We start from the raw sequence: 72,089 nt of genomic DNA, 5'->3' as shown, positions 1-72,089 counted from the left end.
GGTAATGTTCACGATGTCTTCCACGTTTCTCAGTTGAAGAAGTGTTTGTCTGATGAAACGCTGGTTGTGCCGTTCCAAGAGCTGAAGATCGACGACAGGTTACAGTTTGTTGAAGAACCTATAGAGATCATGGATCGGGAAGTCAAGGTGCGTAAACACAGTCGTATTCCAATCGTCAAAGTTCGTTGGAACTCAAGACGTGGACCGGAGTTCACATGGGAGCGAGAGGATCAAATGAAGCTCAAATATCCACATCTTTTTCCCGAAGACAAGACTGAATCTAGTAAAGCTGGCGAATTCCGGGATGAAATTCCTCTTCAAGTTGGGGATGATGTGACACCTGAGCAACATCCGCAACAACCCTGATTATCACCCCACTTCTCGTGCTTACTTGTCAAATTTCGGGACGAAATTTCTTTCAAGTTGGGGATGATGTGACAACCCGAGGTTTCAAGGTCAGTGTCTCCGGTTTTACGATTTTCTCGTTCTTGTTTTGTCTATCCATCCGACCCGTAACCCTATTTTACGTGCTAACATAATTGGTAGTTGTTCACTGTGTATATTGTTTGTTTAATTAGGAAACATCGCATGTAACTCGACCCAAACATAACATGTAACGCCAACTAATAAACTGTGGGACTAGGTCCAAATACTGATCCGTAATGTTGTATAGTATCGGCCAAAATCATTGTGTTGCACAATCGGCCCACACCACTGTTTACTAAGCAAACCTTCATCGGCCCAACATGTCATTTGATTTCCTATTGTGACCGGCCCAAACCTCCTATCGATATAATAATATGTTACGTAGAGTGCATATGATTACTTGAGCAGTTGCAAACCCTAGTTACCCTCTAGCAACCGCCGGCAACCCCTACTCTCTCTCGAAGTTTTGTTGCACCCTTGTGAGCATCTAATTCCCGGTAAGCACCTTCACACCGTACATTGTTGATGGTTGTGATATCTTGTCTGTGATCTATTGGGTAATAGAAACTATGATTACATGTTACGTAAATTAGGTTTTGGTATCTTAAGAGTTAAGCCGATGGAGTGGATCATGTGTGTTAACAATCTGATGTTTTATATTCTGGCATGCTCACTATTTGACCGATGATCTTGATGGCCATGTGAATATGATCTTATATATATATATATGGGAATCAATTAACATGCTGATTGATTATATTATCACATGATAGTCTAGGGGATAGATATATCAGTAGGGTATCGGTCCAATGTAATCAAAGTAATATGGCTATGTGAAATTCATAAATGTTGGTAATCCTACAAAGCCATCAACATAGAAATAAGAAAAGGCAGCCATGTGAAATCTGATCAAATCATGTGGTTACTTTAATAAATTGTCAGTAGGCATTGCATGAATATTAAATATGGAGATGATGCTTTTGTGTGTAATCGAAATTTGGTGTAGATGGCAGCTGAACCTTTTTAACAATATGCATGTTATAATGATTAGTGCACATGGGACTAAGAAGGTTAATAACGAATTAAAGTAGAATTGCATGATTTATTTGATGTGTGGATCACTGCTATGAATATTACACGCATGATTGGGGCTTTTGTTTAGACCGAACTCTTAACAGGTTATGCACATATAGTTTGGGCCACATGTAGCTGCTGAACACACACACACACATATAAATTCCGAATTGTTAGTTCTGGGCCACAAACAAGCCGGTTCGCAGCTGGGCCACGAGTTTTACTGTGCATACCCAGCTGGGCCGGAGTCAATGGAGCAACATAACCGGACTGGGCCAGCAACATTGGGCCGAGCAAGACTGCCAAGGCAGTGATTTCGCCTAATATGTTTGATGTGCAATGTATGTTTAGTCGTGCTAATAATTGTGATATATGTATACCTTATTATTTGAGTCATACATGTTTAATAGCCGGATTGAAGCATGAACGAGCAGGTTATGTATCTATGCATACAATATGCTTGAGTGATTACAAGTTAAGCATTGGGTTAGTGCCGTAGATGCATGAACAAACCGTTGTGAACTGGACTGTATGGGTGCGTTATATGAACAATGAATAGGCTTGATTGAACCTTGAAATGAATTAATTAATTGTTACGCCATACGTGCCATGAGATGAATGATCTATGTCTACAACTTGTTTTAAATAAGTGGATGTTTGTGCATGAGTCTAATTGATATCGGTAACTATGATAGGATCGTTTTGAGCAACTGAAAACATAGCTAGTCTTACCGAGCAAATCAAAGGTGAGTTCACTACACTCGAGCATGCGTCCCAGTGGTTGGGGACAGTCAGTGGGTATCCCGTGGAGGGATAAGTCTTTTGGGTAAAAACGGGTATATTGGTTAATATTCTCACCTATCATTCTTGTAAGTCCCTTATTATGTTACCTGGAGGGTAACAGGTATTAGTTGGTAGCGCTACTTAGGTTTGGAACCCTCACACCGCTCCTATAGAGGACGGGTGTGAACTAATGACCCAGTCGGGCCCAGTACTGGATAGGAGTACGTGGGAAAGGGCAGTCATGTATTTTAGGAGCCGTCTTGTTCGGAATTGAGATATTAACAATATTACTTGCATTGGTTATTGAACTGTTATACATACAACTGGTAACAAATGTTTTCTGAAACTGTGAACTCGCCAGCTTGTCTGATACACTTGTTACATGCTCGCAGGTCGTTAGGAACTTGGGAACGGGAACTTGCTGGCTGGATGGCGTGAGTGGTCATGGTTGCATTGATGGGTTTAGCTATCAAACATTTATTTATTATGGTTGTTTGGAAAGAACTTACATTATGTTACGTTAACGCTTTCGCTGAACTTGATGGTTTTCGAATTACTTATGTTGGGATTTTATTACTATTGAATGATGAAACTTTTTTTTTTTAAACTTATGGATTCAATGTAATTGGTGGCTTATTACTAGTGGTCACACGCCTAACAGGGATACTCCCTAAGTGGTAATTTGAGGGTGTGACAGTTTGGTATCAGAGCCACTGGTTATAGTGAACTTGGTTTAAAACGTGTTTATAAAACCAGACTATAACCGAACTGATTCGAAATCGACCATGACACTCAGCTCCAGACTGCAAGGTTCGTCTCTTGTCTACTATTGCACATTATCTCTAACATTTACTATTAGGTAACATTACATGTGACTGCACACTTGGCACAACAGTATGAACTTATATGATGACAACCCACGATACGTGTTTTAGGAGTGCAACTTTTCTTGAACTTTCATGGTTTATGTTGTAGTGTTACCTACTTTATTGCTTGGATTCGGGAACCTTTCTAACGCGAATTGAGTGGAGCTGAGATGAACATGCAAATTGGATTATTATTGTGGGTGCACACATAATAATAATGTGGGTGCATGTGAGTCCCAGTGCAACTTGACAAGCGTAAAAAGGGTTCCGCTATGTCAGTTGATGTTATGCTAGAACGTAGAAATCTGTGGGGATCCTAGTAATGCTTGCCACCTACTTGTAATTGCATGTTGAATCTTTCCTTTTCTCATATATAGAATCATGAGCGGACGCGGCGGACGTAATGGTGGATGTGGTGGAGGCCGCGGTGGTGGACGTGGCCATATTGCTATGACTCAGGCTGAGTTAACCGATCTCATTAACACTCGCGTGGCTGAAGCCTTAGCGGCTTATCAGGCTGGTACGATGTGTACCAAACATTCTTTATCCTTGAGTCGTATGCTTGAGTCTTACCCGTTTGTTTTATGTTCTTTCGTTAATAGGTCAACAGGTGCAACAGAATCCGCACCATCCGCCTATTTGCACGTTTAAAACCTTCATGGATTGTAAGCCGCTCACCTTCAGTGGGACTGAAGGGGCTGTAGGACTCTTGCGCTGGTTCGAAAAGGCAGAGTCCGTATTCGTGATGTGTAACTGTCCGGTTGGGGACAGAGTGAAATTTGCTGCGGGTACACTCGAAGATGGTGCCCTGACCTGGTGGAATGCCCAGGTTCAGCTGTTAGGCATCGAGGTGGCGAACGCCACTACGTGGGACGACTTTAAAGAGTTGATGAGGGAGGAATATTGTCCTCGTGATGAAATACAAAAATTAGAAAACGAGTATTATGATCTGAAAATGGTGGGATCTGAGATTGAAGCATACGTGAAGCGGTCGTATGAGTTGGCTGACTTGTGCCCGAATTTGTCTCGACCTATGCCTCGAAGAATTGAGTTGTTTATCAAGGGATTACCTCCACGGGTGAAGGGTTTGGTTACTGCGGCAAACCTTAATAACTTAACTCAGATTGTCCGTTTGGCTCACAAGATCGTTGATCAAGAGGTGGAGAGCAATTCACTACCACCACGTATTTCTAGTACTACTACAGCTGCTACTACTTCCACTGCACCTGCTACTGATAGCAAGCGTAAGTGGAACGATATGGACAAGGGGTCCAACTCTGCACAGCCTCAGAAGAAGACGGATACTGGCAGCAACCGCAGTTTCAGCCAGTCATCGTCAGTGAATCAAAACCAAAGTAACAAGTCAGGGCAGGGATCTTATGCGGGGAAGCTACCTTTGTGCAACAAGTGTAACTATCATCACAAGGGACAGTGTACTCGGGTTTGTCATCGGTGTAACCGATCAGGACACGTGGCTAGGGATTGTAGGGCTACACTTCCAGCTCAGCAGCAGCCATCACAGCAGTCGGGTAGACAACAGACTCAGCAGAATCAGGGTACTCAAAAAGGGTGTTATCAGTGTGGGGCCGAGGGGCACTTCAAGCGAGACTGCCCTCAACTGAAGCAGAACACAGGGGGTAACAGCGGGAATAACAATGCTGGAAACAATGGGAATAATGTTGCGCGTGGGCGCGGGTTTGTGTTAGGAGCTGGGGAAGCGCGGAACGATGGCAACGTGGTTACTGGTACGTTTTCAGTAAACGGTGTATTTGCTTCTATATTATTTGACTATGGTGCCGATTGGAGTTACGTGTCTTTGGGGTTCAGTTATCAGCTAGGGTTAAGTCCTACACTTCTCGTAACGAAACACATAGTAGAGATAGCAAATGGTAAAACAATCGAAGCTTCGCATGTCCTAGTTGGGTGTAAAATCGATCTTCTGGGTCAAGTATTCGACATTGACCTACTTCCCATTACTCTTGGAAGCTTCGACGTGATTATCGGTATGGACTGGTTGTCCAAGTATCAGGTGGAGATAAGTATTCACAACTGGCAGCAGTTTATCTTAAGGAGGTTGTATCTAGGCACGGGGTACCAACTTCTATCATTTCAGATCGAGACCCGCGTTTTACTTCTGAGTTATGGCAGGCTATGCACAAATCGTTCGGTTCACGCCTCGACATGAGTACTGCTTATCACCCACAGACGGATGGTCAGAGTGAGCGCACCATCCAGACGCTTGAAGACATGTTGCGGGCATGTGTGATTGATTTTGGGAAAGGATGGGAGAAACATTTGCCGTTGATAGAGTTCTCCTACAACAACAGCTACCATACTAGTATCAAGGCAGCTCCGTTCGAAGCATTGTACGGGCGGAAATGCCGTTCTCCTCTCTGTTGGGCCGAAGTGGGAGACAGTCAGATTACGGGTCCTGAGCTTGTACTGGAAACTTCGGAGAAGATTTTTCAGATCAGGAACCGCATGGCAGCAGCGCGTGACCGTCAAAAGAGCTACGCTGACAAGCGTAGCAAACCGTTAGAGTTTGTAGTAGGTGATCGGGTTATGTTGAAAGTTTCACCGTGGAAGGGCGTTGTACGCTTCGGGAAGCGTGGCAAGCTTAATCCACGCTACGTGGGGCCATTCAAAATCCTGGAGCGGATCGGTAAAGTCGCTTACAAGCTTGAGTTACCTGTTGAATTGGGTAATGTTCACGATGTCTTCCACGTTTCTCAGTTGAAGAAGTGTTTGTCTGATGAAACGCTGGTTGTGCCGATCCAAGAGCTGAAGATCGACGACAGGTTACAGTTTGTTGAAGAACCTATAGAGATCATGGATCGGGAAGTCAAGGTGCGTAAACACAGTCGTATTCCAATCGTCAAAGTTCGTTGGAACTCAAGACGTGGACCGGAGTTCACATGGGAGCGAGAGGATCAAATGAAGCTCAAATATCCACATCTTTTTCCCGAAGACAAGACTGAATCTAGTAAAGCTGGCGAATTCCGGGATGAAATTCCTCTTCAAGTTGGGGATGATGTGACACCTGAGCAATATCCGCAACAACCCTGATTATCACCCCACTTCTCGTGCTTACTTGTCAAATTTCGGGACGAAATTTCTTTCAAGTTGGGGATGATGTGACAACCCGAGGTTTCAAGGTCAGTGTCTCCGGTTTTACGATTTTCTCGTTCTTGTTTTGTCTATCCATCCGACCCGTAACCCTATTTTACGTGCTAACATAATTGGTAGTTGTTCACTGTGTATATTGTTTGTTTAATTAGGAAACATCGCATGTAACTCGACCCAAACATAACATGTAACGCCAACTAATAAACTGTGGGACTAGGTCCAAATACTGATCCGTAATGTTGTATAGTATCGGCCAAAATCATTGTGTTGCACAATCGGCCCACACCACTGTTTACTAAGCAAACCTTCATCGGCCCAACATGTCATTTGATTTCCTATTGTGACCGGCCCAAACCTCCTATCGATATAATAATATGTTACGTAGAGTGCATATGATTACTTGAGCAGTTGCAAACCCTAGTTACCCTCTAGCAACCGCCGGCAACCCCTACTCTCTCTCGAAGTTTTGTTGCACCCTTGTGAGCATCTAATTCCCGGTAAGCACCTTCACACCGTACATTGTTGATGGTTGTGATATCTTGTCTGTGATCTATTGGGTAATAGAAACTATGATTACATGTTACGTAAATTAGGTTTTGGTATCTTAAGAGTTAAGCCGATGGAGTGGATCATGTGTGTTAACAATCTGATGTTTTATATTCTGGCATGCTCACTATTTGACCGATGATCTTGATGGCCATGTGAATATGATCTTATATATATATATATGGGAATCAATTAACATGCTGATTGATTATATTATCACATGATAGTCTAGGGGATAGATATATCAGTAGGGTATCGGTCCAATGTAATCAAAGTAATATTTCTATGTGAAATTCATAAATGTTGGTAATCCTACAAAGCCATCAACATAGAAATAAGAAAAGGCAGCCATGTGAAATCTGATCAAATCATGTGGTTACTTTAATAAATTGTCAGTAGGCATTGCATGAATATTAAATATGGAGATGATGCTTTTGTGTGTAATCGAAATTTGGTGTAGATGGCAGCTGAACCTTTTTAACAATATGCATGTTATAATGATTAGTGCACATGGGACTAAGAAGGTTAATAACGAATTAAAGTAGAATTGCATGATTTATTTGATGTGTGGATCACTGCTATGAATATTACACGCATGATTGGGGCTTTTGTTTAGACCGAACTCTTAACAGGTTATGCACATATAGTTTGGGCCACATGTAGCTGCTGAACACACACACACACATATAAATTCCGAATTGTTAGTTCTGGGCCACAAACAAGCCGGTTCGCAGCTGGGCCACGAGTTTTACTGTGCATACCCAGCTGGGCCGGAGTCAATGGAGCAACATAACCGGACTGGGCCAGCAACATTGGGCCGAGCAAGACTGCCAAGGCAGTGATTTCGCCTAATATGTTTGATGTGCAATGTATGTTTAGTCGTGCTAATAATTGTGATATATGTATACCTTATTATTTGAGTCATACATGTTTAATAGCCGGATTGAAGCATGAACGAGCAGGTTATGTATCTATGCATACAATATGCTTGAGTGATTACAAGTTAAGCATTGGGTTAGTGCCGTAGATGCATGAACAAACCGTTGTGAACTGGACTGTATGGGTGCGTTATATGAACAATGAATAGGCTTGATTGAACCTTGAAATGAATTAATTAATTGTTACGCCATACGTGCCATGAGATGAATGATCTATGTCTACAACTTGTTTTAAATAAGTGGATGTTTGTGCATGAGTCTAATTGATATCGGTAACTATGATAGGATCGTTTTGAGCAACTGAAAACATAGCTAGTCTTACCGAGCAAATCAAAGGTGAGTTCACTACACTCGAGCATGCGTCCCAGTGGTTGGGGACAGTCAGTGGGTATCCCGTGGAGGGATAAGTCTTTTGGGTAAAAACGGGTATATTGGTTAATATTCTCACCTATCATTCTTGTAAGTCCCTTATTATGTTACCTGGAGGGTAACAGGTATTAGTTGGTAGCGCTACTTAGGTTTGGAACCCTCACACCGCTCCTATAGAGGACGGGTGTGAACTAATGACCCAGTCGGGCCCAGTACTGGATAGGAGTACGTGGGAAAGGGCAGTCATGTATTTTAGGAGCCGTCTTGTTCGGAATTGAGATATTAACAATATTACTTGCATTGGTTATTGAACTGTTATACATACAACTGGTAACAAATGTTTTCTGAAACTGTGAACTCGCCAGCTTGTCTGATACACTTGTTACATGCTCGCAGGTCGTTAGGAACTTGGGAACGGGAACTTGCTGGCTGGATGGCGTGAGTGGTCATGGTTGCATTGATGGGTTTAGCTATCAAACATTTATTTATTATGGTTGTTTGGAAAGAACTTACATTATGTTACGTTAACGCTTTCGCTGAACTTGATGGTTTTCGAATTACTTATGTTGGGATTTTATTACTATTGAATGATGAAACTTTTTTTTTTTAAACTTATGGATTCAATGTAATTGGTGGCTTATTACTAGTGGTCACACGCCTAACAGGGATACTCCCTAAGTGGTAATTTGAGGGTGTGACAGTTTGGTATCAGAGCCACTGGTTATAGTGAACTTGGTTTAAAACGTGTTTATAAAACCAGACTATAACCGAACTGATTCGAAATCGACCATGACACTCAGCTCCAGACTGCAAGGTTCGTCTCTTGTCTACTATTGCACATTATCTCTAACATTTACTATTAGGTAACATTACATGTGACTGCACACTTGGCACAACAGTATGAACTTATATGATGACAACCCACGATACGTGTTTTAGGAGTGCAACTTTTCTTGAACTTTCATGGTTTATGTTGTAGTGTTACCTACTTTATTGCTTGGATTCGGGAACCTTTCTAACGCGAATTGAGTGGAGCTGAGATGAACATGCAAATTGGATTATTATTGTGGGTGCACACATAATAATAATGTGGGTGCATGTGAGTCCCAGTGCAACTTGACAAGCGTAAAAAGGGTTCCGCTATGTCAGTTGATGTTATGCTAGAACGTAGAAATCTGTGGGGATCCTAGTAATGCTTGCCACCTACTTGTAATTGCATGTTGAATCTTTCCTTTTCTCATATATAGAATCATGAGCGGACGCGGCGGACGTAATGGTGGATGTGGTGGAGGCCGCGGTGGTGGACGTGGCCATATTGCTATGACTCAGGCTGAGTTAACCAATCTCATTAACACTCGCGTGGCTGAAGCCTTAGCGGCTTATCAGGCTGGTACGATGTGTACCAAACATTCTTTATCCTTGAGTCGTATGCTTGAGTCTTACCCGTTTGTTTTATGTTCTTTCGTTAATAGGTCAACAGGTGCAACAGAATCCGCACCATCCGCCTATTTGCACGTTTAAAACCTTCATGGATTGTAAGCCGCTCACCTTCAGTGGGACTGAAGGGGCTGTAGGACTCTTGCGCTGGTTCGAAAAGGCAGAGTCCGTATTCGTGATGTGTAACTGTCCGGTTGGGGACAGAGTGAAATTTGCTGCGGGTACACTCGAAGATGGTGCCCTGACCTGGTGGAATGCCCAGGTTCAGCTGTTAGGCATCGAGGTGGCGAACGCCACTACGTGGGACGACTTTAAAGAGTTGATGAGGGAGGAATATTGTCCTCGTGATGAAATACAAAAATTAGAAAACGAGTATTATGATCTGAAAATGGTGGGATCTGAGATTGAAGCATACGTGAAGCGGTCGTATGAGTTGGCTGACTTGTGCCCGAATTTGTCTCGACCTATGCCTCGAAGAATTGAGTTGTTTATCAAGGGATTACCTCCACGGGTGAAGGGTTTGGTTACTGCGGCAAACCTTAATAACTTAACTCAGATTGTCCGTTTGGCTCACAAGATCGTTGATCAAGAGGTGGAGAGCAATTCACTACCACCACGTATTTCTAGTACTACTACAGCTGCTACTACTTCCACTGCACCTGCTACTGATAGCAAGCGTAAGTGGAACGATATGGACAAGGGGTCCAACTCTGCACAGCCTCAGAAGAAGACGGATACTGGCAGCAACCGCAGTTTCAGCCAGTCATCGTCAGTGAATCAAAACCAAAGTAACAAGTCAGGGCAGGGATCTTATGCGGGGAAGCTACCTTTGTGCAACAAGTGTAACTATCATCACAAGGGACAGTGTACTCGGGTTTGTCATCGGTGTAACCGATCAGGACACGTGGCTAGGGATTGTAGGGCTACACTTCCAGCTCAGCAGCAGCCATCACAGCAGTCGGGTAGACAACAGACTCAGCAGAATCAGGGTACTCAAAAAGGGTGTTATCAGTGTGGGGCCGAGGGGCACTTCAAGCGAGACTGCCCTCAACTGAAGCAGAACACAGGGGGTAACAGCGGGAATAACAATGCTGGAAACAATGGGAATAATGTTGCGCGTGGGCGCGGGTTTGTGTTAGGAGCTGGGGAAGCGCGGAACGATGGCAACGTGGTTACTGGTACGTTTTCAGTAAACGGTGTATTTGCTTCTATATTATTTGACTATGGTGCCGATTGGAGTTACGTGTCTTTGGGGTTCAGTTATCAGCTAGGGTTAAGTCCTACACTTCTCGTAACGAAACACATAGTAGAGATAGCAAATGGTAAAACAATCGAAGCTTCGCATGTCCTAGTTGGGTGTAAAATCGATCTTCTGGGTCAAGTATTCGACATTGACCTACTTCCCATTACTCTTGGAAGCTTCGACGTGATTATCGGTATGGACTGGTTGTCCAAGTATCAGGTGGAGATAAGTATTCACAACTGGCAGCAGTTTATCTTAAGGAGGTTGTATCTAGGCACGGGGTACCAACTTCTATCATTTCAGATCGAGACCCGCGTTTTACTTCTGAGTTATGGCAGGCTATGCACAAATCGTTCGGTTCACGCCTCGACATGAGTACTGCTTATCACCCACAGACGGATGGTCAGAGTGAGCGCACCATCCAGACGCTTGAAGACATGTTGCGGGCATGTGTGATTGATTTTGGGAAAGGATGGGAGAAACATTTGCCGTTGATAGAGTTCTCCTACAACAACAGCTACCATACTAGTATCAAGGCAGCTCCGTTCGAAGCATTGTACGGGCGGAAATGCCGTTCTCCTCTCTGTTGGGCCGAAGTGGGAGACAGTCAGATTACGGGTCCTGAGCTTGTACTGGAAACTTCGGAGAAGATTTTTCAGATCAGGAACCGCATGGCAGCAGCGCGTGACCGTCAAAAGAGCTACGCTGACAAGCGTAGCAAACCGTTAGAGTTTGTAGTAGGTGATCGGGTTATGTTGAAAGTTTCACCGTGGAAGGGCGTTGTACGCTTCGGGAAGCGTGGCAAGCTTAATCCACGCTACGTGGGGCCATTCAAAATCCTGGAGCGGATCGGTAAAGTCGCTTACAAGCTTGAGTTACCTGTTGAATTGGGTAATGTTCACGATGTCTTCCACGTTTCTCAGTTGAAGAAGTGTTTGTCTGATGAAACGCTGGTTGTGCCGATCCAAGAGCTGAAGATCGACGACAGGTTACAGTTTGTTGAAGAACCTATAGAGATCATGGATCGGGAAGTCAAGGTGCGTAAACACAGTCGTATTCCAATCGTCAAAGTTCGTTGGAACTCAAGACGTGGACCGGAGTTCACATGGGAGCGAGAGGATCAAATGAAGCTCAAATATCCACATCTTTTTCCCGAAGACAAGACTGAATCTAGTAAAGCTGGCGAATTCCGGGATGAAATTCCTCTTCAAGTTGGGGATGATGTGACACCTGAGCAATATCCGCAACAACCCTGATTATCACCCCACTTCTCGTGCTTACTTGTCAAATTTCGGGACGAAATTTCTTTCAAGTTGGGGATGATGTGACAACCCGAGGTTTCAAGGTCAGTGTCTCCGGTTTTACGATTTTCTCGTTCTTGTTTTGTCTATCCATCCGACCCGTAACCCTATTTTACGTGCTAACATAATTGGTAGTTGTTCACTGTGTATATTGTTTGTTTAATTAGGAAACATCGCATGTAACTCGACCCAAACATAACATGTAACGCCAACTAATAAACTGTGGGACTAGGTCCAAATACTGATCCGTAATGTTGTATAGTATCGGCCAAAATCATTGTGTTGCACAATCGGCCCACACCACTGTTTACTAAGCAAACCTTCATCGGCCCAACATGTCATTTGATTTCCTATTGTGACCGGCCCAAACCTCCTATCGATATAATAATATGTTACGTAGAGTGCATATGATTACTTGAGCAGTTGCAAACCCTAGTTACCCTCTAGCAACCGCCGGCAACCCCTACTCTCTCTCGAAGTTTTGTTGCACCCTTGTGAGCATCTAATTCCCGGTAAGCACCTTCACACCGTATATTGTTGATGGTTGTGATATCTTGTCTGTGATCTATTGGGTAATAGAAACTATGATTACATGTTACGTAAATTAGGTTTTGGTATCTTAAGAGTTAAGCCGATGGAGTGGATCATGTGTGTTAACAATCTGATGTTTTATATTCTGGCATGCTCACTATTTGACCGATGATCTTGATGGCCATGTGAATATGATCTTATATATATATATATATATATGGGAATCAATTAACATGCTGATTGATTATATTATCACATGATAGTCTAGGGGATAGATATATCAGTAGGGTATCGGTCCAATGTAATCAAAGTAATATTTCTATGTGAAATTCATAAATGTTGGTAATCCTACAAAGCCATCAACATAGAAATAAGAAAAGGCAGCCATGTGAAATCTGATCAAATCATGTGGTTACTTTAATAAATTGTCAGTAGGCATTGCATGAATATTAAATATGGAGATGATGCTTTTGTGTGTAATCGAAATTTGGTGTAGATGGCAGCTGAACCTTTTTAACAATATGCATGTTATAATGATTAGTGCACATGGGACTAAGAAGGTTAATAACGAATTAAAGTAGAATTGCATGATTTATTTGATGTGTGGATCACTGCTATGAATATTACACGCATGATTGGGGCTTTTGTTTAGACCGAACTCTTAACAGGTTATGCACATATAGTTTGGGCCACATGTAGCTGCTGAACATACACACACATATAAATTCCGAATTGTTAGTTCTGGGCCACAAACAAGCCGGTTCGCAGCTGGGCCACGAGTTTTACTGTGCATACCCAGCTGGGCCGGAGTCAATGGAGCAACATAACCGGACTGGGCCAGCAACATTGGGCCGAGCAAGACTGCCAAGGCAGTGATTTCGCCTAATATGTTTGATGTGCAATGTATGTTTAGTCGTGCTAATAATTGTGATATATGTATACCTTATTATTTGAGTCATACATGTTTAATAGCCGGATTGAAGCATGAACGAGCAGGTTATGTATCTATGCGTACAATATGCTTGAGTGATTACAAGTTAAGCATTAGGTTAGTGCCGTAGATGCATGAACAAACCGTTGTGAACTGGACTGTATGGGTGCGTTATATGAACAATGAATAGGCTTGATTGAACCTTGAAATGAATTAATTGTTACGCCATACGTGCCATGAGATGAATGATCTATGTCTACAACTTGTTTTAAATAAGTGGATGTTTGTGCATGAGTCTAATTGATATCAGTAACTATGATAGGATCGTTTTGAGCAACTGAAAACATAGCTAGTCTTACCGAGCAAATCAAAGGTGAGTTCACTACACTCGAGCATGCGTCCCAGTGGTTGGGGACAGTCAGTGGGTATCCCGTGGAGGGATAAGTCTTTTGGGTAAAAACGGGTATATTGGTTAATATTCTCACCTATCATTCTTGTAAGTCCCTTATTATGTTACCTGGAGGGTAACGGGTATTAGTTGGTAGCGCTACTTAGGTTTGGCACCCTCACACCGCTCCTATAGAGGACGAATGTGAACTAATGACCCAGTCGGGCCCAGTACTGGATAGGAGTACGTGGGAAAGGGCAGTCATGTATTTCAGGAGCCGTCTTGTTCGGAATTGAGATATTAACAATATTACTTGCATTGGTTATTGAACTGTTATACATACAACTGGTAACAAATGTTTTCTGAAACTGTGAACTCGCCAGCTTGTCTGATACACTTGTTACATGCTCGCAGGTCGTTAGGAACTTGGGAACGGGAACTTGCTGGCTGGATGGCGTGAGTGGTCATGGTTGCATTGATGGGTTTAGCTATCAAACATTTATTTATTATGGTTGTTTGGAAAGAACTTACATTATGTTACGTTAACGCTTCCGCTGAACTTGATGGTTTTGGAATTACTTATGTTGGGATTTTATTACTATTGAATGATGAAACTTTTTTTTTAAACTTATGGATTCAATGTAATTGGTGGCTCATTACTAGTGGTCACACGCCTAACAGGGATACTCCCTAAGTGGTAATTTGAGGGTGTGACATCGTTGCGAACCATGGCTTGACCGTTTAAGGTCTAATTAAAAGTCAAAGCGTTTATTGTAACACTTGACTTTTCGGCTTTAAAAGCCTATAAAACAACTAAGCCACGAAAGGAACACTTACAAGTGGTCCTAGGGGTTGAAGAAAACTCAAAGGTATGCTCCCAATTGCTCAGGAGCTTCCTATGTTGAGAGATAGAGAGAAAGAAAGGAAGGTGCAAGTTTTTCAAGTAAACTTCAACACCTATTTATAGTATTTGGAGGATGTTTGGATGATTGCCAGGTGTTAGAGGCCTTGTTAGGATGATTACAAGTGCCCTAACAGGTGTACAATACAAGCAACAAGCCCCTAGATTCGAATTATGTGAGATAAGGCAGTATACTTGGGCTGCACATAATATTTTTGCTGCCGGGGACCTCTTACGGACCGTATGGGGTTTTCCTTTACTGTCCGTATGGACCTGGCAGGGGCAGACTTTCCATTTTTGGCAAATCTAGCCCCTAGACTTGTATTGTCGCGTTTTGGCACTTCTAACACCCTTTAACCCCATTTTTAAGCTCTATAAGGAAGTTAAAGCATATTTAATTTGAATTATGCTAAAAAATGTCATGGATGTCAGTTCCTTCAGTCGTACGATCGCGTTTTTCGCTTAATTACGACGAACGTTCGAACAGACGCGAAAATAATCCAAATTACGCAACGAATGGCATTTTTGCATTCCCATCACTAAAATATATTGTTTTAATGATTTTTGGATGTACGGTTATGGTCAGAACGCAGAATATGCGCGAATTTGCATACTTTCGCAGTTTTGATGCTTTTAGTCCCTGTGATCAAATAAGCATATTTTCACACACCGAACCCTTCAAAACTTATTTCTAAGATATGTTAAGGGTATTTAGGGTATGTCTAGCTTATGACCTTGTTCCGGAGTGTACAACGCTACGAGAATCGACAGACTTTCGTAGTTTGTCGTGATTAGTCCTTGAGCTCGAATAATGCATATTTTGTTCTGATTATCACAAAAGTCCTTATTAACCAATATTAGGCACACCCAAGAGTATGACTAAGCTTCATAAAACTCTCGGTTCGTTAAAAGGTCACTCAGAGGTAAGAATTAACATGTTGACGCTTTTAACCCTTCGTCGCGCAAACTTTCAAACGATTACGCAACTTTCAAACAATTATGTAAACGACTCCTCATGTCCAACAAGTGGTTCATATGGGAATACGGACACCGTATATGGTCACTCAGAGGCTTAGTTTCAGCATGTTGACACTTTTAGTCCTTCCATAAACATAGTTTTCGTTTTTGACGAAAATAGTCCCTCTTAACCAACTTTTGACATAATTAGGATTAGAGACACGTGTCGGTACATTATTGGACTTGATTTTACGAGGTGTTACACATAACCAAGTGATATCATCATATCAGTCATTATTATGATTAAAAAAGTCTTCATTAACCTTATCAACATACGTGCTTGTTCCCCTTTTGTAACTTAGTATTGGATACGTAGTGCATTCACTTCCATTGAAATTCCAATGTAAATAAATCAAGATGGTTGACTGAAAAGTGTAAAAAAAACATGCATTAGTACAAAAATCACATTCGATTTCTAGAACAAACTCAACAAAATATTAAGCCGACATACCCTAAGCGATTTCTGGGATGAAGGGTTTATTAAGTGCTCGAACACTCCACATGGCGTCATTTCCATTATCCATTGATCTTTGAATGAAAATTTTATCAGGATTTTGATTAAAATTGGGGATTATGATTATTCATGCGTACGCCGTTTAGGGATGATAACCACGCATGCATTATTAGTTTGATTAAGGTTTTTGGAGGGATTATAAGTGTGTTTTTTAAATGAGGTGGAAAGAAATAAAAATTAAATAAATAAGTGGAATGACATATTTATCCCTCATTTAACAGACATATATAATGGGGGTTATAAAGTTGGATGAATCAGTCATGTTTTAGAAACATCAAGGACGAAAAAGGCACAAAAGAATGGGCTCGAATGGTGAGTTTCAGCAAAACACAGGGACGAAAATAGTAGTTTACTCCTAAGAACTGCAAAACAAACCATCGTTAGCCTCACCACAAGAAAGAAAATATCCTCGTGACCACCATCCAACGTGAGAATCAATAATCGTGACTTAATCGATAAGATTAGTATGTAAAAGAGACAGTGAGAAATTGCATACCTCATTTGTGAGAGGTCACCAGTACATATACTACGTGTTGTCACCTGTCATTGTTGAATAGCGAATGGGCCCAATAGGGCATAACCGTTTTGGTAGAGGATCTCTCTACTGCCACATGATTGTCGGTCACATAACCACACACTTCATGCACCATGCCATGTACGTGGGGCTCCCTGAGTTGTCCCATTGCGATCCACATTTAAGATTTCAATATATTATGGGTCGTATCTGACCCACTTTTCCAAATTTTGTATCATATCTCATCAATACTCCTTTAAAAAAATTAATTACCCCTCATTATCTAGGCTTATTCTTTGTCAATCACCTCAATCCCTTCTCCAGATCTTGATCAAACTATTCTTAATTTCTAAAGCTGACTGAGGAAGGTTTGGAACAACAGGTTCCATCTTTACACTAGATTAGTTTCGATTTTGAGTTTTCGACTGATGGGTGTTGCTAAGAACCAAACCACTACCCCCACACACCCTTCGTTATTCTTAAACGTAACCATAACTAAACCACAAGGATTATATATGTATGTAACCATCACACAACCTAAGTACATAACTTTAGTTATCTTATATTACTTTTTTTGAACGATAAATTTGGATCACTGACGGATCACCGGAGTATTATCATGCCACCAACGGAATCACCCGATCATACCTAGGGGTGTTCAAGATCGGATTATCCGGTTTTCGGATATCCGAAAACCGGATATTCGAAAATTTCGGATAGTGAATATTGATATCCGAATCCGTATCCGAAATTTCTGATATCCAATTTTCGGATATCCGAAATTTCGGATACGGATTCGAATATCCAAACAGATATCCGAATTTCGAAATTTCTGATATCCAATTTTCGGATATCCGAAATTTCGGATACGGATTCGAATATCCAAACAGATATCCGAATTTATAAAAAAAATCAAAAAAAATCCGTTTCGTGTATAGATTAAAACTAAATTTATATTCGATTTTCCAAATTTCCAACATTGAAAACTAAAAACAATCATAAATTCACACGAATACAATTATTTACTATTTTTTTTACTAATTTTTACAATACTTCAAACTAAATATAATGTTCATATACTATAGATATTTATAAAAAAATAATTAGTTTTCGCATATCGGATAATCGGATTATCCGAACTTTTTGAAATTCATATCCGAATCCGAAAATTCGGATTATTCGGTTTTCGGATATCCGAAATTTCGGATACGGATTTTCAGATTCGGTTTTGGATCCGGATTTTTGAACACCCCCAATCATACCTATCTCTAGTTGGCAATAATGTCTATACACAAATTCAGAAAAAAAAAACCAGTAAATGTAAGAAACCCTTTATGAAAATCGAACCCACAACATGTTAGTCACAAAGCCTTATCTCACTCAAAAAAAAAAAAAAAAAAAAAAAAAATCATTACACAACAACAGCTGGCGAATCTCCTTCCCCACTAATCTAATCTCACACCACCACTCTATAATAAACTCCACACCAACTCACAAACAACTCCACCCCATCTCTCTCACTCATCATCATCAACAACAACAACAATGGTTTCCCAATCCAACGGCTCTCCGGCAACCTCACTAAACTTCTTGATCTACGGCCGTACAGGCTGGATCGGGGGTCTACTGGGCAAAATCTGCGAATCTCAGGGGATCAACTACACCTACGGCTCCGGCAGGCTCGAATCCCGAGACACCCTGATCGCCGACATCGCCGCCGTGAACCCCACCCACGTGTTCAACGCCGCCGGAGTCACCGGACGACCCAACGTTGACTGGTGTGAGTCGCACAAGGTGGAGACTATCCGTACCAATGTTGTTGGAACCCTAACTCTTGCTGACGTCTGCCGTGAGAAGGGGTTGATCCTGATTAACTATGCTACTGGGTGTATATTTGAGTATGATTCGGAGCATCCACTTGGGTCGGGTGTCGGGTTTAAGGAAGAGGATAGTCCGAATTTCACTGGGTCTTTTTACTCCAAGACTAAAGCTATGGTAAGGTTTTAATTTTTCAAGAAAAGTTTGTTTCTTTGAAATTTTTAGTTAAAGATTACATTTTTAGTTTATTTTAGTTAAGTTTGGTGGTTTTTGCAATGACCCTTTTGATGATTGAGTGTTTTTGTGTGAAAATGTTAGTTAAAGATTTGATTTTTTGTTTATTTTAGTGAAGTTTGGTGGTTTTTGCAATGACCCTTTTGATGGTTGAGTGTTTTGTGTGAAAATGTTAGTTAAAGATTTGATTTTTTGTTTATTTTAGTGAAGTTTGGTGGTTTTTGCAATGACCCTTTTGATGGTTGAGTGTTTTTGTGTGAAAATTTTGGTTCAAGATCTTATTTTTTTGTTTATTTTAGTGAAGTATCGTGGTTTTTGCAATGACCCTTTTGATGGTTGAGTGTTCTTGTGATGTTTTGTTTGTGAAAATGTTTGAAATTTGGTGTGGATCTAAGATCTTTAGATCTTGATGTGCATTTGAGGACAAACCTTAGCTTTCATTGGGTTGTAGAATAATAGAATAGAATATTGTGCCTAATTTTTTTGGGTCTTTAGGGTATTTGCCTATATGGATTATTTTATAACAATGGGACCCGCATAATTAGTGGAAAAAGTCAAAGATTTTGGTTTTTATTTTAAGAGATAATTTTAATTAAGATTTTAGTATAATCTTGAAGATTTGTGCGAGGGTACATAGTTGTTAGTTTTTGTACTTTAGTGATTTTTTTTTTGTGTGTGTGTGTGATTGTTGATAAAAATGTGGTGGATCTAAGGTGTACATTTTAAAAAATAACTCTGATTATTCTTTGTGTGTCATTTCATGAGTCCATTTTGTGTCTTTACCCATAGTGTAGGAAAACATGATGTATGCCTCAAGATTTCTTGAACTTTAAGACAATGTTGAAGATATGTGCAATGACCCTTGTGGTCATTTTGTGTGAATATGTGGTGGATCTAATCTAAGATCTTGATGTGCATTATAAAGAAAAATGTAAGCTTTCATCGGTCGGTTTTCACACTTGTGTGACGTGTCTCGTTACATGATCCTTACTATATGATATATTTTACCTCAATAAGACATGTAATTTGGAACTCATGAAATGCAAGTATTATAACTAAAGCATAAAGCTATGATAACATTGTAAATTGACTTGATATTTACTTCAAGATTCCATTTTTTCCTTGTACTTCAGTACAAGAATAGATGTGCAATGACCACCCTTGTGATGATATTGTCTTATGGTACTTTTATGTGAATTTATTGATAACATTGTAAGTTCATGAAGTGTGAAGGAGAAAGAGCTAGGCTTTTGTTGGTCTATACTATTTTGTGTGTCATATCATGGGTCCATGCTTTTTTTTTTTACTAGAGTGAAATATATACTTTGGGACCCACAAAAAGTAAGTTTAAACAAAGAGTAAATTACGATTTTGGCCCCTGTGGTTATATCCCTTTTATCCTTTTAGCCCCTAAAAGAATTTTTTAACATCTGAGCCCCCAACGTCTTATTTTCTAACCCTTTTGGCCCCTAACGTCTTTTTTCCTAACCCTTTTGGCCCCTAACATTTAATGGATGGGGTTAGTGTTAGGGGCCAAAATGGTTAGAAAAAAAGACCTTGAGGGCTCAGATGTTAAAAAATTCTTTTTTGGGCTAAAAGGGTAAAAGTGATATAACCTCAACAGGGGCCAAAATCGTAATTTACTCTTAAACAAATGATATGGCTAATATAAGTTGTAAAAGACCAACTATCTACTTCAACCTTCCATGTATCTTAAAGATTGGTACCCATTTGATGATTTTGTGTTTGTATGTTTTTTTTTTTACGGATTTGTTATTAAATTTGGTGGGCCTAAAGTATTTTTTGCATTTAAAGAAAATTCTTAACTTTAGTTGGTCTATAATGGTTTGTTCTACTTTTTACTTACATGAGACCTATAATTTGGACCCATGCAATGAAAGTATGTATGTGAGCATGTGACAAAACTGTCAAGACAACTTGGTATTTGGTTTATTTTATTTTATTTTATTTTATTTTATTTTGTGCCGTACTCAGTTTTTTTAATTGTGATCTGGATCCTTATGGAATTGGTAGATCTAAGATCTTGATGTGCATTTTAAAGAAAATCTGATTTTTAATTAAAAAAAAATGTATTTTTGTTGTTTTGTGGGACACATGTTCATTGGTTTAAGTGGAGCTACAATTGTAGTTGGACCCTTAATTACAAGATTCTCATGAAATGAGAATTATTAATAATTTAATATAGACCAATTAGATGATAAAAACTAAAAGGAAAAATTACAAGTTTTGTCCTTTATCTTAATATCATTTATCAGACAGTGTCCTTTTTAACGAATTTTGACAAGTTTTGCCCTTTACAAGGAATTTTGTTGCACGTTTTGTCCTTTAGGCTTAACCTAGTTAGATTTTCTTGTTAAATCTTGTCACCCAAGGGTATTTTAGTCTTTTTACCCATTTATTTAATATTATTTAAAAGAATAAAACAAAATATTTTAGGGTTGACTCTTGAAATAAATGGGTAAAAAGACTAAAATACCCTTGGGTGACAAGATTTAACAAGAAAATCTAACTGAGTTAAGCCTAAAGGACAAAACGTGCAACAAAATTCCTTCTAAAGGGCAAAACTTGTCAAGATTCGTTAAAAAGGACACCGCCTGATAAATGGTATTAAGATAAAGGACAAAACTTGTAATTTTTCCAAACTAAAATTACAGGACTTTGTTTTTTTGTTTCTTTTTAATGAATTTTATCACACATTTTGAAGATTTATGCAATGCTTCTTCTTTTTTTTTTTAATGAAGATTTAGTGATATAGTGATACTTTATTTGAACTTGTTTATTAATGATTTTTTTGATGATTTTGTATTTTTATGATGCTTGTGTGAATTTGTTCATAAGAATTTGACAGATCTGAGATCTGATGTGTATTTTAAAAGAAAATGCCAAACATTCTTTATTTATTTATTTATTTATTTTTTTTTTAATTTTGCCTCTAGACATGTAGGCGAGTTGTTTGCACCGGCTGTCATGTTAATTTCATAGCAACCCGATATGGTTTTATGTCGATCTTCATGTATGTAACAAACATGTTTTTAGCTAAAACTATGGTAAATTCTACACAAATTTAGGAACAACAAAGTACAGAACTGATATAAGTTTGTAATGTCCTGCAGGTAGAGGAATTGCTCAAAAACTATGATAACGTATGCACTTTACGCGTGCGGATGCCCATCTCTTCCGATCTTACAAACCCCCGAAACTTCATCACTAAAATCAGCCGTTACGAGAAAGTGGTCAACATCCCAAACTCCATGACCATTCTCGATGAACTCCTCCCAATCTCCATCGAAATGGCTAAAAGAAACCTAACCGGGATCTACAACTTCACCAACCCCGGCTGCGTTAGCCACAACGAGGTCTTGGAGCTGTACCGTGAGTACATTGACTCCGCTTACACCTGGAAGAACTTCAACCTTGAGGAGCAAGCAAAAGTCATCGTTGCGCCAAGAAGCAACAACGAGCTTGATACAACCAAGTTGAAAACCGAGTTTCCCGAGCTCTTGTCGATCAAAGAATCGCTTGTGAAGTATGTGTTTGAGCCAAACCGAAAGACACCCGTTGCAGCCTAAGTGAATTCGAGTTGCTTTTGTCTGGCTCTTTCTCGTGATGGGATTATTGTTGTATGTTCAAATATCATGGGTACGATGAGGATTTGATTTTCTTTACGATATAGTGGATTTTTTCGTGTCGTGTTTTCTGGATTGTTTTGATTACGAATAATATTGTTGTTGGAAATGATATAGGTTTATGATCATTTGGGCATGTTAAATTTCTTCCATCATTTTTATGTAGTTGAGTTATTTATGAATGGATGATGGAACTTTAGAGCATTTGCAGTCGAGAAGGCGACCAGGTGTATTGACCGGTCAGTTCAATCGTTGCTAACGTTTATTGGAATGTCGTACAATCTGTTTCGAACGTTGCTAACATCATTTGTTTTGAAGTTCGCGTTGGTATCCCACCTGATCTCCCAATCTCTTGTCAGCCTTAGATTCCACCTGCTTCCACATCTTCTATATTACCCGGTGTTGGTTAAGTCGGGCCTAAGCGGACCTCAAAACCTTACTGAGACGACGTTATTTAAGTCGACCAAATATAATCGACCTTGGTCAAAGTCGGACTAGTCGGATTTTTCGCTGTTTTTCACTATTTGTCGCTATTTTTTGTTGTTTTTCATCGGTTCTTGTTGAATTTTCACGGGGATAACTTGGAAGACGAGAATTAAATGATTGTTAATATGTCTATGATATAAAGAATAAATATAAATTTTTGAAATACTTTAGAATTTGAGCATGTAGCTTTTTATTTATATTGAAATTCACGTATTATGTAATAAATATTACTAAACTTACGATAATTGACATATATATAATTTTCCAAAAACTAATTTCTTTATAATTTACCATGTTCGAGTACTCCCTGTCTGGGCCGAGTACTCACAACTCCTTAATCGACCGACCTGCCAGTGCCCGTGACTTCTGCAACCATGATATTACCCCACCTTACTTCGACATTCTCATTCATAAGATCTCTATTACTTGACACATCACCATGAATAAATAAATTATCCTCAGAATTAATCTCCTTCTCTGAATCAGGAAAGTTATATTCAATATTATTAAAATCCTCTTTGACAAATACTTTATAATTATCACCATCTATTATAACATTAATCCACTCCGAAATTCTATCCATCTAAGAAGATTTAACTACATTGATAAGATCTGAGACCTCTTTGACTTCATCATTTTGTTTAAAATCGTTACACGCGGTCACATTTTTAAACGTTATCTAAACCCACAACCCACCCACGCAACAGATATCAAAATCCATGAAACCCTATTTAAAGCAGATGTTACAGAGGTCTCTCACGTCATCATTCTGTGATGTGATAAACTGGGCATTCCTCTACCACCGTTTCGCTTGAGGGGGTGTTAATGTATAAAGTCTTGTGTGTATTTTTTATAAATTGTTTTATACTACTTGTAACTTTGTTATCTATTTAAGGATTGCAACCTCTTTTTGAGGCATGCGAACCGTTTACAATAATCACATATATGATAGATTAAAGTGCGATACATAAGCAAATGAGTGATAAGTGACTTTAGGATAATAAGTCATAACTATAGATGTGATATTTGCATCACATCTATAGGATCGATATGTCATACTACAAAGTAGGGATGAGCACCTGATACCATCCCGATCCTGAATTTTGTGAAAACTGGGTACCGATACCGAAATATGTCGGTACGGTACGGTATCGGTATGGTATCGGTACGGTAGCGGTATTTGAAGGTAAAATTCAGTATTTTACCAGTACCATACCGAACAAGTACCGATCCCGAAAATACCGATACCGAAAATGCCAAAAAGTAGATACCGTTTCCGGTACCGAAAAAATTCGGTACGGTATTTTTGGGATCTGGATCGGGACAGTATTGAGACGGGATCAGGATTTAATACCAAATGCTTATCCCTACTACAAAGTTAGATCTCACTTAAGAAAATTACTACTAGTTTTCTCTTGTTACTAATAGGTATTATATTATTACTAGGTTAGAACCCCGTGTATTACACAGGTTGAATAAATGTAATTTTAAAATACCAAATAATAAAACAATATATCTTTAAAAATCTCATTTATTACATGGGTTGAATAAATGTAATTTTATATATTAAATAATAAAAAAAGTTATATCTTTTAAGAACCCCGTATATTGTACGGGTTGAGTAAATTTAATTTTATATATTAAATAATGAAAAAAGTTACATTTTTTTGAACATCATGTATTGAATGGGTTGAGCACATGTAATTTTATATATCAATCAATAAAAAGTTATATCTTGTTATATCTTTATATATCATGTGTATTATACGGATTGAATAAATCTAATTTTATATAGCACATAATAAAAAAAGTTATATTTCTAAAAACCCGGTGTATTACATGAGTTGCATAAATGTAATTTTGTATAGTAAATAATAAAAATATTATATCTTTAAAAAATCTCGTTTATTACACGGGTTGAATGAATCTAATAAAAAATTATATCTTAAAAAAGAGTAAATTATAAAAATTGTCCTTTATGTATGTCACTTATTGCAAACCGTGTCCTTTGTCTTCAATAATTACAGAAAACGTACTCGATGTTTGCAAACCCTTGTAAATTATGTCCTTTAGCCCTAACTCAGTTAATTTTTGTGGTTAAATCTGATCAAATGGACCCCACATGAGGGTATTTTTGTGGTTAAATCTGAACAAATGGACCCCACATGAGAGTAAAATGACCAAAATACCCTCATGTGGGATCCATTTGGTCAGATTTAATCACAAAAATTAACTGAGTTAGGGCTAAAGGACATAACTTGCAAGATTTGCAAACATCGAGTACGTTTTCTGTAATTATTGAAGATAAAAGACACAGTTTGCAATACGTGACATACATAAAGGACGATTTTTGTAATTTACTCTTAAAAAAACTAACAGATATACTCGATATATGATGGATGGGGTGATTGCGGTGATGGTTCTTATAAATGTCACGTAAATATAGTGAATACCGTATTTGAGTTGAGAGTTGAACACGAAAATAAAAGTATAGAACCAATAAACATGGATTAATGTTTTTGTTTACCCCTTATAAACATTTTTGAAATAAGTTATACCCTTAACTACTTTAGTTTAATAAAATAAATAAATCATTTACATTATATTAATTTATATTTAGTGTACGTCTTTTGTTAATTTCAGGATAAATAATTTTGAAATCTAATAAATATTTCAAAATATTATATTATCTCTTATACGAATTGTTTAAATTTATATTAAATTTAAATTATAATGATTTTTTAATTAATATTAATTATTTATAAGTAAGTAGGATAGAGAAGAAAAAACTAAAAAACAGATGGCTTCAATAAATGATATGTGTTCCCTCATTGGTTTCTTTTATTATATAGTATAGATATTATTTTATTGTTATCATGTTTTTATAATAATACATAGATTTTTTAAACCACAATAAATAATACCTAGATATCGGATTTAGTTTTTAGATAGCTATTGACCCGACCTACATTAATACAAATTTTACTTCTAATAAAGGATTTCAGTTAATGTCATATGACGCTCTCTATTTTAACCTCACAATTTTTAGTTATATTTTACTTTAATTTTATATATTTTTTAATAATAAATACATGGATATCATTTATTACAAATGTAGAAATAATTCTTTCCTGATTTATAGCAATGAATACTGAAAATTTTGGTAAGTCAAATATCAATTATGATAAATGTAGAAATAATTTCAAATTTAAACTCTACCTGAATTATCTCCAAATTAATTTTTATTAGGCTATAGGGTGTCGTCATGACCCTCATGACTATCATGACCCTCCATGTTAGTGCCATGTAACTCATCTTTAATCCACCATCCAAAACCACTACCCTAAGGGTATGGTCATGACCCAAACCATTAGCCCCTTATTTATTATCTTTGTCTAAACAAAAAGGAAATGATTTATTGAAAAATGGAAAGGAGGACCATGGTTGCCATGGTTTAATCCATGCAAACCATGGTGGATCAATCAAGGGGGTGGTGTAGCCTTCCATTCATGTTCCTAGGTGGCAAATCATGTCCCAACCATGATCCCCACACCCTATAGTATTATCATCTATAATTTTAATTTATGATTTAAAGTCCTCCTTCTATAATCATCCTTTAATAACAATTTTACCAGAGTAAACTTCCGTTTTGCTCTCCACCTCTAACTCCATTCAATTTGTTTGTTAACTCAAAGAGTATTTTGGTACCTTCAAGTATAAAACTAAGGGTATTTTAGTAAACCTACAAATAAAGATAATAATAATAATAATAATAACAATATATAACAAAATCCATAAACAATCTGATCATCTCTTTTCTCTCTCTACCCTCTCTCTTCTCTCTCTATCTCTATTTCTCTCTCTCTCTCTTCTCCATCACCAACAACCACCACCACCAACAGTCACCACCTCACCACCACCACTCACCATCAACCATAACAGCCACCACCACCTGCTACCTGCACCGATAACCACCACAACTAGCCACCAACACCAACCTGCCGCCGCCACTAACACCTACAACCAGTACCACCTAATCAACCACCACACAAGAAGAAGATACAAGATAACAAGATAAAGTAGAAAGCCAAACATCACCTTCAGCAAATATCAGAATTTGATCACAAGCAAAGAATGACGATCAGAAAGGACCAATCTAATAAGTCTGATGCTAAATCTGGTGTTTATCATCAGAATCTGGTGAATTTTGTTCATCAGAAATCTGGTGATCAATTCAACAGATTTCTGGTAAGTTATTCATCAGAAAATCTGATGAACCAACTTGTCTAAAAGATAAGGCTCTGCCACTATAGTAAAGTAGCAAGTTGAACTTGGATGGATTCAATGAATATGCCAAAAATCTACTTTATGCAGTCAAGTGCATGAATAAACAAATGTTTATTCATGTCAAACATTCTCTATAAATAGAGAATTCAACACCAAAGGGAGAATGAGTTAAGCCAAGCATTCATTACATACAACAAAAACTCCATTGCCCTTCATTACAGAATTCTTAAAGTATTCGTTTGTATTAGCCAATAACCTCACAACCACCTTGTAAACCTTGTTTCAAAGTGATATAAACTTCAAAATTATGTAGTTGTGTTTCTTGAAAGTTTGATTTCTGTTTCCGCACATTATTTTCATACTTGTTGAATCACTTGCCAAATTTAGTTAAAGAGCATTGTTATTTGGGATCAACAATTGGTATCAGAGCAGATTGAATAAACTATTTTCAAACGATCAATTGCTCAAAGTTTTTTTTTTCTCTAAACTAAATTTGGCAAACTTTCAAACATGGAACAATGCTTTCAATATTGGGTCTAAGTCAAAGCCTCCTTTCCTTGGTCCCAGAGGAGTACCCCGAGTGGAGAATCATGATGATCAACTTCCTAAATGGACATGATCGAGCTTTGTAATTTTTATTTATTAAATGTAATGTAACATGTAATTATTTTATTAATTGTTTTATTGTATCATATTTTCTACTGAATCTCGTAACTACACAGGTCTGTATTCTGTAACTTAATAACCTTAGTAAGATACATAAACAATATTAGATGATATACTATTTATTTAGTTGATTCTCTAAAAACATTACTATTACTAAATATAACATTTGAGGTAGCATCTTATCTATAGTGTATTATTTGCACAAGGATAAGATGTTAATTACAATTCTACCATTAACATTTTATCACTTTCATCTAGCCGATCTTAGGTACCAAACTTTGTTTGGGGTCCCTCAAGCTGCTGCTGCTTCTTCTTCTTCTTCTTCTTCTTCTTTTTTTTTGTCTTTCAGTTAAAGTTTATTTTACTCCCTTAAGTTTTAAAGCTGTCATGTTTGTCTTTTCATTTTCTAAAAGGTTTTTGCCCTCCTCAATTTTCTAATACTTGTCAGTGTAAATGCGAGTTCATCTATGTTTTACGTCACGTGGGTTATTTAGTTAAAGTTTACTTTGCTCCCCTTTGAGTTTCAAAGTTGACACTTTTGTCCCTCCATTTTCTAAAAGCTTTTTGACCCCCTTCGACTTTTTAATACGTGCTGGTATAAATGCAATTTTATCTCGTTTTATGTAACATCAGTTACTTGGTGTTATAATCCGTGTTTTTCTTTTACGTTTTTTCCGGTTTTGGTTGTTGTTGACTTGCTACTTAGCACGGTTCTACCCCCAAACGTTGGTAGCACGATTTTACGTCCCGCCACGCAACGCGCGGAGGTTTAAACTAGTAATATAACATTTGATTAATGCCTTAGGAACAGTAAACTAATTGTACAATAGTTGAATATAAACTACGATTCTGTCACTTATTCCTTTTAGTGCTCCACCGTTTACAGAAAGTCATGAATGCTCAAAAGTCCAAACTACATGTATTATTTATTTAGTTTAGTTTTTTTTTTGAGTATTTATATTTTGTTTTTTGAGTTTTTAAATCCCTTTAATTATGTAAAGTGTAAACAAGATATAATATAAAACTTACCATATACATTTGGACATGCAAAAACTTCAACATGTTCATAAATTATATGATGTAAAGTTCATTTATTTAATATATACAGGATAAGAATAAATTGAAAACTCACTTGAGTTGAATAAACCCTAAAAACCCAATAACAACCATTGATTATGATGCATGGATGGCTAAGATTAATTTTGAGATATGTGTTGCTTTTTCTCCCTTTCTCTCAATATTTAAATATATATGGTAAAATGAGAAAAATCTACTTCCATGTGTCAGATTTTTTATTTCTTTTCATGTAATTTTGTTTTTTTTCATTTTTATATAAATCAGATTTTTTGTTTCTTTTTTATATACATCTGTATTTTATTACATAAAAAATGTAACATACATTTTTTAATTATCAATTTATGCCACATTTGCAATAACACACTTTATTTCTATAACATAAAATATTACACAGAAACGTAACATATAATTTTTACATGATCAAATGCACTTTATTTTCTGTAACGGACATTATTTCTGTAACACAAAAGAATGTAACAGGCATTTTTGCTTTGATTGATTGTTATATTTCTAACACAAAAAAAAATGTAACAACACACTTTGTTTCTATAACAGTCACTTTGTTTTTACAATAATCTGGGAAAAATGTAACAACACACTTTATTTTTACAACAGTCTAAAAAGTGTAACAATCCACTTTATGTTCAGTAACGTGCATTATTTATGTAACACGAAAAAATGTAACATGCATTTTTTCTTTGATTGTTACATTTCGTAACTATGTTCAACATCAAACATCTTTTGAATCATCTTCAACATCTGAAACATCATCTTCAAATTGTTTTGGTTGGTACAGGTCTGAAACAAATTTTACACGAAAAATTGATGCAATCAATAATAAAAACAACAAACCCATAAAAGAATAACTTAAAAACCTCCATCTTCTTGAACAAAATAAATTGCAGATCCATAAAACACAACAAAAGTTCAGACTAAAAAAGTGTAGATTTGCAAACAAAGCTGAAAAAAAAACATACTTAGACCTTCTTGAACAAGATCTAAAACAAATTTTACACAAAAAATTGATGCAATCAATAATAAAAACAACAAACCCATAAAACAAGAACTTAAAAACCTCCATCTTCTTGAACAAAAAAAATAGCAGATCCACAAACCACAACAAAAAAGCAGACTAAAAAAGTGTAGATTTGCAAACAAAGCTGAAAAAAAAAACATACTTATTCACCTTCTTGAACAAGATTTTCGAACAAACCCTTTCAGCCTCCTCAAAAACGTAAAAAAATGTGTAATTTCACCAGATCTTTCACTGGTTTCGAACAAAAACTTCAGCCTTCTCTTCGATATCTGATTCATCATCTTCTTCATGTACGATTTTCTTCAAAATAAACCAAAGAGGATCCGTCTTCATGGGGTTTGAAAAGAAACATGATGGATCCAGATCTAGATCTTGACGGGTTTAAAAGAAACATGATGGATCCAGATCTAGATGACGGTCCAGATCTAGATCTAGATCTAGATGGCGTCTACATGGATCTAATGCTCATCAGTTTCTCCGATTTCATTTTTGTTCTTGTTTTCTCTATATTGGAACAAGAGAGAGAAGGAGGGAAAAGTGTGCTAGAGAAGAGAGATGAAGGGGGAAATGAGATCTGGTGTGTTTTGAAAAGATTTGGTAAGATTCAATGGTAGAGAGAGAAAATGGTATTAAATGAAAAAGATGACAAGAAGAAGAAAAGTCTGCGTGAAGACTTACACGTTTCATTTAATCAAAAAGGTAAAAAGAAAATGACGAAAATGACATTGTCTCCTATCAAACTAACATCTAACGTGGATCAATCCTAGCCACATGTGAGAGTTTCATGGGTTTTCTTAACTGGAATGGGTTTTCTCATTATAATTAGCCTATATATATATATATATATATATATATATATATATATATATATATATATATATATATATATATATATAAACGGGATCAGGAGGAAACGCCCAAAAGTGTGAGAACAGTGAGAACGCATTCTGGCCAAACACGTGTCTCGGTACATGATCAGTGTCCGAGGGGCTTTTTTTTTTGTCTTTTCAATCATCTTTTATTTTCCGAACGCGCTATAACATTTTCTGGCGTCTAAGATTTTTTTGGCGCCAATTGTTTTTATTAAACTTTTTGGCGTTGAATTAATTGTTTTTGTGTCACATAGATAATTTTTTGGCGTTATAGCGTTTTCGGGTCAATTTTTTAGCGTTTGTGGCGTTTTGTATAATAATTCACTACGAGCCATTAATATTTTCATAAGATTACAATAAGACCAAATGTTTTTTTTTGGCGTTTAGTGAATTTTTTGGCATTTAATACATTTGACAAGGTGCTTTGCCAGCACTCGTTCTCACAGTTTTCATACTACTAGCGTTTTGTTGTTTGTAGTTTTTGGCGTTTTATATAATAATGTATTTTATTTGTAGAGAATTAGATAACAAAACAACATATAACTTGATAACAAAACAATATAAAATGAAAATAAAAAAAAATAAAAATGGTAATCTAATTTCTCTTCCGAATCTTCACTGTCATCAGCCTTTTTTTCTTCTTGAATTTCTTTTGGTGTTTTGAAACTTTTTTAGAGGAAGCTGCTTAGTGGCATCCTGTGTTTTGGTGTGATATTCTTGTTTAATATATTTATCGTCATTTCATTTGTCAAAAAATAAATATGTTGCTTTAACTCCAAATATAAACCATGTTCATCAATATTATCTCTCACCATTTTTCTAGTTTTCTTTCTACCTAAACAACAAATTACAAACAAACGACAGGTAAACGGTGAACAAGTTACGCCACAACCCCCTTTAAAATGCAAAACCAATTCTACTTAAGACAAAACGACTCTTAAGGGTCTAGAAAAAACATGCACAAACAAGACGTCAAGACTTTAAACTAAGGGTCTAGAAAAAACAAGCACAAACAAGACGTCTTCAAAATTATAAATACTTATAAAATATAAGACTGAGAAAACAAAATTGATCATATTCGTTTACATTTATTAAAATAATCTTAAATTACTGGAGCCTTAACCTTTTGTTTAACATACAGTAGAAACTCGATAAATTAATACTCGATTATTTAATAAACTCTCTAAGATAATATTTTTTGCCGGTCCCGACTCGGGGATTGGGTGCTAAATTAATAATTCGCTAAAATTATAAGATAATACATTTTTGATAATTTCTTTAGACCCCATATAAAATATAAATTAATAATTCCTTATATATAGCATATTACATGAATGATTTATGAAGGTTTCTTGAAAAATGACTCAATTGTTTTTTGTTTTTTTGTTGAAATCAATTTCCCCTTGACTCGCCTGCAAACCATAGTTAGTATGAACCCATTCTTGCAATTGCTTTTGAGTGAGACTTGGATTATCCTTGTTGTGCTTGCATAATGCTCTTCGAATCTCGTCTGTCATTGTTGTTTTTTTCACACCTTTAAGATGGGAAGCCATGTTGTGTGTATGATTTGTTTGTGTTAACCTATTTTGATCTTGTATTTATATAGAAAATATTTTTAATGTCCATAAAGTGATACATTGAACACAAGAAGCATAATAAGGTGGGAGATTGAAGGTTTCTTTCAAATTGGGCCGTTCATTTGATATACATGCATTGTATACAATAATTAAGTGGAAGCTTGAAAGGTGTTTGTAAACTAAGTATTCTACTATAAATTAATAAAATATTAATTAATATATAAATTAATAATTATTAATTTATCGATTAGTTAATAACTCTTTTAATTAATAAATTTTGGTGGTCCCAAGTGTATTATTTTATAGAGTTTCTACTGTATGGAACACGTTGTTCTGGAGGATGAACCAAACCTTCTTGTGTAGTCAAATATGCCCTAGTTTATATACAATATCATGTAAGAAAACCTATTATTGTAACGATGAGGTGTTCTCGAGTCATGTACTGGTCCAACGAGATTCACAATCGAGTTTGTCGGGGAACCATTGCGGGTGACGCGTATGTACGAGTGTAGTTACCCATGTAATATTTTGTTAAATATCTGACAAACCAAACTAAAGCGGTAAGCATATTGAGATATAGTGTTTCAGTTGCTTTTTTTTTCTTTCAATTTAAACGGCAAAATTTGGATAATTAATGGACCATAAAAGTATATCGTGTTATCAACGGAACCCCCGATCATATCCATCTCAACTAGACAATAATGCCTATTCCCATCTTGTTTATGGAGTGTTCGCATTTCCTTCCTCTATATTCACATCGACGAATACTATTAATCTCCATTTCACAATTATGGATTCAAGTTCAAGCACTCCTCCCTCCGCCATCCACATCTAGCCTTCCTCGCTTTCGCCGATTTTATGTGTGTTCGTTGTCACACCCCAACCGATGGCGGAATCATCGGGGCGTGGCACTGAGCGAAACAGATTGTCCAGAAGTTTCCACAACAACTATCATTACTATTTAGTTTAAATAATACGTCCCATACCGTATCCCAAATAATAAAACAAGTTATTACAGATAAGCATCTAGTTAAATATTCTGTTCCGACAACTCAGATTTAAATAAATAATATAAATATTGTTCAAATGTTTCTAGAGACTCGATCTGCAAGATCTACATACAACTATGCTCTAGACGCTTATTCCTAGCTCGCCTTCCTAGCAGATAAGCATCCTAATTGCATGTCACATACGTTAAAATAAAGTCAATACATATAATGTAAAGGTGAGCATACAAGTTTGATAATAGCATATAGAGTTCGAAATAGTTTACGCATAACCATCACGTACACAGAGGAAAACGAAGCATGTTAATTATCGACATGGATCTATCGATACCAATGACTGCGGGTTGACTGTCCGAGACAGTTCGCAATACATGATTACCACCGTAATCCATGCAAGTAATTGTCCTTAACAACCCCCGTGTGAACGGGTGCTGAGTCCAAACTATAGTACTACGTCGTTAAGGCAGGTAGACAGCATTCCACGTGTAAACATAACAACAAGCATTCATTTAGTTACGTAATACATGCAGAACGGTTAGCGTTTAAAGTAATTGAGTAGTGTGTTCACTTGTGATTTTTGATAAGTAACGTATGTAACACCCAAAAATGCTAAAGCAAAAAGGGTTCGAGTATACTCACAGCGATTGATTGATGGATTGAAGGGAGCGCTTGAGAGTAGGGTTAGCCTGAATAGTTCGATAGCATAGCGATGAGTAACGTGTTAAATGGAAACAAGTGATGATGGGTCGAACAACCTGGTCGATCGAACAGCAGGTTCGATCGAACGGGTTGTTCGTTCGGTTAGACAGTCTGTTCGGACAGCCTGTTCGATCGGCCGGTAGGCTCGATCGGTTGGACTGTTCGAGTGGATTGTTTCTTCCTTTGTGTAGGATGTGTTTGCATATGATGGCTTGTCCTTTTGAAGTTTTCGTTGTAGTATTTGAGAACACTGAAGTTTCCTTACCTTTCAGGTCGATCGATCGAACGGCCTGTTCGATCGGTCGGCTTAACCGATCGGTTAGGAACTTCAGAAATGGGTCCTCAGTGGGATGTCACCTGATCGAACAGCATGTTCGATCGGTGGCACTCCGCTACATCGAACGAGTTGAAAATCGATCAAGGGTTGAAGCATAGTATCTCATGATCCGATGAGTAATGTTATCGAACAGCTCGTTCGATCGAACATCACTTCGTTCAATACTATACATCATGAAATTGTCAAAGTGTGGGGCCATTTGCTAGCCGATCGGCTGGCCTGGTCGATCGGCTGTCATGTCCGATCGGCTGGGTTGTTCGTTCGAACAGCCTGTTCGATCGGTCAGCACCCTGACCTGGTCGGCCTGTTCGTCTAACACTTGGCTGTTCTGATTGTTTGATGTTATATCGAGGTAAATTGACAACGAGCTGAACCATGACACTTTCGTTCTTACTAGTTTCCTCTGCTAGGACAGGAATCACCCAAGTCCGGCCGGTGAACGGTTCGGAACGGTAGTTTAACGTTTAACCCGGAATCGGTGAACCTCGTAGATAGAATCCGAATCTTGAACCACACAACCATTAGAATGATTGGTGAGTTGGCTCAAGCTCCGTTTCTACCGGTTTGAAGGCATTGAGTGTAAAAGAGTTGAAAGAAAGTTGGAAATCCTTCTTTCAATCCTTCACACCATGTAAATGTTCAGATATGTGGTAGATCTTAGTGTTTTTATGTGGAAATCGGCTAGATCCAAGTGACTCTTGGTGGATTGAGGCCAAAACATGAAGTTCTTGAAGAACACCATGATGACATCATCCTAGAATGCTTAGATCTTGATGATTTCACGGTTAGAAATCAAGATTTGAAAGATAGAAAGGTGTAGGAGTGTGTATTGATCAAGAAAGTACAAGATTTAGGATGAAATCTTACCCGGATTGAGAGAAATCTGAGAAAAGAGGAGAGCACGAGCTGGTCGGTCAGAGGGTTTCCAAAAGTGGAAAGAATGACAATGACAGGCCTATTTATAGGCTTCCAAAAGGGGAAGGGCTGGCCGATCAGCCAGGCTTGCCGATCGGACAGCCTGCTCGATCAAATAGCCTGTTCGATCGGCTAGGAGCCTGATCGATCCACAGCCTGTTTCGAGTGTTCGGTGCGACGATTTCTGATATTTCGATTTCGATTGAAGACGATACGAGTACGATAGAGTTTCCTATTCAAATTACTTTTAATCCCAATCACTATATCTACATACAAGTATCCATATCTCGCATAATCTCTTCTCCACTAACTATCATGATTCGATTTCGATTGAGTTCGATTGAGTTTCGAGTTTCAATTCGATTGATTACCACACAAAACATAATGTAAACACGCACAGGTAACAGATAAGGCACACACACACACGTAATATAACACCAAATTCGCATGATTCGAGTTTCGAGTTGAATTGATGGTTCGTTTAGCTTAATTATTGATTGATTAACTTTATCGCATTGTTACCTCCTACTATTCACAGTCGTAAATCGTTTCGCGTCGATGAAACATTCGATTACTTCGATTTCTCTGATTAACAACACTTACTCCACAGTCCACATAATACAAATAAAACAGAAAATAGACTAATTACAGTCAAAGAAGTCAAACTTGACTTTGACTTTGACTTTGACTTTGACATTCGGAAACACGGGGTGTTACATTCGTGAACACATTCATTTCCTTAATGAACGAATATGAACATAAAATCTCGTTCGGTAAGTGTTCATGAACCGTTCGTGAACACATTTATTTCCTTAACGAACGAACACGAACAAGACCTTGCTCGTGTTTGTTCGTTTCGTTTACGACCCTGGTCAAGCGTGTATGAAATAGCACTCTCTTTCTAAAATGTAAACTTTTACAATATTGCCGTAAGCTATTCAAAAAACCCAAAAAAATATATAAAAGTTGAAACTGCTAGAAAGTATTTTGTGTTTGTTTGAGGCAAACAGACTACATCTTATTATCAATAGCCTCTGAAATAATGATGATGGATATATACAGTGTGATAGATTGATTTATGATGATATAGTACGTAAAACATGAATCAACTCCACGTTCATTGAGAATTAAAAGTTTCTAATATGATACCTTAACTAATTAATGAACCAGTCCAACCCATCATGAGCAATTTGTGGTCTAAAAAATTAAACAAAGTAGTTGCAGGGCAACTCTCCTTTGGCAGATAACTCTTTGAACCCTTCATTCGTGCATACAATGCAACTGAAAGCTCGAATTAGGGTTTCAATAATCGTCTACCAAAGGAGAGAAACCCTACAACTGTTTCGTTTATTACTCACTCGACTGTGGTTCAAAAGCTCTTACCGTTTGAAGAAACAAAGAGTAGTAATTATATAGAGTGGTTTGATGGGTTTATGCCATGAATATACTTGTGGGTATACAAAGGTTCTTGATGAGTGAGATTCTTGGAGTAGTAATTCGATATGTTTGTGAAGAACAAGATAAAGGAGATGCTTTAAAGATGGATACGGTCTTTGGACTTTTGAGAGGTATATGCCATGTTATATTCTTTTCAAAGGAATTCTGTTTCTTTAAATCTCTTGTCCCACGTCTTCTTGCTTCCACAAATTAGTTAAATGTTACACCGTAACGGGTTTAAAGTATGAATTTAAAAAAATATATATATATAATTTGTAGAGTAACGGGTTTAAAGTATGAATTTTAAAAAAAATATATAATTTGTAGACGGTGAAAACGAGTCTAGTTGAGCTGAGTAATCTTGAGCACGACTAATTTAAGTTAATAGAACTAAAGTTTGAGTCGTTTTAAACTGTATAATGTTTTGAACTCGAACTCAATCCATCTGTGATGTACCTATTTTTTATTTATGTATATTATTATTGTTATACTAGCTTTTGTAAGTAGTTTTGCTTGATAAATCATGCAACATCTTAATATCAGCTTATAAAAAAAGTGGTCATATTTTTTAATATTTTGTTGTAGCATTATGCCTTTCTTATATAGCTTAAACTAGGTTAGAACTCTGTGTATTACACGGGTTGAATAAATGTAATTTTATATATTAAATAATAAAAAGTTATATCTTTATGAACCCCGTATATTATACGGGTAAAATAAATGTAATTTTATATATATCAAATAATAAAAAAATTATATCTTTAAAAACCATGTGTATTGTACGGGTTAAATAAATGTAATTTTGTATACTAAATACTAAAAACTTCGTATTTTTAAAAACCATGTGTATTACATAGATTAAATAAATGTAATTTTGTATACTAAATACTAAAAACGTCGTATCTTTAAAAAACCCGTGTATAATCGGCTTGAATAAATCTACCAAATAATAATAAAAAAAATTATATCCTTAAAAATCTCGTGTATTACACGTGTTGAATAAATCTAATTTTACATAGCAAATGACAAAAAAGTTATACCTTTAAAAACTTCGTGTATTACACACTAAAAAAGAGTTATATATTTAAAAACCATGTGTATTACACATATTAAATAAATGTAATTTTGTATATTAAATACTAAAAACGTTTTATCTTTAAAAATCCCGTGACCGGTTATATAATAAATGTAATTTTGTATATTAAATACTAAAAGCGTCGTATCTTTAAAAAACCCGTGTATAGTCGGGTTGAAAAATCTACCAAATAATAAAAAAGTTTATATCTTAAAAACCCTGTGTATTACACGTGTTGAATAAATCTAATTTTACATAGCAAATGATAGAAAATTATATCTTTAAAAACTCCGTGTATTACACAGGTTATATAAATGTAACTTTGTATAGTAAATAATAAAAAAGTTATATTTTTCAAAACTCTGCATTTTACACGAGTTGAATAAATATAATTTTGTATACCAAATAATAAAAAAAGTTATATTTTTAATAAATTAGGATAACATTTAATATTAATTTATTATTTATATATTTAATATAAGATAAGTAGGAAAGAGGGGTATTTGTTTTAAAAATATATTAAATTAACAATTTAGATTTGAGGATAATATTTTATTAAAGGATGATAAGATTTAATATTAATTTATTATTTATTTATTTAGTTAATATAAGATAAATATAAATTTGAGGATACTTTCAATGAATGACATGTGTTCAAAACTTGGTTTCTTTTATTATAGTAGTTAGATTAGATACATAAGATGATTTATTTTTTCATTTATCTTTATTTTGTTTTAAGTTTTAGTTAGTATTACTCTCAATGGTTTTTCTCAAAATAATAAAATTGGGTAGTAACATTTTTTTTTCAAGTTTGCAACGAGTTTTATGGTTTTATTTTATTAACAATGTTGAGTAATAAGCAGTGGCGGACCCATGAATTTTTTCATGGGGGTGCGGAATATTTTTAAAAATTTTAGGCCCCTAGGTATATAAGTAAAAAAACCGGTTCGTATCGGGTCGGGTCGGGTCATGTAAAACAAACGAACATCAAACTAAATTTATATAATCATCAAAAACATGTCAAACCTTGTTACAAACATAATTAAATCGACGCCCTACGAGTTTTCATTTTTTGAAATCTATCCAAAACATCATCTAAAATTAAAATTCTTAAGCAATTCTTTCTCTATATAACATAAGTTTATCGCTCCATAACATAATGTTTCAAATTTAATTTTAATTTTCAACTATCCAAGCCCTAGAAATCATAACGTAAGTTGTAATCACCCTAAAAATATATAAACAACATAATCTAAAAATATATAAACAACATAATCACCCTAAAAATTATCTAAACAACCATAAACAACGTCAAAACACACAAAATTTCAAACCTATTTAACAACTTTATTACCCTTTTTTTCTCCTATAATATCAACCAAAGTCATCAAAATAACAAAGAAACTTACCCGTGTTCGGATTCCGGTTAGATTTGGTGTCAAACGACGGTGGTATGGTGGCTGATTACGGTGGTCGCCGGCTGCTGGACTGTTGTCGTTGGGTGATGTTGTTCGTCGGCATTGCAGGGACGCAAGAGAGAGAGAGAGAGAGCGGGAGAGAATTTCTAAAGGTTTTGGGCTTTAATTATTTTATTATAGTTTGAAATATTGTTGGGTTTGGTTAATGGGCTAAAACTTAGTGGGCTAACTAGTTAGGAATTATAAGTGGGTAAAGGTATGTCTATTTGGGTTTAGTTAGTTAGGTATTAAAAGTTATATAATTTAGGTAGTATTTTTTTTAAATAGAAGTTTACTAAAAAAAATATAAAATATAAATTGATAACACTTTTACCTAAGGGGTGCGGACGAAAAATTTCAACGGTGCGGTCGAAAAATTCCAAGGGGTGCGGACGAAAAATTCCAAGGGGTGCAGACAGGATTTTCGACGGAAATTAACACTAATTTTTTTTTTCCCGGGGGTGCGCCCGCCCACCTTAAGGTGGGCATGGGTCCGCCCCTGGTAATAAGGAAAATACTAGTTAAAAATTAACAATAAAACAAGCTTAGTTTCATCATTGCACTAAAACTTTTTTTTTTTTTCTGAACGGAAAAGGTAATTATAGAATCACTACTCTTAAGTTACACAAAGTTTACCTCATGACAGTAATTGAACCTTCGTCTCTCTCCAAGAGGCACAAAGCCTCTACCACCCCACCAAAGTGGTGATGACACACTAAAACTATTTAGTATATATATAGGGTTAAGTTATTTTACAAATAGTCTTAACATACAAAAAAATCTTTAACGTAAGAAATGAATGAGAGAATTTTTTTTTAAAATTTTTCCCCATCTTATTAATAATGTATTTTAGTCCTAGAATAAAAAATCTTTAGTATTTTAGTCCTAGAATAAAAACTATTTAGTATATATATAGTGTTAAGTTATTTTACAAATAGTCTTAACATACAAGAAAAAAAAAACCCTTTAACGTGAAAAATGAAGGAGATAATTTTTTTTTGAATTTTTCCCCATCTTATTAATAATGTATTTTAGTCCTAGAATAAAAAAAAATTTGTTATGTTACACTAATAAGGTAATTATGTAATTTTGTAGAGTACTTATAAATTACTCTACAAAATTGAAGAATAATTATAATTACTATACTACTGTAAAATCACGAATTTTGTTTTTTTATATATATTTTTCAATTAAACATCATTCTTAAGTAGATGGAAAAAAAAGTTTCTTTCACTTCTTACGTTAAGGCCATTTTATATGTTAAGATTCATTTGTATTTGATCCTTACACTAAGTATATAACGTTATATTTAGCATAGTAAACCAACATGTGAATTTTTTTTTTCAATACACATCCAAATATTTCTTCCGTAAAACTTCAATTCTTATTGGTATCCTACATCTGAATTAAAAAAAAAAAGACTAAATTAAAAATAACTTCAAAAAGCAGAAGAAAGAAAAAAATTCGCAACTTTCTATTTGATATGCAGGTCTGTGACTCTGGGCCTAGACTCTATATAATGGGCCTGAAATGAATAACTAAATTAGTTATGGTGTCAGCTGAGCCTATTAACTTGAAACCTGTTGGGTCGTATATAATGGGCCTGGGCTGTTTTTGTTATCATTACATAAGGCATAAGCCGTACGTTCCCTAATATGATTGATAGCCTAGATGAAACTCATTCTCCTTACTCGTATGTCGCAAGGAAGGTATTACTAAACTATTTTACCTTTCATCCACAAACACTCGAAGCGATCAATTCGAGATGTGTTTTACTTGATCTCGTTGATGTTTAAGGTATGGACGGATCCAAATTTTTTCTAAAGCAGGTTCCCACGGGACCTCAATTATAAAAACACATTCAAAGTTGTCGGATGCAACCTTAGGTTTAGTCTAAAACAATAATTTTGTTTTCTCCCAATGTAACATGTGTAAGGTATGGACTGGTCCAAAGTTTTTTCTGAAACAGGTTCCTACAAGGCTATAGTTATAAAAACACACTCAAAGTTGTCGGATGAAACTTTAGGTTTAATATAAAACAATAATTTTGTTTTCTACCAATAACCCAATATAAAACAAGAGTAAGTGCATGTTGTATTATCGTCTTAGAATGTATTGAATAAATACTTAACATTTTTCATAAAAAGTTATAAATGGATGTCATATTTTTCAACTTGATTAATTCATGCTAAGTGTTTATAAGAAAAGAACTTTATACTAAGTTCTTAATGATATACCAAAATCAAAATAATAAAATAATATATAGTGACCATTCATTATTGTGTTTGTTATTTTTTGATTTTTTTTTTTTTTTGGGTTTTACACTTGCAGCTTAAGAAAAAGTCTTGCATGCAAATATATAGAATACTAAATTATCCTATAGTAATGCATGCAGATCATAATTATCACACAACCTTTTGCAACAGATCTGATAAAACAAATTAAAAATCTTTACGTTATTTGTGTTACAATCTTATTTCATTATTATTATGGTAATTATCAGCAAAAGATCAGACGTTGACATTTAACTAATGAAATTACAACGAATGTCCTTTATATTTTAATCTCTTTACAAGAGATGTTCTTTATGTTTTAGTATCTTTACCGAAGATGTCCTTTATTTTTGTAATTATTTTAGAAAGAAAAGGCATCGCCTGTAATGAAATTAGAACATAAAGAACATCCATTGTAATTTCGTTAGTTAAAGACAACGCCTGAAATTTTGCTTAAACTTAAAGAACATAAAATGTAATTTACCCTTATTATTATAATACATTTGAAAACCTCATTTTCAAATTCCCAAAAGTTAAAACTCTTTTAGAATTTAATGTATAAAGTACAACGATAAAACAAGGATAAATTAGTCTTTGAAACACTAATTACACTTTAATTCTCTCGTTAGTTGTACTTTAATATTTCATCTTTAACCAAATTTTGGTTAATTAATTAGTAGTTACATTATTCATCTTATAAAAACTAATTACCCCCATGATTTTTAAACGACCGTAACTTTTCCGCACGTTAATATTTTTTTTAAATACACCATAAAAACGACTATTTTATTCTACTTAATATGAGTTTAGCGTTGCTATAGTTTTTTTTTTTTTTCATTAGAGAATTGATATGTTACATGATTTTTAATCGAAACGTAATGATTTTTAATGCATTTTGTGGTTTAAGCACTGATATTATAAATATATATATTTACAACACATTTTTATGTTATTAGTTCACACACTTTTGTCACTTTTACACACTTATTTACTTTTTCTTGTACATAAATTAGGAAGCTATTATGGGTGTGACAAGAAACAAAATAGAAGATGTGTCAGGTATCTATACTAAATATTAAAAATGATAAGCACATGTAAATAAGATTGTTAACATTATTCTTTATTGGTGGCTAAACTTGCTCCAATATATGTAACAATCAAAGAAGTGAAGATTCAAGAAACCCGTTCTCCAATAGATGTAGTGGTAAAAGAAGAATAAGAAACTCCTAGCAACTGTTTTTATAACAGACTTGATCATGAAGAATAGTGGTTGGAAAATCTGGATGCAATAATTGAAATGTGTAAGGCTTACAACTAAATTTCAACACATCACGATGCAATTGACAACTGAATATTTAGTATAAATTGTTATGTTCATGACTACTATTTTCGTATTTGTGTGTACATTTGTTGAGATGCAACAATGGTTTTCATACGTACTTAATATTTTTTATGTCAAATTATTATTTAATTGAGACGTGTAAGGTTGATTCACTATGGCTTAAGTGAACATTCAAGTCGTTCGGTTAGATTTCTCCTCCGTTCATGAAAACATTGCCTAAATGTTGTGTTGGGTACCTACTAGTACTTTATAACAAAGCTTATGACAAAATGTTTACACCTGCACATGTGACATGTTTGCGTGTGGCAAAGTAAATTTGAACCAATTTGTACTTCATAGATTTATGTGTTCACACCGACAACATAGTAATAACTCACACTTGAACAAATTGATGGATAGATTGGCATCAAACAAATTCGATTTTCGATATATAGTAGGAAACATAATGGTGAACGACATGCACATGAAACAAAAAATTTGCATGTGAACAAAGAAACCACTCACAAAAAGTGGTGGTGTATCATAGCAAATTAATGCATTTCGTCATAAGTTTCATTTTTACATATTAAATGACAATCATCTATTTCTGTTTTTATTCTTTTTTAACTAAGTTTTTTTTCATAGTTTTCAGATAATAACACATATATTAATTTTTTTCTTTCTAAAAGCTTTTAAAAAATAATAATACAACCTTAAAAATAGAATATAATTCAAATGTTATCAATACCCTTCTTAATCTAAAATACTTTTTGTGCTAACTAAATGATTGGTTTTTTTGATTTGTGAAAAGTAACAATGCTGGATGTTAAGAATTTAAAGTATTAAGTTAAGGTATTAACTTTTAATTTTGTAACATCCTAAGCTATTAAGTCTAACATCAGTAAACAACTAAAAACTTATTAAGAATCGAGAATAATTTCATCATTTCATATCTTAGTACACAACCTTGTTAATCTTAAGAAACCACATGGATTAATTAAGAATTGAGGATAATTTTGATAAAAAAAGGTTATATCATTTATCAAAATCCATTGAAATACCCATTAAAATTTAATATGATCTGTGTCTCGAACCTGACCGAAAAATATTATTACATAGCGATTGAAAAACGATGCCTAAAAATTTCCGCTCCTGAGGTCCGCCACTGGTGATATCTGCATGGGCATCTTTAATGTCATAGTTTTTAGTAATGTGTAAGAAACAAAGTGTGAATGAATAGATAAATCTTACTAATCTAATAGTTTAAATTAAATGAAGAGATAAATCCTATTAAGCTGATAGTCTAAGCTGAATACCAAAGGATACACAAGCAAAGTATTCTAAAAATTTGGATTCAAAAAAGCTAAAGAAAAAAGATAAGATAATACCATCTAAATCATTGTTTATAACAAGTACACAAAAAGACTCAAAAATAAATGTTCATAAAATTTAAATGGGTATTTTAATGCCCGTCTATATAAAAGGGAAACAAGTAACAAAAATAATATAAAACAAAAATGTAAGAGTAAAATGTCAAAATCGTCCCTTCACCTTAGCAAGAAAAATAAACTAAGTTGGTGATTTTGACGAAAATGACAATAAAACGCAAACATGAAGGACTAAAATGTATAAAAGATTTTTTTGGACAGAATAACCAAATATGAATAAATATCAGGGATGATTTTGGTATTTTTAATCTCTCTTATAGGCAATTTCAAGTTTTCAAGTTATTGAATATTATTTTAATGTAACTAGGTGGTTTAATCAATTACACATTCAATAATTTTCGATCAATCTAGCTAAAAAACTAGTTGAAAATGAGTAAATAAGAAATTCTCAAGTTTTAGTAAAACTAATGATGAACTAGTGTTAAAAAATATGTTAAAACTGGGTAAATTTGAAATTTTAAAGTTTTATTGAAAATAGAGGTAAAATAGCTATTCTAAAAATTATTTTTAAGAAAATAAATCAAAATGGGTAAATCTGATATTTTAACTTTAAGGAAGTAGTATATGTAATTTTGATTTTGGGTTGGGTTGGGTTGGGTTGGGTTGGGTATGAAATTAATAAAGTTCGTACGGGGTATATGTAATTGCTCCTAAAAAATATGCCATGATATAAATAAAATCTTTTAGAATATATAACTTTTCACACAACGAAATGTAGTTAAAAAATACGTCGCGAATTCAGCTCGGTTTTATCCGGCGAAATGTAGATAAAAAAATATCGTGATGCAGACAAAATCTTTTAGAATGTATAGCTTTTCACACAACGAAACTTAGAAAAAAAAAGTATGTAGTGAGTTAGCCTTTGTTTTACACAATAAAACGTAGATAAAAAACACACAACGAAATGTAGATAGAAAAATACTTCGAGAGTTCGGCTCAGTGTCACGGAACAAAAGTAGATAAAATATATGTCGTGACATAGATAAAATATTTTAGAATATATAACTTTTCGCACAAAGAAACGTAGAAAAAAAGTACGTCTTGAGTTCGGCTCAATTTCATACAACGATATGGTGTGACGTAAATAAAATCTTTTAAATATATAACCTTTCGTAAGATGAAACGTAGATAAAAAAAATACATCATGAGTTTGGCTCGGCTCACACAAAGAAACGTATTTAAAAAAATACGTGGTGACAAAGATAAAATCTTTTAGATTATATAACTTTTCACACAATGAAGCGTAGATAAAAGATACGTCATGAGTTCAGCTCGATATCACACAATGAAACTTAGATAAAAAAACACGTTATGGGTTTGGCTTGTTTCACATAACGAAACATAGATAAAAAAACTACATGGTGAGTTTGGATCGGTTTCATACAACGAAATGTAGACAAATAAAAACGTCGTTACCAAGATAGAATCTTTTAGAATGTATAACTTTTTTCACCATTTCAAAAATTATTTAGTTAAATAGTTAGAAAATAAAAGAAAAATGTGTTTTAAATGATAAAAGTTAATTACGCTGTAAGTTCATGTGGTTTCTCAAAAGAAACAAGGTTGGGTACTAAGATATGAAATGATGAAACTACCTTTAGTTCTTAGTTAAAAGTTTTTAACTCGAGTTAACCTTAATACTCTAGTTTATTACAAAATAAAAAATTAATACATCGTATTATTACTTCAAACTCTTAATACCCAATTTTGTTACTTTCCACAAACCACAAGGACCAACCTCGTAATCATACACACAATATAGAAGTCTTTAATTTGTATCCGGTTGAACCCTCATCTGTACCCTGCTGAACTATCACTAATCTACAATTGTATGCTACTGAAGCGCTGCTGAACTGTCTCTGAAGTGCTGTTTTATATACATAAGTGAAAGGAGACACAGAATTGTCGATCTCATATTTCACCATCCAAACCATATATAAAGATACAATATGCCTATCTAAATATGACAACAATATTTGCTATAAATGTGTAAATCAATCACATAATTATCGGCAGTCTAATACACCCCCGCAGTCGAAACGGGAGGCTCGCGGATGTTGAGACTGGAACGAAAGTCGTTAAATAGGATTCTCGGTAGGCCTTTTGTAAAAATGTCGGCAATCTGATAACGAGACGGGACGTGAAGAACTCGAACTTGTCCTTTAGCTACTTTTTCCCGAACGAAATGAATATCCATTTCTATGTGTTTAGTCCGTTGGTGCTGGACAGGATTCCCTGTGAGATAAATTGCGCTCACATTATCGCAATAGACAATTGTGGCACGAGTTGGAGGAGTGTGCAATTCCAGGAGCAAGTTTCTCAGCCAACAAACTTCCGAAACAACATTAGCTACGCCCCTATACTCCGCTTCGGCACTGGACCGTGATAAAGTCGGTTGTCTCTTGGATGACCACGAAAGGAGATTATCACCCATATAAACACAATAACCTGAGGTGGAGCGCCGAGTATCGGGGCAACCTCCCCAGTCGGCATCAGTATATGATATTAAGGATGTGGTGGTGGACGGGGTTAGATGCAAACCAAATGCAAGTGTACCTTTTATGTAGCGAAGAATTCGCTTTAGGGCATGCATGTGTGTCGTAGTGGGTGCATGCATGTGTATGCACACTTGTTGAACGGCATAGGCGATGTCGGGACGAGTGAATGTAAGGTATTGAAGAGCACCCGCGAGACGTCGATACTCGGTAGCGTCATCTAATAAGGATCCTGATTTGGAACTAAGTTTCTGTTGTGTATCGATTGGAGTTGTTGTAGGATTACATTCAGCTAGGCCTGCTCTTTCCAGAATCTCTTTGGCATATTTTTGTTGAGATAAAAATAGTGACCTGGAATGGTGCTCTACTGATATGCCAAGGAAATAACTTATGGGACCCAAATCTTTCATTGCAAATTCCTTTGACAATAGGTGCATGAAGCGATGACGTAATGCGTCCGTAGAGGTGACAAGAAGTATGTCATCCACATATAATAAAATGAAAGCCATATGGGTACCTTCCTTAAAAATGAAGAGTGAATGATCGCATTGACTATGATGAAAACCCATGGATGATACGTAATCGGCGAAGCGTTGATACCAAGCTCGTGGAGCTTGTTTGAGTCCATATAGGGACTTTTTCAATGAACATACATGATTCGGAAAATTGGGATCCCGAAACCCTATCGGTTGGTGCATAAAAACCGTTTCATCTAGATTTCCATGAAGAAAGGCGTTTTTGACGTCTAGTTGATGAATTGGCCATGATCGAGAAACTGCAAGACTCAAGACCGTTCGAATGGTAGCCGGCTTAACGACCGGACTGAACGTCTCTCCACAATCAACTCCTATTTGTTGAGAACGACCGTCACATACAAGTCGTGCTTTATACCTTTCAAGAGAGCCGTCCGCATTCTTTTTGTGGCGAAAGATCCACATGCTCCGAACAATATTCATATCCGGGCTTTTCGGTACGAGTTCCCAAGTCTTATTGTCAATAAGGGCTTGAAACTCGTCAGTCATGGCGTTTTTCCAGTCTGGGTTGGATAAGGCCTCGGCGGGTGTTTTTGGTAAGGGAGAGATGGGAGCATAGGTGTGTAAATTTAAGTGGGTTTTTGGTTTAAATATACCTGACATTGAGCGAGTGTGGATAGATCGTTGAGGAGGGGCAGGTGGGGTGGGAGACGGTGATGAAGGTGTGGTATTAGGGGTGGACGGTGGGGAAGTGGTAGTGGGTGAGGATGGAGTAGGAGTTGAGGAGTGTGTTAAGTTGGGAGGGTGATCGGGACTTGAAGTAGGAATGTGATCAGTAGGTGAAGTGGGGTTGGGGGCTGAAGAATTAGAAGTAGAGGAGGAGAGTTGGTCAATTTGACTAGCATGTGGGAGGGGACTATCGGGAGAAAAAGGGGTGGTTCGTGGAACAGTAGGTGGGATGGGTAGATTAGGGGATAAAGGTTGTGCATTTTTGTTAGGAGAAGTATGGTCAACTGGTGAGGTGGCAGATTGAGGTGAGGACGGTTGCGGAACAGTGGCGGACGACCAAACATAAGGGTTTGTGTCGTTGGTGAGGAAGTCATAGGTTTTAGGATTTGGAGAGGGTGTGGCGAAAGGAAAAATATTTTCATCGAATGTTACGTCACGAGAAAGGATGATTTGTCGTGTTTTTAGATTGTAACATTTGTATCCTCTATGGTTTGAGGGGTAACCGAGGAAGACACACGGGGTTGATCGATCGGCAAGTTTGTTGATTGTGGAAGATGGGAGAAGCGGATAACAAAGGCACCCGAAGACACGAAGGTGATCGTATTTGGGTTGTCGATGATAGAGATGTAGGGTAGGAGTAGTGTTATTGAGAACTTTTGTTGGTAATATATTTAGAAGATAAGTGGCGTGTTCTAATGCATGAGGCCAGAAAGTATGGGGAACGGACGAGTGAGATAAGACGGTTCGCATAATATTATTAATTGATCGAATTTTTCGTTCCGCCTTTCCGTTTTGTGATGACGTATATGGGCAAGAGAAGCGAAACAACATTCCACGTGATTTACAAAAATCATGAAATAAGTGGTTGTTGTATTCACGACCATTGTCACATTGAAAACATTTTATAGGTGCATTGAATTGTGTTTTAATAAGTTGTACGAAGTCAAGAAAGGTGGCGAAGACTTGTGATTTATTTGCAAGAGCATATGTCCATAGGAAATTGGTTTTATCATCTAAAAATAATATGTAATAACGAAAACCATTGGACGATAGAACTGGGGACGTCCATAAATCACTATGAATGATATCGAACGGTAAATTAGTCTTCGTAGTAGAATCATGAAATGGAAATTTTATTTGTTTTCCAAACACACAAGATTGGCAAACATGAGAATTTTTAACAAATTTTGAAACTGAAGGTAAAGAAGTCTTCAAAGAGCATAATATATTAATACTAGGGTGTCCAAGACGGTGATGCCACATGTCTTGGGACACGTTAAGGAAAACGGATGAAGGAGAAGCTTGAACTTGAAGTCTTGAGATGTTGAGCGGGTAAAGGTCACCGGTGCTGTCACATCTGAGAAGTGGCGTCCGGGTGTGGAGATCCTTCACATCAAAACCAAAAGGATCAAATTCAATGGAAACGTTATTGTCGGTTGTAAACCGGCGTACAGAAATTAGATTTTTAACTAGATTGGGTGCAAACAAGGTGTTGTTAATTTTGAAGGGTGGAAAGGGTGGTGGTAAGGTATGATGACCTATGCCATGGACTGGGATTTTATCACCATTTCCAACGATAATGTTTCGTGAAAAGCCCTTATTTAAATAAGATTTGAGATTATGAGAGTGATTAGTCATATTACCTGTCGCACCGGTGTCCATATACCATTGTTGATCCGGAGGGTTTAGAGACATAGTGTTGAACGCCTGATCGAGTTCAGTGGCAGTGTAAGCTACTTCAGAGGCAGTGTTTGCTTGTTGTGGCCTTGGGCCCAAGATGCCATTATGCGGGTTAGGGGATCTGGATGGGGCAGGGTTAGTAGGATAGGGACAAGGAGGTGCAGCCCAGTTGTTGTAAGAAGTGGCCCAAGATGGAGGTCTAGCCTGCCATTGATTTGGCCCATAGCTTGGAGAGAAACCAACTGGCCCAAATTGTGAAGAAGTCCATTGTGGATAATTCTGATTGTAGTTCTGGTGACCACGACCATGTCCACGCCCCCTGCCGCGACCGCGCCCTCTGCCACCACGACTGTTGGATGAGTTTGAAGTATGAGAGGAGGAGCCGGGCAGTGGTGGAGTTGGTTGGTGAGAGGTTTGAAGAGCCGATTCTGTTGGGATGCGATTTGCCTTAGTAGTTTCTTCAAGTACGAGTGCGGATCTGGCTTCATAAAAATTGGGAAGAGGCTTTTGTTGTTGCAAGATGGTTGCGATTCCACCATACGCTTCACTGAGACCGGTGAGCAATTGAATGACAAGTCGTTCTTCATCAACGGTGGATCCGACGTTGGCGAGTTGGTCAGCCAACGTTTTGACCTCCTGACAATAAGCAGACATATTAGAAAAGGACTCAAGTTTGACATTTGCAAACTTCCTTTGTAGAAGCACGGCCCTTGTGTGTTGATTATCATGGAATATGCTCTTAAGAGCCGTCCATGCGTAAGCGGCAGTAGATGCGGGCCGAATAATGGTGCTCAAGAGATCCGAAGAAATGGTACCATAGATCCATTGAAGGACTATGGCATCAAGTCGATCCCAAACTTCATCGGTAGGAGAGTCCGGCTTGGCTGGATCCTTTTCTTTATCTTTTTCAGCTGAGGAGGTTTCCTTTTGGCGAGGGGAGAGGTGATCAAGAACTTGAAAAGCACGACAATGAATTTTAAATAGCTCGGCCCAATTAGCGTACTGGCTGGATTCCATCTCAGGAGTGAGTGGAATAAAATTTTTGATGTTCGAAACAGTGATAGCGGGATGAGTTTTGGGATCCATGGGAATATTAGTGAGTGAAGAAGAAAGAGGGACGATCAAGAGGAGAAAGAAAAAAAAATGGATCAGAGGTGCTCTGATACCATGAAAGGAGACACAGAATTGTCGATCTCATATTTCACCATCCAAACCATATATAAAGATACAATATGCCTATCTAAATATGACAACAATATTTGCTATAAATGTGTAAATCAATCACATAATTATCGGCAGTCTAATAATAAGTGTTAGTGATGATGTAGTTTCACTAAAGTGCTGCTATATGCAACTGGTCACTAGACTGATTTACTCAAGTTAAACTACAATTTTACAATTGTTTTACTAGAGCTTTTAAAACCATAATTACGTCCTTACATAAAATATAACTAAGAGTTATTATTTCACAAGAATATACGTAGATATATGCAACCTTTGGAAAATTAATACCCGATAATCCTTAATCTATAAGTGAGATTTATCTGATACTATTGGGGAACCTGCGCGTTGCAGCGAAGTCGACAATATGGGCCGACAACATAATTCAAATATGAAAACGTTAAAAAATCATATATACATTGTGTGCTGTATATATAAAAGCACTCGCGCTTTGCGGCTGCAACGCACGGGAAACCTTTATGATAAACAGGGAAACCCTTATAATAAACATTATATGGTATACTACAACATTTTTTTATTTAGTGGGAAACCCGCGTGTTGCGATGGAGTCGACAATTTACATCTAAATTTTTAAATAACTTCTTTAAAATTACAAAATACATTTTATGTTAAATATGATTAATTTTGGTTCACTGATTAGTCCTTTAGTCCAAATACATAAATACATAAAAGAGTGTGTATTTTTGAATATATGTTCTTGATGAATCTGATGAGTTTATTATCCATAAGCTTACTTTTATTATTTATAAATAATCTAATATATAGTATAGGTTTATTAGACATAAATGTCATTAATCAAGGGAAGAGGTGCGCGAATAGAATAAAATGACAAAAAGTTAAGCATTTTAACTTGACCCTTCATATGCCATCTTAAAATTTGATGGGAATTTACCATTTTGTACATAGGAAATGATTTTATATAGTAAAGTAGGGAACCCGCGTGTTGCAGCGGAGTCGACAATATGGGCCGAGAACATAATTCAAACCTAAAAACGTTAAAAATCATATACACGTTGTGTGTGTATATATAAAGGCATTCGCGCTTCACGGCTACAACCCACGGGAAACCCTTATGATAAATATTTTATAGTATATTACAACATTTTTTTATCTAGTGGGAAACCCGCGTGTTGTGGCGAAGTGACAATTAACATCTAAATTTTTAACTAACTTATCTAAAATTACAAAACACATTTTATGTTAAATTTGATTAATTTTGGTTCACTGATTAGTCCTTTACTCCAAATACAAAAATACAATAGAATGTATTTTTAAGTATATGTTCTTGATGAATGTGATGAGTTTATTATCCATAAGCTTATTTTTATTATTTATAAATAATCTAATATATAGTATAGATTTTGTAAACATAAATGCCATTGATCAAGGGAAGAGAGGTATGAATAGAAGAAAATGACAAAAAGTTATGTATTTTAACTTGACACTTCATATGTCAGGGCTTGGTTATATAAGAAACCCTATCTTTTTAAGAAAACTATGGAAACCCATTCTGAACCATTGATTAGATCACATCAAACTTGATCAAAGGCCATTATTATTTTGGTATGAATAAAAATAAAAAGAAATAAAAAGGACTGCAACTTTGTACCGTTCAAGGGCATTTTCAGAATTGAACAGACACATTGGGAAGACAGAAACTACTGCCATGCAGTAGCCGTCTAATCAAAGAAAAGTAAACAAAATTCAAAAATTTATCTTCTTTCCCATTATACTCATTTTCTCCCCTCCTGTTCATGTTTCTCTCTCGTCCCAAACCCTAACACAATTCAAAAGTTTTCCTTCTTAACGATTCAAAAGAAACATTGAAAAGCTACTCCACAAACCCTAACACAGAAGCCGATAGTGTCGAGTTTGGAGAATGAGGAAGTCGTTCATAATCTTGTCGTCGTCGTTGAAGCTGAAACGATTAAGGAAGATTCAGACTTCAAGTAAAAGGTTAGTTTGTTGTTATCCGTCATGTAAAAGTTGGTTTTCTTCAACGGATTATTGGAAAATGGCACCTGAGTTAGTTTTCTTATATATATGTAGGACTTCGAAACACAAGTTAGGGCAAAAATGGTCTGATAGCCCTAGCGTTGTGATTTTATCCGACGAACCCAAGCCCGGACCTTCCAAAGAACAATCTCACTTTGGTCCGACCCAACGGGAGTTAGGTTAGAATTTTTATGTTTCTGAACACTTAACATAGTTATAGGTGATCTGTATATTGATAGTGTGTTGGATAAGAAATTGGGCATAAGTGAATTTTGTTGGATGCCTTGCAGTTTATGATGATACCGATAGTGTGTCAGCAAGCCATGGGAAAAGACGGAAAAAAGGTAACGGTTAAGCAGTAATATTGTTTATAATTTGTATAAAGTATTGTTGGGCTAAACGTTTTCCTTACGAATGTATCGGTGGTAAATGAAGGTTGTGTGGAAAGCAAACGGGGACATAACAAAAAGCATAGTGGTAAGTTCCTTTTCTTGCAATAGAGGCTAATTGCGTATCCAGATAAATCTGATTAACATGTTTGAAACTGTAGGGAAGAAAAGCATTGTCGGGGATATTTCCGGTTTTGGAAATAAAAGAAAACGTGGTTAGTTAAATACTGTTGGCTTTGTTTAACATGTGTTAATTGGGCATGATCTTGAAAATGCACTAACATGTGATAATTAGCAGGTGAAAGAAACATCGCCGATGCAAATTATGGCAATGTAATGCGGAAAAACCGTGGTTAGTTATTTTTTAAGCCCTTCAAAAAATTTGGATGTTACGAATGAAAATTTCTTACATGTTGTCACCGGTAGTTGTAAAGTAGACTAATTGTTTGGGATGTTGTTGTTTCGTATAAAATGTTATTTCAGTAAGTAGGGCAGAGGTGATGGCTACATCGAAGGGCGGGGCGTTAAGGACCGAAAAGACGAAGGGTTCGGATGACAATGGGAAAGGTAAAGCAGGGAAACCAAAGGTAGTTGGCAAACCGGAGAAGTCTCAGAAAGCCCGTAAGCGAGCAAAAAAGGATGAATTTCCCGGCATAAGGACAAGATCTGCACCGTTGCAGTTTTATAAGTGTGTACGGGCGTTGACAGAACAACAACGTGACGCAGTCAGGGAAATGGGCTTTGGACGTTTGCTAACTTTCAGCGTTGATGGTTTGCCGGCTAAGTTAGGTTATTTTGTTGTGGACAATTTTAATCCAGATAAGATGGTGATATGTACGCCTGCCGGTGATATCAAGGTGAACAGGAAAGTGATACATAAGTTATTAGGGATTCCGACTGGTGGACAAAAGTTTAGTTTGATTGGTAAGCTGCCGATGCTGACTGAAGCGATTGCCGATTGGAGGGCGAGATACCCGGGGGCAATGGTGCCTCCAACAAAGATGGTGAAAATGATTGATGAGTCCGATGGCGAAGACAGTTTTGATTTCAGGATGGATTTTGTAATGTGTTTTGTGGCAGTGCTGGTTGATTGTCATAAACAAAGTTGTTTACGGGAAGAAATCTTGGAGTATCTCGATGAAGAAATGGACTTTGCAACAATAGACTGGTGTGACCTTGTTGTAGAAAAGCTGAGAACTTGCAAGGATACATGGAATCGGCTTGACCCACAAAGTTTCTTCGTCGGTCCTCTAGCGAGTCTAATGGTAAACAACTTTAATTATTTTAGATAATTAACATGTGTTAGAATAGTTGATTATTGCCGGCTGAACGGATTGTTGTTTTCTTGTAGTTGTTGTACATTGATAGCATTGAGTGCACGGGGATGGAGGTAGACAGTGCGGTGTGTCCTTTAGCTTTTTGGAACTTGAAAAGATTGAGAGAGAGAGAAAGGCTTGAAATCCTTGCTGGTGGGTTTGGAACAGGACGGTTTAAAGGATTAACACGTCCCAGAAACTATAACGTGGAACAGTGGGCAACTAAAGAGGTAAAGCTAGATGCTCTAACATGTGTTTTTTGCAATTAGTATATGTTCATAGTATGAAAAATGTTGAAAAACTATTCTCAACAGGAGAGGTTGACGATAGTACGACAGTTAATAAACGCGACCAAGAAGAACAAAGTCAAAATTGAGGGTATGTTAGAATCGCTATTGGTGGAGAGCAATGAAGACGAAGAAGTACAAGAGTTGAAGGCAACGTTTGAAAGTATGTTTGAGAAGAAAGTTAGTGAAAGGGAGGATCACGATGACGCGGTAGATTTAGCGTCACACAAGATCAATTCGGTCTTAGGAGATTTGAGAAATGATGAAAGGTTGCACAGCAACGAAGGAGAGAACGCTGGTTAGTAACTGTTATTGTTTGTGCTATTTAGTTAATTTTTTTGTAATCCATTGATCGTTGTGCAAACGATTTCGTAGGGGATGGCATGGACGATGATTTTTCGGATGGGTCACCAATAGCGAGCTTGTACAGGAAGTCGCTTATCCGGCAAAACAAAAAAATCAGTAAAAGTAGGTTGAAAGTAGTAGCATCTTCAGCAATAGACTTTGATGTCCAAGAAGGTGCGCTGACGATGTTTCTGAAATGAACACGTGTTAAATGTTATACCTGTTGTGTTGGTTACCATTCTTAATTTGGTCACTGTAACACATTTTGACGGTGTGGCCACATGATTTGATTGACATTTTCTTTTTTGGGTTTGCAGCTGATGTTGCGGGCCAATCATTCGTAGATGATGGTGGAGAAGACTACGCTGAAAAGATGGAAGATGGTGGAAAGTCGGGTGAGGTGCGGAGATCTGCAAGACTTGAGAAGTTAAAGCATGGTAGTGAGACAGAAGAAGGGTTTGTGACCCCAAAAAGGAGAAAGACAACTATGAAGTTTGGTGGACAAGACACGGATGGTGGCAAAGGAAAAGGTAAATTGTTACATGTATTACCCATTTTAAGAGTACGTTTATAGCGCAAAAAGAGTTTACGTACCTTTACTATATGTTATGGAATGAAATGTTTATGTTAACACACGTTAAGGTGATAATTATCGTATAGTATAACCTTCCTTTGTTGTTGCAGCAGATGGTGCGGGGGAATCATGCGTATTTGCTGATGGAACTGAGTGTACCGGAGCGCTGGAAGAAGGGGGTATGTCGTCGCGGGTAAGGAGATCTCCCCGTTTGAATACGTTAAAGGATGCTCCCGAAACAAAAGCAAGCTATGTGGCCCCGAGTTGCCCGAAGACGAAAATAAAGATTAATCGGGGAAAAACGGATGATGGCAACGAATCAGGTAAACTGTAACATGTGTTACCAGTTTCAGCATACATTTAGATTTTGAATTTAACGCATAGTTTGTTGCTCGTTAAAATTTAGTACCCTCTAATATGCGTACGTGCCTGAAACCCATATAATATTCATATGATGTTATAGGGTTGAACAAAACTAAGAAGCAACTGGAAGAGAGAGAACTGGGGTTTAGTGAACTTGGGCAAAAAACAATTGAAGTCGTCGAAGGTGATAAGAGTGTTCGTGATTCTGGTAATTCAAGTGGAGGCAGATGTAGTGTTGGTGGGGCCGAAGAAAATAAAGGAGCAGGAGGCGTGGATAAAAGTGATGCTGAAGAAGTGCATAAGCCGCTGGGTTTAATGCGTGCAATAATGCGTATTAAAGCAGCAGAAGTGCATGGTGCGCGTGGTAGTTCCCGTACCCCTTTAATAATGCCTAACTTTAAAAGTGTGCTTTGTTACTTTATTTGATTTAACATAGGGCATCTTGTTTGGACAGATTACCGTGGTTCGGACATGCAGTTTGTTAGTAAAGATGAACATAGAGTGGATACAGACAATAAAGTGGCTGCGAATGACAATGATGAACAGAACACCGATCTTGAAGCGAAGGACGCTTAAAAGGATGAGATTTACGAAGCAAGGTTTGTTTGTGATCAAGAGGTGGCCAAAATGGTCGAGATGGAGGTCAAGGATAGTAAACAGGATGAATGGAATGAGAAGGAAGGTAATCTTCGGAAACCGTTTTATTTGTTTAGCATTGCTTAGCCATGCCTTATTTATTCGAAAAATGTTTATGCAAGTACAGATCGTAAGATTGAGAATGAAGTTAGGGCTGCATCTGATGGAAGAAAAGAAGAGAGTGGTGGCGTCGTGTTTTCATCTGTGGAAGGTTCTGTTAATGATAAGGACGAACATGGGGTTCTGGATGGCGAAGGCAAGGGGGCTGTTGATGAATGTGACCGTGTTTTTAACGGTAATTATTTATGCAGCTTCTGGTGCTAAGTTGTGCATGAGATGTAACAACATTGTTTTATGCAGCTGCAGAAGGTAAGATTGAACATGATGGGATGCATGCTAGTATTGTAAATATGCAAGGGTGCAGTAGCGCGGGGGTAGACTTAGTTTCGGGCGACGGTTTTGAGAAGGCCCAGGTTGTCGATGTCAAAGGGAAAGCGCCTGAAGAGGTCCCTCCTGCGGAGAAGAACGGTAAGGACTTTCATGCTCTAACATGTGTTAACTGTTTTCCTACATGTATCATTTAGTGAGTTAACACGTGTTAATCATACACACAGTGTGTCTTGGCGATACCGTTTTTGATGAACGGAATTTAGATGGCCCGAATTGGAGTCTTGGGATGACACAAATTGGGGCTCAGTTCGACGTGTCACAGGAAATTGGTACGATATAGCATTAAACACACTTACTATTGATGGGGTAGTTCGAGTCACATATAATATACTTATTTGCATTAAACGTGCAGGTTGCACAAGTGGGAAGATGGATGACATTCCTCGGACAGAAACCGAGCGTTCCGGTGAGCTGAGACACATTGATTTACCGCATCAAGTGTGTTGTAATTTGTAATGCGTTACGTGAGCTATTTATTTTATATGTGTTAGGCGATATGGAGGCTACCACAGACTTGAGTGTGGTTCTAATGGTAGAGCCAGTTAGCTCCTATGACCCGGCCATTGCAATCCACAAAGGTCAAACTTGTCTGGAATCATGTGGGGGTGATATGTATGAGGTGGAGGACAATATTCCGCTTGCAAACCGTGTGCATATGTTGGCTGAGTTGGGGGCACAAAAAAGGAAACTCCCTATCAGAGAGAAGGTGGCAGCGGAACCAAACAGATCACCTTACTATATAAGGACTGTTGACATGGGCCAGCCACTAACTAAGAAGGAGACAAATCTGTGGGGGTACATATTCGCTGATGAAAGCCCATTGCACCTTTTAAGTGGGTATTCTCGTAGGAAGCCGGCAATGGAGGCAAACATGTAAGTAGAACTGCAACGTGGTTTATTGTTTTATAGTAATAGGGCAAACCATCAACCAAGTTCCACACTAGATAATTGGTTATTTTTTGTTTTTTCCGCAGGAGGGAACAGGGTTCGTCGTCAGTGGTTGATGTAGATAGTCCGATACACATGGCTGTGTAAGTAGGGGGGTCACCGTACAAAATTTTAGTAAAACAAAAAAATTACATATGTTAACGTATGGAATTTAATTTATAATTTGTACATCTGACACCAGGGAGTTGCTGTTTAGAAGCCCTAACCATGTACAAGCGTCTCGGTCTATGTTCAAGAGTTTAAACGTTGGCAATGAGGTCTCAGATGGTATTATTGACTGTTGGGCGAAGGTGCTAAACTTCCAAGAGAAAAGAAAATCACGGGAGGCTTACAGTAGGCAATTCTTCGGTACTAAAGTTGTGGTGAGTGTAATGTATATATAGATTACAGTGTGGCGACTTTTTGACGTTATTAATTTCTCTGTTGTGCTTATAGTTTCCATGGATGCTCACATCTGAGGAAGGCGGGGTAGAGGCGCGGATGCACAAGTTTCGGCTTGGGGTAAAAGGTGCGGTTAACAGCGGTGATTACGTTCCTGATTTTCGAAATCAAGACATTGTTTTCTTCCCTATATTGGAGCACAAACACTTTTACTTGCTAGTGTTTGAGTTACGCGACCCCGGGATTTATGTCGTTGATAATGACAAAGCCCGACAAGGTCAGTTGATAGAAGATAGTGTCTACTACCTACACAAGGACACAGCGTATAAGATCGTAAGTTACTAAACTGACAATTGTTGAACAAATAAGTGTGATAATATTGAGGATCTGCCTGTTTTTTTTACCATTGCTTGTGTATGCGTATGCAGAAAGATATGTTTGTGCAATATCTGCGGGAGGTTGGGAATCCACGAGCCGGTGACATAGAGTACTACAACATCCAGCGTATGCCGGTTCCTTGGGCGACCACCGCAAACACAACTGATTGTGGGGTCTTCTTGATGCGGCACATGGAGTGCTATATGGGGAAAAACAAAAGTTTTAACTGTGGGTTCAGCACGAGTGGGGCGAGGAAGATGGCGGAGGTGAGAAAGTTGAGAAAGAGGTATGCGGCGCACATATTAGGTTCGGAGGTGAATGTGCTGCTGCCCAAAATCAAGGAAGATTGCCGAATAGAGTAACACGTGTTAGGGTGGTTGACACATGTTACTGTAGACCCAGTGTGCATTAATTGCGCCAGCTATGTGTTTGGAAACATGTAATGTACTTTGATGGATTTGGGGATGTTGCTTTAAACTTATTGCGGGGTAGGTGTTTTGTTGGGTATGGTATCGTCACGATGTCTTTTTGGGGGATAGACTATCTATATTCAATCTGATGTTTAGTAACTTGGTAATTCTAAACTCTAAAGAATGTTGATGTGTTGTTAAATGTCGTAGAATATTATTAATCTAGTTTATTGACGTAGTTTATAATATTTTATTAGATATTGTTTTGTAACATTATAGAAAAAGAGAAAATGCTTCTTCCAAGGGGAACAGTCTTTCTAAAAAGGTAGTACGAATATTGGAAATTGGGGAAAGTTGTTGGCAGAATACTACAAGCATAGGGGTTGGTGTCTATAGGTAGAGGATCCTGTAAAAAGTGCTCAAAGTGTGAGAAGTGTAAGAAGTGTATTATAACACTATATATAATACTATATAACACCATATAAACACCGTATAACAATATGTAACAACATATAATACCATATAACACTATGTTACACTATATATCATTATATAACAAATATAACACTATACATCTATCATAGACATGCTATCAGACAACCTATAGTGTTATATTTGTTATATAATGATATATAGTGTTACATAGTGTTATATGGTATTATATGGTGTTACATATTGTTATACGGTGTTTATATGGTGTTATATAGTATTATATATAGTGTTATAATACACTTCTTACACTTCTCACACTTTAGGCCCTTTTTACACTATCCTTACCCGGTGTCTATAAAACAACTTTATTGGGAAAAGGAACAATTGCTTTTTATCACCTTTTGGTCACATCAAAGTCAAGTCACAAAGACCTATATTAAATGTAGCCAGGGAACACCTCTATAAGTATTGTAGTGAAGAACCAAATTCATATTCTGTAATACTTCACCACTTCAGTTAACCATAAACACCCTTGTCCCAAAGTCTTTTAATGTGATGGACCCGTGTGAAGGTAAGGTTACGGCTAGCCAACCAGGCATGGAGAACCGGAAGCACAAGGGAAAGGAAGCATGTGAGGGCCAGTACGGGGAGGTTAACGAAAAAAAAGGGTCTCACCAGAATGGAGAAGACGGGAAAACTGGAGTAGCTTCTGGTGAAGATGCTTCAGAAAGCGGAACCAAAAATGTAACTGATGTAGTTGTTGTGTCGCAAGAACCGTCAGGCCGAAGGGAGCACGTTGTTCCAGAAGATGAAAAGTTGAAGGGGCTACCAGATGAGTTGGTTAGGTTGCTGACGGACCCAGACCATGAAATGTGTGGTTGCCCGTTGTGTCCATACTCACCCGAAACAATCTAGTCCTGGTGTTACCATGACCCATGGGAGAGTGAGCGCAGCCCCTCTCCTCTGTACTTTCATGATGAGGAATTTCCCACACCATGATGAAAAGCTTTCATGATGAGGATCACAATGGGTAGTTAGTATGTTGAAAATGGTTGAATATGTGTTAACCTGATGACCCTATGTTGTAACAAAACGACATACGAATGTCGTCTTGTTGGTATTTTATTATGTTTTTTTTTTCTTTATTTGTAACCTACTAGTAGAATGTTTGTTTAAGTTGCTTAAAGTCTACTTCTATAACCTGACGTGGTTTAATATATATGCTGTTTTTATGTGGTTAACACATATTGTTTTGAAACTTTCAAGTTTACTGAGCCAAGCATTATGGGGACTAACACGTGTTAACCAGCTGTTTGTATGGCATTGTAAAGTTGTCTAGAGGTGAAGTCTACTTATATAACCTGACTTGGTTTAATATAGATGCTGTTTTTGTGTGGTTAAGACAGCTTGTTTTGATACTTTGCAAGTTAAAATGCCTAGCGTTATGGGGAGTAACACGTGTTAAGCAGCTGTTTTTATGCCAGTTTGTGTGGTTAACAAAGATTGTTTTGAACCTTTCAAGTTAAAAAGACCAAAGCATTATGGGGATTAATATGTGTTAAGCAGCTGTTTTTATGCCATCGTAAAAAAATAAAACAGAGAAAAGGAGATATCAAAATGCAGATAATATTAAGATAAACCCGTTAAGCAACCACAGCGGTCCCCGAAGATCTTCGGTCCTACAAACACAAAAGTGGCCAAGGCCATAGAGTTTCTTACAATCCTACTTATGGTTATTGGGATGAAAATAGTTCCACCTTCTTACACACGTAACAGAGAAGAGCAGGATGATGTCAAAAGACTGTTACATGTGTGTAAGAAGGCCAAAATGAAGAGAGTCTCCCATTACATAGTACTACATAAAGATGTTAATCAGAGGATCAGTCGCCAGTGGCGGTCTGCCTTTGTTGTTCAGCAGCTGCCTTTGCTGCTTTCATTGCAGCCACCTTAAGGCAGTTGCGTGAGTCGTGGTCGTCGACATACAGACCACAACGCTTGCATAAACGAAGCTGCTTTGGACGTTTTGGTGGTTTTGCTTTGGCCTTCTCACCGGGCCCAGAAATGCGAGTATGAGTACCACATCCTTTATTGCGTGCAACTTCTGGATTAGCAACTTCGACTGGAATGTTGATTGGCTGTCCAACTATTTCTTCCATTTGACACTCATTTGATTCATTTTCAGTTGTTGACAAAGGTTGCTTGGAAAGAACATTGATCTTGAAATCCCTGAGTTGGTCAACCAGTTTTGCCAAAGCATCCTCATCGGTTCTAGCAACATCAACGCATTCAGTAACGAGGTCGAGGATTTCATTCCGCATAACGGACGGTGCATGTGGGTTGACTCCGTATCGACTGGAAATTGAAAAAACATGTTTGGGGAGGGCATCTCGACGCCACCTATCGTTTATGTATTGTGGTGGAATCCTTTCAACATTTTTCAAGCGATAGACGCAAAAGACATGGCGACACAGATATCCGATACGTGTGAAATTCCTGCATGAGCAACTGGCCGATTGATCCACAGTCTTATACGTAACCTGTTTTGAACATAGACAGCAAAAAAGAAAAGCCCTTTAGATGTAACATACGATAGAGGATGGGTAATAATGAAATTGCCTAACATGTGTTACCTGATAGACGTTTGTGATGTTGTTCCTTTTATCCAAATGAGTGACGTCTATCATGTAACACCCTAGTTACTAATTAACGATTTTGTATGTAATTACCAACGATTAGATGTGTAGTTAAGACTACACATGCTATAAAAATACGAGTTTATTAAAAACTTTTACAATTCATAAGTTATTCTACATAACGTGATTAAATTCGTTGTTTAAGATTTACTATGTGTCAAAGTGCGGAAGCGTGTGTCTTAATCGTGTTCGGTTCTTCACTGAGCTTGATCGTCTTCCGGCATCCAAAAGTACCTACATTTCAATAACATGAAATGCTTTAGTCATACAGGACTTAAAACGTGTCTAGACGAGTCCGAGAAACAAATGATAACAAAAACAAAATTTCAACCTGACCTCCACCGTAAATTACGGTGGCACCGTAATTTACGGTGGCCACTGGTTTTACATGCCCCTACCGTAAACCAGTAGGGGGCCACCGTAAGGCTTTTCATCTCCACCGTAAATTACGATGGCACCGTAATTTACGGTGGACCCTGCATCCAGTTTCCCATTTTTGCCGTAATTTGACACGAAATTTTCCGTATCTTTCAAACCGCTTGTCCGTTTGGCCTACCGTTTCTTCCTTCGTGTTTGTAATTTGACTCTCCATCATTTGGAGTCAAAATCCGACATTCGGCTTAACAAAATTTAAGACTTCTAAGTCTTCGGCTTATTACCCTTTATACCAAATTTTGACCCGGTTATGCATTTTACCAAATAAACGTATTTATTTGATTCCTATATTTCATACGCTTCATCAAATAATTGTGATATACCATATTAGGTTCTAATCATAGGTTTATTCACAAATTAAACCCGTTTTCACTAGTATGCTCATTTTGACCCGTTAAGGATATTTTAAGCACTTTCGAGCCTAAAGACGCTTTCGATTGCTTCTAGTATTCCATCACCACATTTCTTACCCTATAATATCCCACCTCGGCTATATTAAGGTGGGTTTCTTGTGGTGATCTTACATATCCCAAATTTTACCTCTAGAATTCATATTTTACGGCAAAACTCTAATAGTGCCATTTGACTAAAAATAATACCTCTTTGAGCTTCTATACTCATTCTAAGTATCTACCTAATCATAGAACTTGTTTCCAAACAACCTTTAAAGGTTGTTTGTTCGAATTAGCCAACAAGGGCGTTTTGGTCAATTTTGTTCTTTTTACTACGAAAGACTCTCTTTCCCATTTATTCGACCAAAATAGCATATTAAACTACAACATGAATATGCGTACCTGGCCCGGATCAACAAGTAGACCCGATTTATACATTGTTTTCATTATCACACAATCAATAGTGATGAGATTTTTCTAATTTGCTAATCGGTCCTGTTAGCATAAGACTTGACAACCATGTTAGTCGATATTGTCAAATGGCGTTATCACACCATTTGACCCGTTTGGCCTATAAGATTTGGCATTTTCAATAGTAGCAAAACATGGTTACTAATTGCCAATTTGTTCATCCGACCCATTTCGGATTTTTGCTACTAGACCCCTTTTTCTCTTAAACTCCTTTCTTATGTTTTCACCCGTTTGGCTTACGCCACGGGTGCCCCTTTTTAACTCCAATTTTACTTTAGCCAATACTTGACTAAATTTCCATTTTTACTCATTTTCTCGTTATTAGTTGCAGTTAAAATAATCTTAACGAAAGCTTCTTAGTTAATAGTCATTACATGACTAAATTACCGCTTCATCTCTTTTTACCATCATACATGGTTTTTATCATTTTTGTTTGTTCCGACTCATGTTAATAACGTCGGAACCCTTAATCCGAATATTATAATAATCGCATTAGTAGTTTACAAAATAATGCATATTCTACAAAAAGGATGTAAGCGTCGCTTACCTTGCATCCGATTATGCTCTTTTTCCCATACACGAACCGTTTGACCCGTTCCTTGCCCAAGTCTCCTTCTAGCTTGTCAAGAGTCAAACTATCATTATGATTCGTAAGATGGTTAGATTAGTCATCAACATTATGACTATTTCATCTTACGGACTTTATGTCGAAGCCTATATTCGACTTCATCGTTAGTAAACTTAGCTTATTAAAGTTAACTACTTTCAATCACATGATTTACGACATTAAGTCTAAATCAACATGATGATTAGAACTTTTCTTGTTTCATATTTCGCCTACCTTGCCCTATTATTCAAATGTGGTTTTCACTAGAAATTTCAACATCTTAACTTTCATTGAGGCATTTCATCAAACACCTATTGGGCAGAATTTTACACATTTACAAACTAGTTCATAACTAGTCATTTTTTACCAAGATTCACATCAAAACAATCCCTCTATGTCTAGTGTTCGTGAACTACATTTAGAACTTACATCATAACATCAATATTCATTAATTCAACACTCTAAATTAAGTGTTCATCATTTTGTTGTAAAACCCACTTAGCTAGGTATGGTGATTTAACCAAACACCTAAATCATAGCTATTTATTCTAAATCTTCACTTAGGGTTTGTTCCTAAGCAATCCTACATCCCAAATTCAGCCATAACTTCTATGATTTATACATAGATCGTATCATGCAAGATTAATCAATTTTCACAACTTCAAAAATGCTAGAAATTCGACATACCTTACGATCCCCCTGACTTGGTGACCGTTTCTATGTATTCAGATCCGAGTTTGGCCATTGTTTGATCCTCCAATTTGAGGGTTTTGTTGAATTTTAGGGTGAAGCTCCATGGGAGCTTGCTCCTGGCTTCTCTTGTACGCACACACATATATGTGTGTTTGTTTTTATTTTTTTACTATAATGATTTTATATAAAATCATTTTCTAGATATCCAACTTTGGTCCCTCATGTTTGGTTCGTTATTAAGTAGGCCACAACCTACTTATTCCTAACAATATTCCCATCTATTAACTAGGTTAAACATTCCTAGTTAACTTAGTGGGCTCGGGGGAAATTATGACTAAGTTTATTTTAGGTCCCGTTAACCCGGGCCTTTTATCCATTTTATTTCCTTAAAAGCTTTTGTTCACTTTTTATTTAATATTAGGATTAATCATTTAAATCCTAATATTTACCGGGTAATTTTGCCACTAACGGTACTTTACCCGTTTTTTAGTATTAACGGAGTTTGATTATCAAACCCATTTTCGGGGTGTTACAAGTCTACCCCCCTTAAAGAGGTTTCGTCCTCGAAACCTTTTCTTACATAATTCATTGAGTTTAAACTCAATGTATTCGATCTTAGAATTCTTTTAAACATTACTTATATTTTTAACCAATCGTTAGTAGTACCAGAAAAGTATGGTAACATCTTTTTGGTTACTAATTGTCTACACATCTCATACGACATAGTGCAACTTGAAATAACGTAATTTTGTTATTTCCACTAGTTTAGTTAACTTAGCAATATCCATCGCTTTCATATACTATGGAATTCTTTATGAATCCATTACCTTGACCCGTTTAAAGGTTTTGTTTTCAAATTTATTCATTCGATTTAGTTATACCGAATCTACCGCTTACAAGCAAACCAAATTTCTTGATTTTAATTGCTGACCTTAACCAGTCTCGCTAACTAGACTTATTAGTCCAGTTACTTTTTACAGCTTGCTTGGTTATAATGTGATCCGTGTCCACAATCATCTCATATTTAATTCCGACCCATTACATGGGTTCATTAATATCTCGCGCTTTCCTTTATTCGGTTTGCGCTCATATTTGCATTCAATCTCGTCCCATTACCGGGTTCTTTATCTTTTCCAATGTTTCGTTTTATCTAACCCGTTTAACTTGTTCGTGTGAAAATTCGTTACTTATGAATGTCAAACTTCAATATTTGTTCGACCCGTTCAACTTTAAAATAGTTGAACATGATTTATCAAAACTTCTATTTACTTTATCTTGTCATCTTTTAGTAATGACTCAAAATCCAAGTCTTTTAACTTTCCATCCGAGTTCCCGTTTCTCGGTCTACGCATGTGTTTAATTCCTTATCCACCAACCGGGTGTTTTACCGAAGTCGTTATTATTGCAACCCTTACGGTGCGCATTATGACTTCGTTTCGCTTTTATATTCCTACTTTGTTCTCAAGTTTGGCGTTTTACAAAAACGACTCGTTTAGAGACATCCGCATTTTCCGGGTTCGAGTGTAAGTACACTCCCTCCCAATTCATGTCTAAATCATTTTACATGCTTTCATTTTCCGGGTTCGAGTGTAAGAACACCCCCTCCCAATACATGTTTACATCATTTTACATGTTTCTTTGTCCCTTCACTTGGGCTCATTTTTCTAATGTAATACGCTTCCGTCTCTCGGCTGTGCGTTTACATTATTATCAAATATTTTGCTCATTTGATTCTTTTGGGTACTTTTTAATTTGTCCCATTTATCCCGTCCTTACTACATCAGATGTAAATGTGTCTGCTATAAGAAACTCATGGTATCATATGCCACTGCTTACTTGGCCAGAGTAAGCGATTAACATGACATACACGACCTTATTATAGTTTTCACATCACACCCCATGTAAGTAACACCTCTATTTAGTTTTCTTGGAAATAATATCCTGGATAGGTATTCTATTCAGGTTTCCCAAGTTTGTAATTTACATATGCGACAATCATTCTTTACATGTTTGTTGCATATTGCTAATTGCGCGATTATATTTAAAAGCACGCACCTGATAATGCTTGCCCCGACGGGCGTCTCTTGCCATTAACCTTGTTCGCGGTCTTTATGCGATTTAGTCCTTAGTGAGCATGTTCCTCTTGTCATGCCCCGGACTATTCCTCTATCACATCCTTAATTTGTTTGTCCTTTGTCATCTTTAAATGCAAGTGTCCTTAAGTCAAGACATTCACAAAAGTTAGTAATGTCAACTTCAATAATCCCCCGTACTATAATACAAGGCTTTTTCTACTATAAGCGTCAACGCGCGTATTTTTGCCAACTATATCAATCATTTAGTTGGGGTAATGTGTATTACACGGTAACCCTATGTGTTATTTACAATACTTTAATACACTAGACCATCAGCATACATGCACTTACCGGATTTGCGATCAAGCCTCGAACCGAACACTATTCTTTATCAAGAGCGTAAGGTTTAAGTCCAAGCATGGTTTTCCCCACCATACTTGAATCTCTTAAACCAAGGCTCTGATACCAACTTGTAACACCCTAGTTACTAATTAACGATTTTGTATGTAATTACCAACGATTAGATGTGTAGTTAAGACTACACATGCTATAAAAATACGAGTTTATTAAAAACTTTTACAATTCATAAGTTATTCTACATAACGTGATTAAATTCGTTGTTTAAGATTTACTATGTGTCAAAGTGCGGAAGCGTGTGTCTTTATCGTGTTCGGTTCTTCACTGAGCTTGATCGTCTTCCGGCATCCAAAAGTACCTACATTTCAATAACATGAAATGCTTTAGTCATACAGGACTTAAAACGTGTCTAGACGAGTCCGAGAAACAAATGATAACAAAAACAAAATTTCAACCTGACCTCCACCGTAAATTACGGTGGCACCGTAATTTACGGTGGCCACTGGTTTTACATGCCCCTACCGTAAACCAGTAGGGGGCCACCGTAAGGCTTTTCATCTCCACCGTAAATTACGGTGGCACCGTAATTTACGGTGGACCCTGCATCCAGTTTCCCATTTTTGCCGTAATTTGACACGAAATTTTCCGTATCTTTCAAACCGCTTGTCCGTTTGGCCTACCGTTTCTTCCTTCGTGTTTGTAATTTGACTCTCCATCATTTGGAGTCAAAATCCGACATTCGGCTTAACAAAATTTAAGACTTCTAAGTCTTCGGCTTATTACCCTTTATACCAAATTTTGACCCGGTTATGCATTTTACCAAATAAACGTATTTATTTGATTCCTATATTTCATACGCTTCATCAAATAATTGTGATATACCATATTAGGTTCTAATCATAGGTTTATTCACAAATTAAACCCGTTTTCACTAGTATGCTCATTTTGACCCGTTAAGGATATTTTAAGCACTTTCGAGCCTAAAGACGCTTTCGATTGCTTCTAGTATTCCATCACCACATTTCTTACCCTATAATATCCCACCTCGGCTATATTAAGGTGGGTTTCTTGTGGTGATCTTACATATCCCAAATTTTACCTCTAGAATTCATATTTTACGGCAAAACTCTAATAGTGCCATTTGACTAAAAATAATACCTCTTTGAGCTTCTATACTCATTCTAAGTATCTACCTAATCATAGAACTTGTTTCCAAACAACCTTTAAAGGTTGTTTGTTCGAATTAGCCAACAAGGGCGTTTTGGTCAATTTTGTTCTTTTTACTACGAAAGACTCTCTTTCCCATTTATTCGACCAAAATAGCATATTAAACTACAACATGAATATGCGTACCTGGCCCGGATCAACAAGTAGACCCGATTTATACATTGTTTTCATTATCACACAATCAATAGTGATGAGATTTTTCTGATTTGCTAATCGGTCCTGTTAGCATAAGACTTGACAACCATATTAGTCGATATTGTCAAATGGCGTTATCACACCATTTGACCCGTTTGGCCTATAAGATTTGGCATTTTCAATAGTAGCAAAACATGGTTACTAATTGCCAATTTGTTCATCCGACCCATTTCGGATTTTTGCTACTAGACCCCTTTTTCTCTTAAACTCCTTTCTTATGTTTTCACCCGTTTGGCTTACGCCACGGGTGCCCCTTTTTAACTCCAATTTTACTTTAGCCAATACTTGACTAAATTTCCATTTTTACTCATTTTCTCGTTATTAGTGGCAGTTAAAATAATCTTAACGAAAGCTTCTTAGTTAATAGTCATTACATGACTAAATTACCGCTTCATCTCTTTTTACCATCATACATGGTTTTTATCATTTTTGTTTGTTCCGACTCATGTTAATAACGTCGGAACCCTTAATCCGAATATTATAATAATCGCATTAGTAGTTTACAAAATAATGCATATTCTACAAAAAGGATGTAAGCGTCGCTTACCTTGCATCCGATTATGCTCTTTTTCCCATACACGAACCGTTTGACCCGTTCCTTGCCCAAGTCTCCTTCTAGCTTGTCAAGAGTCAAACTATCATTATGATTCGTAAGATGGTTAGATTAGTCATCAACATTATGACTATTTCATCTTACGGACTTTATGTCGAAGCCTATATTCGACTTCATCGTTAGTAAACTTAGCTTATTAAAGTTAACTACTTTCAATCACATGATTTACGACATTAAGTCTAAATCAACATGATGATTAGAACTTTTCTTGTTTCATATTTCGCCTACCTTGCCCTATTATTCAAATGTGGTTTTCACTAGAAATTTCAACATCTTAACTTTCATTGAGGCATTTCATCAAACACCTATTGGGCAGAATTTTACACATTTACAAACTAGTTCATAACTAGTCATTTTTTACCAAGATTCACATCAAAACAATCCCTCTATGTCTAGTGTTCGTGAACTACATTTAGAACTTACATCATAACATCAATATTCATTAATTCAACACTCTAAATTAAGTGTTCATCATTTTGTTGTAAAACCCACTTAGCTAGGTATGGTGATTTAACCAAACACCTAAATCATAGCTATTTATTCTAAATCTTCACTTAGGGTTTGTTCCTAAGCAATCCTACATCCCAAATTCAGCCATAACTTCTATGATTTATACATAGATCGTATCATGCAAGATTAATCGATTTTCACAACTTCAAGAATGCTAGAAATTCGACATACCTTACGATCCCCCTGACTTGGTGACCGTTTCTATGTATTCAGATCCGAGTTTGGCCATTGTTTGATCCTCCAATTTGAGGGTTTTGTTGAATTTTAGGGTGAAGCTCCATGGGAGCTTGCTCCTGGCTTCTCTTGTACGCACACACATATATGTGTGTTTGTTTTTATTTTTTTACTATAATGATTTTATATAAAATCATTTTCTAGATATCCAACTTTGGTCCCTCATGTTTGGTTCGTTATTAAGTAGGCCACAACCTACTTATTCCTAACAATATTCCCATCTATTAACTAGGTTAAACATTCCTAGTTAACTTAGTGGGCTCGGGGGAAATTATGACTAAGTTTATTTTAGGTCCCGTTAACCCGGGCCTTTTATTCATTTTATTTCCTTAAAAGCTTTTGTTCACTTTTTATTTAATATTAGGATTAATCATTTAAATCCTAATATTTACCTGTTTGTGCTGTAAGTTGCGTCAAACGCTAGGACATCGCCAAAAGCTTTGTAGTTTAGCTTTGAGATCTCATCAGCCCAGAATACAGAGGACAACTTTCCATTTGATACAGTGTAATCAAAAAAGAAGTTGGGTAGGTTGTCAAAACGCTCACACAAGCGTTCAAGGAAAACTTGTGCGTCGCGTTCACCAATAAAAATTCGCAACTGGTGGCTAAAGTTTTTAAAATCGACCGGCGTCCCATTGACATTGTGATGCCCTCCTTTTAAAGCTACAAGACATCTATAAGCTCTCATTGGTCCGATGCGGTTTAGACTCATGTTGTGAATGAATTGTTTCGTGGAGAATGACAGTTTCCGTGATATCTTGCTAAGATCACGGTTGTAACTCTCAACAAGTTCATGATTATGAATATCATTGAAACTCAGAACTGTGTATGAATCGTTCGAGATCGAGACTAGTATGCTTGCCTTACAGTCACACCATGTGAAGGTGGTCCTCCGGTGCTTAACAGAAGATTCATCTAGGGTGTCGAAAGTCCTCTTTGGTTGTGGTTTTCCATATTTTGAGCATCGGAGATACTTGTGTGTGGGAATTCCATTCCAGACTTTAGTTTGCCCTTTTTTTTTACAGAAAAACCTGCTTCAAACGCATAAAGTTCATACATGGAAAGAACATCCTGAAAGGTTGGATAAGATTTCCCACACACTGGTATGAACTTATCAGCGACGTTAGGAATCCAGTAACGGGTTCCCTGAGGGGTATCAAAAACAAAGTCTGGATTCGAAGGCCCTGTACCATAAAACGAAAAAAGTTATGAATCTGCGATAAATGACATGACAAAAAAGGTTATAAATCTGTGATATGAGAATAAAGTGGGCTCCCATGGTGCATTGTACAACCATCTAACTGGCCGCGTGATGATTCAGCAAACATAGAAGGACCATGAGATGATCCAGAAACAGCAACAGTCATGGGCTGCATCTGGGAATCTTGGGATCCTACATGTGAACATTATGGAATATGTTTGAACAATGCCATATCTGGTGAAGAAAAAAACAAGACAAGTGTATAGAAAAAACAAACCTTCTTCAATAT

General features: G+C 36.8%; 1 protein-coding gene and 2 long non-coding RNA genes across 5 annotated transcripts; 1 reads left to right on the top strand and 2 right to left on the bottom strand.

Annotated features, from left to right (window-relative positions):
- Positions 1–18,376: 18,376 nt before the first annotated feature.
- LOC110930432 (bifunctional dTDP-4-dehydrorhamnose 3,5-epimerase/dTDP-4-dehydrorhamnose reductase) lies at positions 18,377–22,786 on the top strand. The gene is made up of 2 exons (XM_022173733.2): positions 18,377–18,900; positions 22,092–22,786. Exons 1-2 carry the CDS (start codon positions 18,451–18,453, stop codon positions 22,545–22,547), a joined length of 906 nt encoding a protein of 301 aa, XP_022029425.1. The 5' UTR covers positions 18,377–18,450; the 3' UTR covers positions 22,548–22,786.
- Positions 22,787–62,984: 40,198 nt separating this feature from the next.
- On the bottom strand, positions 62,985–65,524 carry LOC110928210. The gene is made up of 3 exons (XR_002586213.1): positions 65,383–65,524; positions 64,636–64,723; positions 62,985–63,024 (listed from the first exon to the last, which is right to left on the bottom strand). It is a non-coding gene; the product is annotated as an uncharacterized LOC110928210 (long non-coding RNA).
- A 1,767-nt stretch (positions 65,525–67,291) lies between these two features.
- LOC110928211 lies at positions 67,292–70,678 on the bottom strand. 3 transcript variants are annotated; one of them, XR_004888815.1, is made up of 4 exons: positions 70,537–70,678; positions 69,790–69,877; positions 69,174–69,266; positions 68,149–68,178 (listed from the first exon to the last, which is right to left on the bottom strand). It is a non-coding gene; the product is annotated as an uncharacterized LOC110928211 (long non-coding RNA). The 3 variants fall into 3 exon arrangements; XR_002586215.2 differs by lacking the exons at positions 68,149–68,178; positions 69,174–69,266 and adding an exon at positions 67,292–67,605; XR_002586214.1 differs by lacking the exon at positions 69,174–69,266 and having other exon boundaries at positions 68,139–68,178.
- Between the last annotated feature and the right edge of the window lie 1,411 nt (positions 70,679–72,089).

This window comes from Helianthus annuus, chromosome 3 (assembly GCF_002127325.2).
Source record: "Helianthus annuus cultivar XRQ/B chromosome 3, HanXRQr2.0-SUNRISE, whole genome shotgun sequence".
NCBI classification, from domain to species: domain Eukaryota; kingdom Viridiplantae; phylum Streptophyta; class Magnoliopsida; order Asterales; family Asteraceae; genus Helianthus; species Helianthus annuus.
This window is presented reverse-complemented; position numbering and strand designations above follow the sequence as displayed.

What these genes read in the sequence shown, in the direction of transcription:
- LOC110930432 (XM_022173733.2), top strand. Translation starts at nt 18,451, where the DNA reads ATGGTTTCCCAATCCAACGGCTCTCCGGCAACCTCACTAAACTTCTTG. An exon ending in ACTCCAAGACTAAAGCTATG is followed by an intron (nt 18,901 to 22,091) that starts GTAAGGTTTTAA and finishes AATGTCCTGCAG; the next exon opens with GTAGAGGAATTGCTCAAAAA.